The sequence below is a fragment of the Vigna unguiculata genome, chromosome 5 (assembly GCF_037176805.1).
Source record: "Vigna unguiculata cultivar grain cowpea cultivar isolate G323 ecotype 2 chromosome 5, ASM3717680v1, whole genome shotgun sequence".
NCBI lineage: Eukaryota > Viridiplantae > Streptophyta > Magnoliopsida > Fabales > Fabaceae > Vigna > Vigna unguiculata.
The window spans coordinates 36,939,980-37,012,068 of record NC_140796.1 but is presented as its reverse complement, the minus strand read 5'-3'; the positions used below and the strand labels follow the sequence as shown (position 1 = coordinate 37,012,068).

Sequence of the window (72,089 nt, the reverse complement as noted above, 5' to 3'; positions counted from 1 at the left end):
TATTACCTCATCCCAACCACTTTGATAACTGGCTTACACAATTGTTGCCATCCATTGCATGTCATAGTAGCCACATTCATTGCTTTCAATTTGTATATGATGAATCCACCCCAAGGCCTTATAGTTTGGGTAAATGCCTAAGTCTAGTTTTCTTTATTTGTTTGTTTTTAAATTCTTAAATAATTGTATAGAATAGTGATTTGGGGTGTAATTAGCATTCATGGGCTTGTATTCTAGGCCCAATCCTTTAAATATTGTTTCATTATTTTCTTGTATTTGTTTTAGCTTCGTGGGACTACTACACCAGTGCATCAAATGCAACTAGGGTGATACGATGAAGTTGGGCCTGAAACATATCAACCCAATTTTCATCCAGTGTGGTGCCAACATTCAAAGTGCTTCACAATTTGGGCCACCCATTTGTTGTGGTCCAACTCTTCTACTGTGAGCATCACTTTGTGGATCCAGCAGCACCTGACATTGCATGATTTCGCGTCATTCAAGAGCCACGTGTTTAGGCATCAAATTGAATCTACAACCAACCCAATTGCATCTTCCCGCATGGAGGCTATTCTACTCAGGATTAGTTACTCTTCTAACAACTTCTTCTTTCAAAGATAAACTGCTAGGGTTTCCTTTTCTCCTGCATGCTTCCACCTTTGCTTAATTAGGATATTCATGTTTTCCTACCTTTGTACACGACACCTTGGCCGTTAGCTTTTCTTTGTTCCGTTTATTCTTTATGGTTGCCTTTCTCCATCTATAAAAGGCAGGTCAACCTCTTGTAAACGTAGCTTTGATGAATAGAGTGGATTTTTCCCCATATATCAAACAACTCACCTTCTTAGTTGAGGTAATCGCATATTAGGCTTCTGATTCAATGAGAATTTAAAAGTTCCCCACTAGAACTAGAGAGAATGGTTCACTTGTAGATAAAGTCTTTCGTTGTTAACGAGTCAATCTTCTCTGAAGGATCGAGATCTGAACACTTCGAGTGGATTTCCTCCATTGGGACATGAAGTCGCTTTCATCAGTTTATTGCATTACACTCATAGTAAAATTATTTAGATAAATTATACAAAAAGTAAATAATGATACAATATAAATACTTGGTATCCACAGTGAATCTACAACTCAATATACTATGTCAATTAAAACAACTAGAATTAAAACAATTAATGTTAGAAAACATGATATTGTATGTTCAAGGTGAATGTAATAGAAGGCATTTCTTAAAATAGACTTATGTATCTTTTATGCTTGTCAAATAAGGGGGAGGAGGTCTATGTAAAGAGCAAAACCATAAAGCAGTCGCTCCAGTACTGATAGAACTAGTAGTTGCCAATGACGATTGCATTGAAAATTAGAGCAAATATATTTAAAATGCAAAAACTATATGTTATGGAATAAAAAATAATGATATACTTATCTACATACGGAGCAAGGTAAACTTATTTCTTTCGCTGCATTATGGAATTAGTGATGTCCTTTTTCGCTTCTGGGTTCCTATTACCTATTGGAGTCATGAAATAAGTGTCTATAAACTCATATGCGTCATCCTATGATGAAGGCGTGACCACCTCCTTAGAAGCTCCCTCAAGAAGGATAACTAGAAGCATGTCTAGAGGGGAGTCTTCTATTCCATCACCTTTATCTTTGTTTTGCATTACTTTAGTTTGAATTTCCTAAGTTGGTTTCTAGTTGACTTATTTTGGTTGACTTGTTGACTTTGATCCAAAGTTGACCTTTGACCAAGATTAGATTAACTTAAACCAACATGCTAATCCTTTTTTGTCTTGTTTTGTAGGTAATTAAGAGAAAGTAGAGCATGGCTAGGTGGCACTTGGTGATTGGAGCACTTGGATGAAGTGGAAAGGAGAGCAAAGCAAAAAGCATAAAGCAAAAGCAAAAGTAGACATGTATCTTGTCTCCTTTTGCCTTTGTGGTTTATGCCTTAGAAGGTCACTTGGTCTCTTTCCTCTTTTGGCCTAGAATCCTCATAGGAATGCCTCCACCAATCATCTCCCTTCACTTGGCCAAGACTCACTCTCACATTAGGTTTAGGGTTTGCTAGTTAATCCGTTTTCATGTTTTTGTATTTGCTAAAGGACCCCTATGAACTCCTATTTAAAGAGTGCTCCTTGTCTTGTAAAAGGGTTGATCATTTTGTTATAAACTTTGTGCATTCAACCACCAATTTTCGTGAGCTCTTCTTCCTAGAAGTGAACTCACCTTTGCCTTATCTTGCTTGCAAGTGGCGGCACCATCACTCATCTCTAGGGTTTAGTTGGCTTAGATCCCCCCCTATGAGTGGCGTGCTTCTTCCATTCTTCATCTTCTATGCTTTCCATTTTTATTGTTTCTTCTTTCATTTTGCTTTTTAAGTGTTGTTATTGCCGTGTGTGTTTAAGCTTGAATCCAACTTTCTTCTTCCTTTCATGAGCTTGAGAAATGAACCTTCACATCTAGATAGCATGTTATCTTAATGTCCAGTGGGAATTTTCAAAAAGCTTTCTTAAACAACTTCACCATATTCATAACTCTAAAAGAAAACAAGATAATCCTTCATCATCCTATCCCGCTTCCAAACACACAAAAAATGCAAGCACCTAACTTGATAATGAAAACACATATTTAATATGTAAGAAGGTAACAAATAAAAATGATTTTAAAAGTTAACTCACATCATCCATAATTGCAAAACAGATATACGATCTCCATCAAATCAGATTTATATATGAACAATGGAAGGTCGTTATCTCTACAAAAAACAATGGCATCCCAAGGAATCAAAGTTGCCTCTATACTCATGGTTGCAACAACCTCCATTAATGTTGCTATTGGATCCTCTAAATTTTTTTGATACATACAACTTTGTTTCATGTTGCTACATCTGTAACAATTTAGTGGATATACAAACTGGTTCATTGTGTGGTGTGATCGATTCAATGTATGCCATCCTCATGAGATATTTTTGCCAACCTCTTATGTCGATATAGGAACTACAACATCACCATAACATACAGTTTCCACTATAACCTTTACCAAATGAGAGGGGAGACACTCACCATGTAACATAATCGAATCTTCAAAGCACTTCTCGTGGACCACCAACTAGGGGGAGATACATAATCGACTCATGTGTACAACTCACATTGACAATTGAAGCCAATGTCACATTCCATTTCACCTACATCTAAACAACTCTTTTTATTGATGACTCTAACACTAGGAGAAAGGTCAAGTTGTACTATAGTGGGTAGTAAGCTCTCTAACCACTTGTCAAATGCTTCCATCATCACTTGTCACTCTAGTCTTATCTCCTGACACTCTTATATGATCTACTCCGGTTCTTCTCTCATCTCCTCCCGTAGCTACTTTGCCAAGTCAACTTTTATTTTTTGTAAGGCTTCCTCTGTAGGCACATTAAAAGATGAATTAGATTGGCGTTGCGATGACCCTCCAAAGTAACCTTGAATCCCCACACTGTATCCAACAATACGAACACCTCTAAGGTGTGTCCAGGTCATCCAAGAACAATATTAAGAATATCCTCTTAACCATGATGATTGAAACCACCCTAGGTTTGTTGCTCATCTAGAGAATCCTACAACAAGGAAACATATATAAGGAGAACATTTTATATGGAATTAAAAGTTTAAAATTAAAGTATTGAAACACATTTACTTACAATCCGCTTTGCAACCTGTAAGACCCGATGAATTTAAATAATTAATTAAATAATTATTTAATAAATGCGGGTAGTGAAAGCCTTTATAGCTTTAAATATTGATTGAGATGATGTGGAAAAGTACTAGCTCAAGTGGTTGAGAGTACTTGGTCATGTGAGAGAACTTGGGTTCAAGTCCTATGTATGCCATTTGTGTGTTATTTAACTATTTATTATTTTGACAATATGTTTGATCATGCTGAGTGATAATATAATCAGAGAATTATATTAGTCATCACGAAACATGAATTGGTTGAATGGTTGTGCATGGATTTAACATTGGCATGGTTGTGTGTTTGAACCTTGGTAGAACCAAATTAGGCTTTCTTTTTGTCAATTTTAGTTTTGGCATGAAGATGAAAGGGTAGAGAAAACCCTAACTGACAATGAGCAGCAAAGAGAGGCTGGAAAACAGCCACTAAAGGGACTTTGAGTGGTAATTAAAATCTAGTTAAATGCAATTTTCGTTTTCAAATTTATGGTAATTAATCAAGTGAATTTAGGGTGAGAGAGAGAAGGAAACATAGGGAGAAAACATAGTGTAGCTAAGAGAATCATCCAGAATTGCATTTTTAGAAAAAGAGAAGCTGCATTTTTGTGAGGATTGAGGGTTGTTGTTGGAAGAGGCAAAGGAAGACATTGTTGACTAAGAGGAAGTTTTAAATTTTCAAGTTTAAGCAAGGAATTCCAGGTTAGGGGAGTTCTTAATTGATGTTTAGCTTTTATTGTATGAGTATGTATTATATAGACTACTTGAAATGTATAATCTTGTCATTCTCAAGCTCCTTTGCGTTTCTGGATTTTTCCAGAAACTGCCTGGCAGTAGTTCATGTGCCGCCAGGCGACACATATGTTTGAACCCAATTTTTTGCTGAAGATGGCCTACCAGGCGACGTGTGCTGTGAGGTCCAGTTTCCCTGTTTTGTGTGGTTTGTCAAAGGTTGTGGTGCTTAAGTTGGATTTTTTTGTATTGTACGTGAATGATTAACATGACGAATTGTTATATGCAATTGCTTATTGGTGAAAATTGTATGAATTTTGCATGAAATTAGGGATTACGGTTCATGTGGGATTGGGAGATGGTGTGGGGTGTGCTTGATAAATATATGACTGGTGTTCTAAGGTATGTGAAGATGATGTTATTTTATTAAAGTGGAATGAATAGGTTGATTGTCTTTAAAAATATGTCAAAATGCATAACAGAATTGATGAGTGGGGTTTTTGGGGTTCAGATCAGTGCAGGAAAGATCTGGGCAGAACCCCATAAATGCATGCATCACCTGGTGACTCATGAACTGCCGCTAGGCGACACGATAGTACAGCGGGATGTTTTGATTTTGTTTGTGTTCACGTCATGGAGGTGTTTTATTGGGTAAATTAATACATATATGATTAAAAATTTAGCATGTAGATGAATGTGACATAAAAGAGACTAAAGGAGGTTAAAAGAAGTGAAATTGTAATTGTGATATAGAGTAGTGACTACTTTTAAATGGTTTTGTGTATGTGATAGACTGTAAGTCAGAATGTATGCTAATTTGGTAATAATTGTACGATTGACTTATGTGAGATGGTATGGATTGTGTGTTTCTCTAAACATTGGTTGTTGTGCTGGGAGTTTTGTTATTAAAGTAGACGTACAATATTGACAATTTTGGTGACATGAGATACGTGGATATTAATTTGTATGACTATCAGACTTAGATTATATTAAGTGGAGTAAGGCATGTTTCCATTAATACATTAAAGAGAACATGGTAGGTATAATGATAATAATTGATTAAGTGGCATGACTAAATGTGTGCATTGTGATCTAGTTATAGAACTATAATGGAAAACCATACTTGTGGCATAATCTTTGTGTGTTGTGTAATTGAGATCCCTTAGGACATGGTTTAAATGCAAAAACCAGTAACATTTGCGCTACTGGTACGACGCCTAGCGTCGCGGGCGAACCGCCAGGTGATAACTACCCATAACAGTGGTAGTGGCCACTAGACGTGAACAGCGCCTGGCGGCAGAGTGGTCTCGCCAGGCGGAAGCGGAGCGACATGAGCACTGTAAGGCGTTGGGCGCCTGGCTGCGCGAGAAGTGCGCCAAGCGGTCTGGAGCCAGATCCACCTAGCGACACGAGAGGCACGCCAAGCGGTTTTGGGTGCAGAGTTGTTTCGCGATGAGGATTTCTACACAACTTTAGGTCAAGTTCATGATACGATGCTTTGGCTAGGCGCCCAATTACGAGTGTAACTTGTATTGGGGTAACACGTGGCCACTCTAGGTTGTAGCCTAGTGGTTTAGTAAGTCCAGTGAAGTGTGGGAGATCGTGGCTCGTACGGCGAGGTTTCGGATGATTGCCCTCTTCAGTGCATCTGATAGAGTTTGTTAGTCTAGGGACAACTACAGACTTCGGTTCATTTTGGGAAACTGCAATTAGTGTCGCGGATTGTGGTCGTGGCAATTTATTTCCGCGTGTGGACCATTAGGTGGTGGCTTGTAGTCGGAGGGGCGAGTAAACACTTGTGCAGCAAAGGTCGATCAGTGTACTCACTAAAGTGTGTAGAATAAAGAGACGTTTAACATAATGGTTGAAAGTTGATGAACTAAGGAATGGGAAAAGCTAACTTGGGTTATAGTTTTGAGACACTTTAATTACTGTCATGTTTTATTTGTTTATTTAAATGAGCTCACCCTAACCGTGTGTGTTTGGCGATGATCATGTAACTTGTTACATGGGAGTAGAGGTTGATGTAGGTGAGCGTGTGGATGCGTAGAGACGGAATGGGGAACACTATGGGAATTTCACTGGTTTTTCTATTTGGAATTTTATGGATTATTTGTATTGGCTTCATAACTATTTTATGATTGTAATATTTGAACGCCACGGTTTTATTTGGTTTGTCGCGTTGAAATAAATGTTTTAAATTTTCTCGCGTTTTGAGAAAAAATTAGAGAATAAATGAGGTTGTTATTATTATATTTAGTTGATTTTATTTTAAATAAGTAATTTCTGGCTAGAACGTTACACAACCCACTATGATTCTTCAAAAGTCCATGTTCCCGACTTTTTTAGACGGTCCTGCTTCCATTTCTCATGTTGTAATGGTTGGGATAAAGGTTCAATTGAATCTGCACTACCACCATCATCACCAAAAGCAGAATGTACTTTATCTTTTCTCTAATGATCTTTTGCTCTACCTTTTGATAACCACCACAAGAAAGTAAGTGAAGAGTCTCATTATGTGCTTGAATGCCTTGTGCTTTTTTTCGAACACCCTATAAACATTTAATGAAATTTACTCAGTATTTAACATTATATGTAATAAAATAGTAATACAATAAATATAAGTGATGATACTAACATCCCATTTCTCACTTTCTTGAGTTTGTACAAATCGTTGTCAAGTTTCTTCATCAATGCAACTATGCTTGGTGCAAGGACTTTCACCTCTTCTAGCCCCATATACATAAATTGTAGTCAATTTTGATTTAAATTGACTCCATTTGGTGGCAACCTTTGACTTCAATATCCCCACCTTAGGAATATAAAAAACCATCTACATATATAAGGACAAAAATATATATTAGTATATCGCCTTATATTTCAAAGTAAGAACCAATTCGTGTCGCGTGGCGGGCCTTCACTACCGCTAGGCAATTTTTGACAAAACCCAAAATTTAGGGTTTAAACAGCTTGAGTCGCCTAGCGCGTGCTGCTAGGCGGTTTCTGGGCAGAAACCCAGAAACTTTGAAAAAATAATGAAAAAGGGAGAATGATATGCATTCAAGCTTTAGTACATCACGGAACACGTCATTGAATTTTAAAACATGTAAGAACATCTCCCTTTACCTTTCCACTTCTCTGGTTCACTACGTAAAAAAAAGAAGTATTTGGCGTTAGCCAAGAATTGAACCCTTAACAACCCAATTACTAAGCATGTGCACAACCAACAAGCCATTACATGTTTCATGACAATTCATGCACATTTATGATTATAGTATCACACTCCATGGTAATGCACCCATGCAAAACAATTAAATTAACACAATAATGAAATACACAAGACTCAAATCCAAGTTGTCTCAACACCACTCAACACACTCAATCACTTGAGCTACCATTATTTCTTGTTAAGACTTGACAATTTAATTCTCTTAAAGGTACTTCCAACCTACACTTATTGTTAATTAAATATTTATTAATTATTAATTTTTTCCCGGGTCTTATAATTAGTATATATAAATATGAACTCATTTGGGTCGGTGGTGCCGTCATAGGTAATAGTGAACGCCTTCCATTTATTTGTGCGAGGGGTTTCTGTGTTTCCATCAATGAACGGGTGCTTGCGATTTTTCCTAAAGGCATAGGAGCTATAGATGCCTCCCGTTGTATGGCCTGTTGGGTGATATTCACTCTCTTCTTCAATGGCACCAACTACCTTATTAGTCTCAATATTTCTCTTTAAGAGGGCATTTTCCTCTCTTAGTGCTTCCATTTCTTCTACATTCCTTTTCTTATACTCAGCGAATTCTCGTTGTGTAACATCTCATCAGGATATTATAGATTTTAATAATAATTAAAATTTAAATAAACAGTCTCATTTAATAATACCTCATTTCCCAAAACGCGGGAAATTTAAAACTTTTATTAACGTACAATAAAACCAATAATCCATAGTTTATAAAGCAGGAATAATATCAAAGCGTCTCACAAAAGTTTACATATTATTTCAAAACCAATAATAATAAAAACATAGTATTCCCGAGCGATCCCCATCTCCGTAGCTAAGCCTCACCTGCACCACCTGCATCTACATCAGGATATTACAGATTTTAATAATAATTAAAATTTAAATAAATAATCTCATTTAATAATACCCCATTTCCCAAAATGCGAGAAATTTAACTTTTATTAACATACAATAAAACTAATAATCCATAGTTTATAAAGTAGGAATAATATCAAAGCGTCTCACAAAAGTTTACATATTATTTCAAAACCAATAATAATAAAAAACATAGTATTCCCGAGCGATCCCCATCTCCGTAGCTAAGCCTCACCAGCACCACCTGCATCAACATCATCTGCTCACGTGTACCGCACACACGATCATCGCCAAACACAAGCAAATAGGGTGAGCTTAAGAAATAAAACATATAACTACATTTACATACATATATAAATCACTTATACATATTTCATGAAATTACTAAATGAATTCCCTAAATTGATTCCATATCACTTGGCCATAACCAGGTCAATCGTGTTCTACCTCTTTTAGTGATTACCCCAAGGTGACTTGCTGCCATACCTATCAGCCACAACCGATAGAGTACGTGCAAGAAACCATGCTACGGATCATGTACTGTAACGCCAGGTGGAGTTCCCATATACGAACATAGTTCATAATGTCCCAAGACTACCAAACTCGTCAGCTAATTACTGAGGAGGGTAATCCATCTGGACCCATCCGTACTGGCCACAACCAGCACACTCACACCGACAACACTCGCCAACCCAAGCTCAACTCAAGGGTTCCTCGTGTTCATCTGCCATCCCGAGCTCAACTCGAGGGATGCCATTCCAAGCTCAACTCAAGGAATGTTACGTGCTTAAACCCTATCTCGAGGTCAACTCAAGGGATACGTTCCGAGCTTAACTCAAGGAACCTAGCAATCCTACCTTTGAAGCACCACCAAAAGTCTTGTAGATCACACATTCATAAATCCAGAACTCATGGCCGCAACAATCAAATTGTCTGGAAGGGGACACGTACCATCAGGAGCTGCCAGCCTCTAGATCGCCTGGCGGTGACGCGTACCACCAGGCGCTTAGTGCCTCAAAATTAACCCACTCTACAGATCCTACCTGGCGGGTATACCCCCACCGCCAGGCGCAAGCATTCTAGAGCTCACTGACGTAACAACCATCACCTGTCGGGATCGTCTTCGTTGCTAGGCGCCCCATACACCAGACCCCACTATTTTTCCCAACTATCGCCTGGCAGATGCTGCAATGCTTCTCGGCACTGCACAGTAGCCTATGACAGTATGTATTTTCAATCCCTGTGATTCGCTGGTTGCCCAACTTAAGCCTATGATCTACATCATTTTCACCCCAACATAATTGGTTCACCTATATTGCAATTTACACTAAATAGGATTTTGTCCAACAGCTCTTGATCATTTATAGGCTAGGTTTTCCCCTCTATTATGGTTTAACAATTTGATCTCTCTACCTATAGGTTCACAACCTCACACCTCTGGTCTCATAGTTACTTCCAAGCCCTAACACTTTCATATCAATAAGTTCCATTGGATTACACAATTTCAAGCCCAACCTTTCTACTAAGTCCAGTGTATACAGTCTATAATCTTTGCACACTCCAAACTCTAAATCCCACAATACTCTAATTTATTCCATTCTCAAGTTATATAGTTATGCTCATTATCAATGTTATCATCAAACTAACATTTCCCACTCTCAAATAAATCGTGTCCGAACTTTTCCAAGAACCAATAATTTCCAGCAACTCTTCGCAAAGCTTACCAATTCTGGTTTCCCGAGATGGCGCCTGGCGACAAGACCTGTGCCGCCAGGCGGTGCATACGGTTCTAGCAATTTTCCAAAACTCTCGCACCTGTCCTACTCTTATCTTCCAGTATTTTCCCAATATAGATCGTTCACACTCTTCCAATTATTTAGCAACCCCTAACCAAAATGAATGGTCCATTTCAACACTAGAAGTACTCAATTAAATTTCCGCTATTGGATTTCCAAGACCTACAATTCGCACATCCTTAAATCCTAAACATCTCTCCACTGTTCCATTCAATTTCTTTCCCAATCGCATCAATATCCCTATTTTACAACAACAAACCCTCCCTTAATGATCACAGCTAACCTTCCCTCCGATCCAATTCAGCCCGGAACCCAGAAATACCAAGAACGAGTCAATTTGACCTACGTCGCGTGGCGGTTCAACCAATACCGCCAAACACTTCATTCAACAAACCCAGAAATGGGTAAGACGCCATGCGTCGCCTGGCGGCCGAGAGTGTGCTGCCAAGTGATTCCTCTTCTAGGAACCCAGAACACGTACAAACGCATGTGCCGCCTGGCGGCTATGAACAACCCGCCAAACGGTTTCTGGAAATTTTCCAGAAACATGAAAATTTAACCAGAAACGAACAGAAATCAATAATTCAACATATATCATGCAATTCGAATACAAGCATAAAAATTCTAACGTGTAAAACTCCCCTAACCTGGATTCCTTAACTTAACTTTGGCACTAGAAAATTCTCCCTTGACTCCAATGACCTTCCTTGAATCTCCTCAATGCAGTCCAATGATCCACTCAAACCATACAACTCTCAAATTTCGTTCTCTCCTCTGCTAGCATAATGACAGATCACCAAAACTCTCTCTCTTACCACTAATTGGCCTTTTAATTGGGTCTTAATTGTGGTTTAGTGGAATAAAACAAAAATGTTTTAAAACTAGTGTTTATTGCCATTCATGAGTGCATTATGGAGTATTTTTCAGCCACTTCTAGGTTGCCCATTCATCTAGGGTTCCTTCAACTCTTCACATTCCAACCAAAAATCCAAAATGGCAAAAATAAAGTTTAACTTGAGTTCTCCAAGACTTGAACCCACAACCATGAAATGTCAAAGCAATACCAAACCATCATGCCAATTCATATTTCATGCTAACTAATACAATTCAATCGTTATGTCATCAGTCAACAAGTTCAATCATAATGTTAAAACAATAACAATTAAATAAAACATAATTGGCATACATAGGACTTGAAACCAAGTCCCCTCACACAATTAAAGTACTCTCAACAACTTTGGGCTAGTACTTTTCCACGTCATACTAATAAGAATTTAATGCCATAAAGACTCTTACTACCTGCATTTATTAATTAATTATTTAATTAATTAATTAAATTTTGCGGGTCTTACACGTTGCATCTTCACTTGAGCATCCAGGATACGTGATACATCAAAGGAAGGTCCTGCATCTCCTACCTCGATGACTTCGACTCCCCTAGGTACCTCTGCTACTTTGCTTCTCGTGGACACCTTCTTTATTTTCTACTCACAGTTGTTCTTCTAACTTTGCAGAATACTTGTCAACCCCATGGTTTGCCGCCAATTGTTCTTATGGGACCAAGTTGTACTCTACTAAGTCCTCTTGATTCTTCTAGTATCCGATTTTCAACTTGAACACGTATTCACTTCGGTGATGCTCCGACCAATGTGCATGTATGTCTGCAGAAGACATTCCAATGCTTAAGTTAGAATTGGTGATGTCATAGGTTCTAGAGAATATAAAATTGTGTTATGAATGTGTATAATAATTGTTATTTATACCCTTTACTTGTGAATCCCACTAAAAATGGGCTTTGGGTCCAAAATACCTTTTTAATTGTTCTTGGATCCAGTGACAATTGATAAAATTACCATGAAGTCCCAACTGGTTGTTGCTCCTTGGTAATCGGCTTCCTAGATATCTACTGGTATGAGGGATGATATATGTATAGTCTCTTAAGGTAACCAACATTTGGTACCCGACTTAGGTGGGGTTACGTCGGGTACGGGTACTATAGGAACGATCATAAAGATCGATGAGGCTGGGTACTGTGTACTAACGATATTTTCATAGTACATAGTTCCCAATAAGCGGCCATGAGGATGGATGAGGCTGGATATTGTGTACTAAGGGTATTCCCATAGTGCTCAGTACCCAGTAAGCGACTATAAAGAGGGATAAGGTTGGATATTGTGTACTAAGGGTATTTTCATAGTATACAATATCTGGTAAGCGGTCATAGAGATGGATGAGATTGGATATTGTGCACTAAGGTTATTTTCATAGTCTACAGTATCCAGTAAGCGACCTAAAAGATGGATGAGGCTGGATACTATGTACTAAAGGTATTTTCATAGTATACAATATCCAGTAAGTGACCATAGACATGGATAAGGCTAGATATTGTGTACTAAGGGTATTTCCATCATGCACAATACCCATTAAACGACCATGAAGATTGATGAGGTTGGATACTGTGTACTAAGGATATTTTCGTAGTATACATTATATGGTAAGCGACCATAAAGATGGATAAGGCTGGATACTATGTACTAAGGGTATTTCAATAGGGCACAATACCCAATAAGCAGCCATAGAGAGGGTGAGGTTGGATATTGTATACTAAGGGTATTTTCATAGTGCACAATATCCAATAAGCGACCATAGAGATGGATGAGGTTGGATACTATGTACTAAGGGTATTTTCATAATATACAATATCCGGTTAGCGGCTATAAAGATGGATGAGGTTGAATACTGTGTACAAAGGGTATTTCCATAATGCACATTATCCGGTAAACGACCATAGAGATGGATGAGACTGGATACTGTGTACTAATGTTATTTCCATATTGCACATTACCAAATAAGCGGTCATAGAGAGGGATAAGGTTGGATACAGTAACCGGTGAACGACCATGAAGGTGAAAAAGGCCTGGTGTATGGGTGAGATAGTTCCTGTTTAATTATACAAAAGGCAACCCAAATAATAAAATTCAATGGTTACCATAGTTAATCCAAACATCAATAGTAATCAATTAGTAATAACTATTAATAAGTCAATAGACATTCATAAATTTCATAACAAAAAAAAAGTTTTTATCTCATTCTAAAAGTACTAGAAAGTCAGTTTTCTTCATCTTCAACAATTGAGTTCTCTTTTTTTTTTCTTTCAATCATATTGCATTATCTTTTCTATTATTTTCATATATATATATATATATATATATATATATATATATATATATTCACACATTATTTTCACTTTAAACAACATCAGAATAAATTACACTTACATCACTTTTATCTTTTATAAAAAAATACAAGAATCCTTAACTATATGAAAAATGTTTTTCACTTAACTCTTAAAAAAAAACTCATATTTAACACATTCTACAAAATTTAAAAGTATAATCTATTATAAAATAAATAACTTCATAACCAAATTTTAGAAAGAGATTAGAAAAAATATAGAAAATGATTTATAGAGTTGTGAAATGAAAAATAAAACTATTATAACCTATCTATAAACTTTTCCATTTTTCATACATTAATGAGTTTATGAAATGAACATCTATAACAATATATAAAGGGGATTCTCCTTTTTGTGTTCACATTTCAAAATACCAAGTTTACCCTTTAAATATAATAATTTATTAAATTTTTTAAAATTGACCATTACTTTTACAAGTTTTTTATAAAATCGGCTATCTATGCTTCTTTTATTCTTCTTTATTTATCAATGGTTATTTTTTCATCTGTTCTGATATACTTCACTTTATTTTTAATAAATATAATTTTAGTTTATATATTAACTTAATAACATTACAATATTATCATCTACTAATATTATAATTTTAGCTTATATATTAACTTAATAACATTTAAGTTTAAAAGATGCATACACACAGGCGCGATAGTGCCTGTGTTTACACTAGTATATTTATAATACTAATAACAATAATTAATATAACATAATAACTAATTTGTGGAAATATTTTATATTATTATTTTCAATTTCCTATCTTTATTCATTCTCTCGTTTCTCTTTTACTATTTTAATTTTTTGTTCATTATTAAGGTAAATGTTTCTCTTCCTCTCGATACAAATCCTTTCAAAAAGAAAATATCAATTATATATACATATTACCAATTATATATGCATATTATAAATATTAAATATGTAACTCAATAAAATATTTACAATAGCCTTTTTTTTATATATTTTCATTGGTAATCTGCAACTATATAGAAATGGATTCTTATTATTTTTCGTAGCAATATATCTTTTAATATATGCAAAAACCATTGAATTTATTTTCGTCTTTCTTATCCCTTTCAAGTAATAGTCAAAAATTATTCTCTCACGACTTATGTTCCATATGTATTTCTTAACTTCAAAATTCTGTATTCTCTTACAAGTTTTGTTCTCTCCCAACGTGACTTCAAATTTCTTTAATCTTAAAAATATCATAAATAATATCTCAAATTTAAACAAAAATAACACAAAAATAAATAAATTATATAATACACATGTACAAAAATATATTACATCTAGAATAATATACACATTAATATGTAAAATAATAGAAATTACCACAACAATTACATGTTTATTAAAAGAAAAAGAAAAATAACATTATAAAATTGTGGATGTATAGACTTATGTTTTCATTAATAATAATAATAATAATAATAATAATAATAATAATAATAATAATAAAATTTATATCATTATAGAGATGATTCATATCCTATCTTTAGTCGACGATGTTTTTTACAATTACTAAAGTACTTACATTTTTTAAAATTATAGTGTATTATAAATCATTCACTATTTACCACCTATAATAATAATAAAATTTATATCATTATAGAGATGATGCATATCCTATCTTTAGTCGATGATATTTTTTACAATTACTAAAATACTTACATTTTTTAAAATTATAGTGTATTATAAATCATTCACTATTTACCGCCTAACTATTATTATTATTATTATTATTATTATTATTATTATTATTATTATTATTATTATTTAAAAAGAGTTTAGAAATGAATATTTTTTCCTTATAATTATAATTTATAAGAATATATAACAAAATTTCCTTTCCTATTTATATTTTACTAACATAAACATAGGTGCTATTGCGTCTGTGTGTATATATTGTAATATTATATTAGTAGATAATAATATTGTAATATTATTAAATTTTTATATAAACTAAAATTATATATATATATATATATATTTATTAAAAATCAAGTGAAATATATCAGAACAGATAAAAGAATAATCATTAATAAATAAAAAAGAAGAGAAGAAACAGAAATAGCCGAATTTATAAAAAATTGTAAAAGTAATGGTTAATTTTTAAAAATTTAATAAATTATTATATTTAAAGGGTAAAATTGATATTTTAAAATATGGAAAAAAAGAGAAATTTCCTTTTATATATTATTATAGATTTAAAATTAAAAAAATAAAAATAAATCTATCAAAATATAACAAATAAATTCATACTCGACATATATTTATTCATATTTTTTTACGAGAAAAAGGATAGAGCGGGTAATAAAGACCAAAGACGAGAGCGCGTGAAAGCAGGTGAATGTTATTGGCATAGGAAGGAACCGAAGCAGATTATTCTTTGCTCCTTTACTACTCCTTCCTTCCCTCCCCTCTCTTCTCTTCTCTCTCTCTCTCCTGTTCTCTCTTCTGCAACCATTTAAGCTTCTTTTTCCGATTCCAATTTCGCTCTTCTATTCTCTTTTTCATCCCTTTCTTCCCTCTCACTGTCCCCAAAGCCTTCCATCAACTTCATCTTCTTCTTCATGCTGAAGAAAAGTACTGTTTCACTTCTGCAACTTTAGGTTTCCGACCAAGTGGTACTCTCTCCCTTCTATTTTATCTTTTCCATTATGTTTCTTGCTGTTTCCTTGTTTTCCAATGTGCCTGTCTTCCCTATTGGAGTTCTGCACACTTCCAATTAGGGTTCTTTCTCTCGCTAACTGTCAATTTGAATTGGTTTCGAACTACGAGTTCACTGCCCTGCGGCTTCTGATTGGTCGCGAGTTTCTGATTATCGTTTTTGGTGTGCTGAATTGTGAGCGTTGTTTTTGAATTGTGGGGTTTTCATGTTTCGGTTGGGTTGGGTGTGCGGATGCATTATGCTACGTGTTTTGAAGATGGATTGTGTGGAATTTCGAAATGGTTGAGAGTTTCAGTTGTTCTATCGTAAATTATGGAGTTTTTTTTTTGTTGGGATGATTTTTCTTATTTGTATGCTTTCTTTATTAACTGCTGCAGGGATTTCGGGACGTGTATCTGCAACTGAATCGAGGAGCATGGCATTTTTTGGGTCTCTGATTGTGTTGTAGATGGTGGGTTAGGCTGTAAGATTGTTGTTGTTAGTTGAGTCTGTCGTTGATTCAATCTGGATTGGAGTGCAGATGATTTCTTTGTGGCTGAGTGAGTGGTTTTTATAGAGGAAGATTTGTTACATTCGTTGTTGTCTTTGTTGTGTTGGTTTATTTTTTCGAGAGTTTGGAACAAAGTCCGCAGACAAAAAGGATTGACTTTTGTTCATGGGTAATAAACTTGGGAGGAGGAGACAAGTGGTAGATGAGAAGTATACTAGACCGCAAGGGTTGTATAATCATAAAGATGTGGATCATAAGAAGCTGAGGAAGCTAATACTTGAATCTAAGCTAGCACCTTGCTATCCTGGAGATGAAGAAAGTGCCTATGACCGTGAAGAGTGCCCTATCTGCTTTCTGGTCTGGTTTCTATATCATACCTTCATATTTTGTTCTACATTTCTCTCTGCTTATCCTGTTAATTTACATTTTTTAAATGGTCAAATGAGTCAATTCAACTATGCACGCCTACTTTGGACTGCAAAATATGATCCGGGGACCACCTTTTTCTTATTTGAAACTGAAACAAACTGATGGAGATATTTTCTGGACTGATTTTTATTCTTGTTTCCTTAAAGTCTATTTCAAGTTGTGAACTTCACGTATGACTTTCTAATCACCCGATTCCATTGTATTTTTTCCCCAATTTAGTATTATCCAAGTCTAAACCGATCAAGATGTTGCACCAAGAGCATTTGTACAGGTAATTGTTTGGTTTGTCTTATTGGGTATATATTTTGTCTATATAGCATTTGTATGCAACCTAATTTTTTTCCTTTTATCAGAGTGCTTTCTACAGATGAAAGTTCCAAATTCCACTCGACCTACACAGTATCCTGCATTACTAGTTGTTTGCTTTCAATATGAAGATGTAACTCATAACTGTTGTTCTGACAATTACCATCTTACTGCTTTAAACTTAAATAGTTGCTTGTCTTAACAACACAAGATGTCCCTTCTGCAAAACAGCAAATTATGCTGTGGAGTATCGCGGTGTGAAATCAAAAGAAGAGAAGGGATTGGAACAGATTGTAAGTTGTTAGCTTACATGGTTATTGTTTTTAGGAGTGCATCAGAAGTGTTTTCATCATGAATCAAGTTCATGAGCATTTTCAATTATTCAGGAAGAGCAGCGTGTTATTGAGGCAAAAATTAGAATCCGGCAGCAGGAACTTCAGGATGAAGAGGAAAAAATGCATAAAAGACTAGAAATGAGCTCCTCAAATGTAAATGTGGCAGTTGCAGATGTTGAATACAGTTCAAATGCAGGTAATCTTTCAATAAAGTTTTGGATTATCTGTATATATGTGTGCGTGTGAGTAATCCTAGTTGTAAAAGTTATTCTTATTTCAATCTTGTAGTGTCTGCATCTTCAGTTTCTGTTGTTGAACATGATGAAATTGTTTCTTCTCAAGACTCAAGTGCCACATCAATGGTTAGGCCAAATGCAACCACTAGGACCAATAGGTATGCTATCCTTCACTGCTCTCCCCCTCAATTTCCTAAATTTCTATTTTTCATGTCGCATAGCATTTGCATCATCCAATGTTTTTCTCACAGACTTAGGGTATTAAATCTTAAAAATTCAACAATAGGAAGAAAATGGGTTGCTGTGTTAAATCTTTATTCAACATTGCTTCAAACTGACTGCAAGCCCTTTGCATGTTATATTTTGCCATGAATTTTTTACCAGTTGGACTATACTATGTTAATCTTCTCAGTCTTGTTTGAATTGAGCCAGTAATATGTGATCCTGTGATAGTGGGTTGGTGCTTTAGATCAATAAGGTTGTGAGAAACATACCTATTGTTTGTATGGAGATTCTGGACTAACTATAATAATATCTTGACTAAATTTAGTTGTGTGAAGGGCATAAGTCCATATGTGAGTTGAATTTATATCATGAACTAATGGAACATTTGGTATTGCTAGGGTCTACAAATTAGTATTGCTTTTGTAACCAGTGTAGTTAGAATCATAAGAATCGTAGGATTTGAATCGCGATTTGATACAAAACTCTTTCCCTGCGAAACACATGGTTTGATGGATTGTTTTGTAGCTTGAATCATAACATGATTTGGTGAATCAGAATTGAATCTGTGATTCACGATTCAGTTTCTGTTACAGACGATTTGAGATGAAGGAACAATAAAAGAAAAAATCAGGAAGAAACAGATAGGACAAGAATCTCAGCGAAGAGGAAAGTTTAGTGGAAAAGATGAATTATAAAGGATATGAACATTAGATAATAGTACCAATGCAAAAGACAAACTGTGTCAAGAGAATAGGAGAAGATGAGCAGAGAAGAAAGAAGATTTATTGTGAGATAAAGGGAGTCGTGAATAGGTTTTTGGAGAGTTTTGTATTGACAGTCATATTTTATGTTATTTTTTATTTTGTTTTTTTTATAAAACATTAATATAATTTCAGAAAAAAATAGTTATTGTTTAAATTGATATAGAATTGTTACTATATTTTTTATTCCTTTTCTATAAAATTACTTGTTTAGTATATTTTTCTTTTACTTCTTTTATAAAACTTTGTCAATATTTTTTAAATTAGTATATATTTATTCTTATTATTTTTTATATAAAATTAGATGTTATTTAAGGATTATTTTCATTTGTTTTTTAAATTAATATAGAATTTGTTATATTCTTTATTTATTTTTAATAAAAATTAGTGATTGTTTAAGGATTTTGTTTATTTTATCTTTTAGGTTATCAAATTATGTATCTTAGGATTCATAATAAGATTGGTTCATGATTCAAAATATGAAAAAATGATTCACCATTCGAATCTGGATTTAATAATCATGACTGTTAGTATGATTATTGACCATGTAATACCTGTTGTAATAACAACCTTTTAAACAAAATTTAATAATTATGTTGTTTAGTTAATTCTGGTTTCTTGTTGAAATGAAACTAGAATTATATAAAGGTCTTCTGTATGATTTTTAGAGAGTAATGAGAAGTTCTCTCGTTTTGTGTATCCTCTACAATCTTCCTTTGAAGTTGAGTGTTGGAGTAGTGTTTTGGTGAGACCTAATAGTTTGTGTAAGCTTTCCTTATAGTAAAGGGAGCTTGGGTGAGAAGGATGTGTAATATAAGTTTAGATATTACATTTGGTATCAGTTGCTGGGAAAACAATAGTGACTATTAGGGGTGGGAAAAATTAACTGAACTGCACTATTAACAACTGGAGAGAACTAAAAAATAGTTTGTCTGAACTGAACTGAAAAGTAATTAAGATGAACTGAACTGAAAAGTAATTTAGATGAACTAAACTTAACTATTTTTTGTTATAACAAACTGAATAGATCTGAATTGCACTGAATCGAAATATGAAATGAACCTTTTTTCTGAATTGCACTATTTTTGAACTGAACTGCACAATTTTTTGAACTGAACTGCATTATTTTTTAATCGAATTGCACTAATTTTAGGCCGAACTGCACTATTTTTGAACCGAACATCACTATTTTTGAACTAAACTACACTATTTTTGAACTAGACTTCACTACTTTTGAATCGAATTGCAATATTTTTGAATTGAACGGTTGTGAATTTTTTTTAATTGTTTAACTATGGGGCGGGCCAGGAAAATATACCTATTTTTGACTTACAGGATGGGTCAAAATGGACCGACATACATACATACATACATACACATACATACCATTGTTCACGAGCTCATTTTGGAAGGAGTTTTTCAAAATGTTGGAGACTATGTTGAAGATGAGTGCAACATATCATCCTTAATTGGATGGACGGAAGAAAGTGTCTAATCAATGTCTTGGAACTTATTTGTGGTGTTTTATTACGGACCAACCCAAGGAGTGACATGGATCCCATGGGTAGAATTTTGGTTCAACACCACATTTCATGATTCAGTAGGTACAATGCCATTTGAAGTTGTTAAAAGAGAGCTCATGGATAAAGATGAAGCTGAGACAATTGAAGAAGCATATGTCGAGGGCACAAGACAAAATGGGGGTTTAGGCTGATAAACATCATACAGGGAGGAGTTTTGAGGTTGGTGATATGGTTTTCCTTAAGCTCAAATAACACTGGCAACACTTACGGTGAATAAAGGAGTTTTGAGATTGGTGATATGGTTTTCCTTAAGCTCAAACAACACTATCAACACCTTTTGATGAATAAAATCAGCCCCAAGCTAAGTGCAAGGTATTATGGTCCTTTTGAGATCTTAGAGAAGATTGGAGTAGTTGCCTATTGTTTGAAATTACCACCCTCTTCAAGGATACATCCCGTGGTCCATGTTTCCTTGCTTAAGGAGGTAGTAGGATATTATAAAATAGTTGACAAGCTACCCACATGGGTAGAAGATGAAAATGTGGAAGTCATGTAGCTTGAATCAATATTGGCTTCAATAAGTATTATGTAGAAGGGAACGAGTTAACCAATGGTTGGTTCATTGGAAAGGAAAAGCAGCAGAGGAGGCAACTTGGTAGGATGATATTTCTCTTAGAAGTCATTTTCCATCTCTGAGTATTGAGGACAAGATAGTTCTTCAAGAAGACGGTATTGATGGGCCTAAATGGGCCCAGTTTGAGTCTCTAGCCCATGAAGTGAAGCACAACTCAAGATGGGGAAGGGTATATGAGAGAAAGAAGAGCGAGGATAATGACATGTACTAATTAGAAGAGCGGTTAGTTAGAGAAGAGAGAGAGAAGGAATGTTTTTCTGTTATTGGTATGAGTTGTGGAGAGAAGGCAGTGGGTACTTTTGCTGTTTTGTTCAATAGAGAACCTTGTTCGTTACTCTAGAGGAGCTTTACTTTGGGTAGTAAGATTGGTTATCTTGCTGTATTTTCTTCTTTTGCCAATAAATCTCAGATCTATCTTATATTTCATTTCCCTATTCTCTTTTTTTGCTTGTTTTGTGGTGGATCTGTATCAGTTGGTCTGACCTTATTTATTAAATACTTGTTTGTTCATAGAAATAAGTGCATGAGTTCTTTTATATATTATGGAAACTACTTGTTTGACCTACCTTATTTTTTTCCAAAATGCTGAAAACTGCAGAGACGATGAATTTGATGTTGACCTTGAGGACATTATGGTCATGGAAGCAATTTGGCTTTCCATTCAGGTAACAACTTTTCATCATATGCTTACCTGTTAGCTATTAATTATTGAATGTTATTAGAATTGAGTATAACTGCTTTTCTATAGTATATGGTTCACTAGTTTTTAAATCATTTTTAAATGCATTTTAGTTTATTTTCAATTATGGAATTGTTCAGTTTTAGTTTATTTTTCTCATAATATTTGCAATAGTGATGAAGATAAGGAAATTCTTCCAATGGAGTGTACTAAATATAGTGAAACTAGGTTTGTAATCTCCTTTGTGCAGAAAATACACATAGGGGTTTGTTAGAAGTGGGTTTTAAGCCTAACTCAACCCCACAAAACCGGCTTATAAAGTGAAGTTTGCACCTCACTTATATACTATGAAATGACCTTATCTCTAGTCGATGTGGGACTTCCAACACACCCCTCACGTCGAGGTATATTCATCTTGTGCGTGGGATAAGAAATTAGTGGGTGGTCCATTAGCAGTCCGATATCGGGTGGAACAGAATGTCCAAGAAAGTTCGCTAGGATAGGCTCTAACTTGACTCCGATACCATGTTAGAAGTGGGTTTTAAGCCTAACTCAACCCCACAAAACTGGCTTGTAAGGTGAGGTTTGCACCTCACTTATATACTATGAAATGGCCTTATCTCTAGTCAATGTGAGACTTCCAACAGGGTTGTATTTATAATAAAGAAAATATGGACTAAGCCCAAAATACATATGAAGAATAATAACAATAGAACAAAAGATAAGATATTAATAATATCTTAACACTCCCCCTCAAGCTGGTGCATTCAAATCGTATGTACCAAGCTTGTTACTAATATAACCGATTCTCGGTCCTTGTAAAAACTTAATGAAAATATCTACTAACTGATCACTTGAGTTAACAAAATCAGTCTTGATGTCTCCAAACAATCTTTTCTCGAATGAAATGACAATCAATATCAATGTGTTTAATCCTCTCATGAAAGACAGGATCAAAATTGATATGAAAAACAACTTGTCACATATAAGTGTCATTTGACTAATGTCTCAAAATTGTAACTCTCTAAGCAACTGCTTAAGCCAAACAAGCTCACAAGTGGCTAAAGTCATGACTCTATATTCTACTTCTGCACTAGATCTTGCCATAACACTTTGTTTCTTGCTTTTCTGAGAGATCAAGTTACCTCTAATGGAGATCCAATATTTGGATGTAGATCTTCTATCAAAATGAGATCCTACATAATCAGCATCTGAATAACAAACAATTCTTATATAGTTATTAGAACCATATAACAACCCTTTTCTAGGAGATCCTTTAATGTACTTCAGTATACGAATGACTGCATTCCCATGATCTTTGCACGGAGAATTAAGAAATTGGCTTACCCCACTGGCTGCAAAGGAAATGTCAAGACGAGTAGCTTTAAGATAATTCAATTTTTCAACTAATCTTCTATACTGTTCGGGATCTAACATAGGCTTCCCCTGATTTAGTAAAAGTTAGTATTAGGATCTATGGGTGTGTTAACAGATTTTGAATTTATAAACCCAGTTTCTTCCAAAATATCCAATGCATACTTCCTTTGAGAAATAACAATACCATCTTTGTCGGACTGTGCCACCTCAATACCCAAGAAATATCTGAGTTTTCTAAGATCTTTGGTCTGAAAATGATCACAAAGATGTTTCATTGGAGAGATGCCATGGTTATCACTGCTGGTAAGAATGATGTCATCAACATACACTATCAAGTAGACTAATCTAGCTCTTGAGTGACGATAAAAAGCTGAATGATCTGCCTCACCGAGTCATACCAAATTGTTGAACAACATTGCTAAATTTTCCGAACCAGGCCCTTGGAGACTGGTTTAGGCCATATAAAGATTTGTGAAAACGACATACCAACCCAGAAGAATCCCCTTGAACAACAAACCCAGGAGGTTGCTCCATATAAATCTTCCTACAAATCGCCATTGAGGAATGTGTTTTTAATGTCCAGTTGATAAAGATGCCACTTTTGAAGAGCTGCCATGGCAATAAATAAACGAATAGAAGCCATCTTCGCCATTGGAGAAAAAGTATCACCATAATCCAACCCAAAGATTTGGGTATAACTTTTGGCCACTGGATGTGCTTTGAGATGATCAATAGTACTATCATGGGCTATGGCATCACGAACAGATTTTGGAATGGTCACAGAAGAAATAGATGAAAGACATGCATAAAAAGGTGAAGACAATCTATGGTAACTTAAAGCAATGTAATGAGGAGAGGGATTACATGTAGAACGAATACCTTTTCTGAGGGCGATTGGAAGGTCACTCGGTGGAAGGGAAGACTTAGTTGTCGGATTTGAAGGAGACACAATAGTTGGCACTAAAGGTGAGTCACTCTTTGGTTGTTGAGGATGATGGTGGTGACTATAAACTTGAAGAGGTGGTGGAGCACGAGACTCACATCCGGTGTAAATCACTTGTCTCGAACTCTGGTCTTGTAAACAAACAAAAGATTTAGTAAAGGAAATAACACAATCAAGAGATTGATTTAGACGACTAATGGATAATAAGTTAAAAAAAAGACCCAGGGACATGAAGAACATTATCAATGGATAAAAAAAATAAAAAGATTGACAGTCCCAACACCATGAGCTAAAACACGAGACCCATTAGCCATTGTAACAGAGGGTAAATTATCCGGAGAGGACAGAGAGGAAAACAGAGATTTGTTACTAGTAATGCGATCGGTGGCACGTGATTCGAACACCCAAGGACCAATAGACGAAGATTGAGTCAGACCAGTAAAGGATGTACTTGTGTGGGCAATAGAAGTCGTGGAATTAGAAAGCTTACGATCCTCAGTCCATTTGAGAAATACATTGAAGAGAGCATATTTGTCGGTGGCGGAAACAAATGAATGAGGATCCACAAGAGATGATTGTGACAGGTGGATTAGCGGAAGATTGACAAGGCACACGCAAAAGGGTGGAACAAGTAGAGGTAAAATTGGGTATAACAGTGGAACCCGAAATCTGATCACGGTCATGTAAATATTTTTCAGCAAATCCATGTAACATCACAACCATGAAGAACCGTGATCGTTACTCGATTTCTTCAGCAAGAGTAGACGTAGGAGGTAATATGCCACGGACACCATATAGACTAGAGATGGCAAATAATCCTATCCCCATGGGTATTGCCCGAATCCGTCTCCGTTTTGACGGGGAATCCCCACATTGATTGGGTATGAGTATGGTATAGGGAATCCCCGAATTTTCCAATTGGGTATGGGGATGGTTATGGGGATGTACATATCTTCGTCATAATATCCGTCCTCGCCATATCTCCGCCATCATTTAAATTATTAAAATATTCACAATTAATTAAGTAACTATATATATATATGTGTGTATATATATATATATTCAATTTTTTATTTATTCTAATTATTTGGTTTGTGATGAAATTCATTTGCATCTTCAATATATTTTTCATTTTATCATTACATTTATGTAATTATCTTGAAATGATGTATTCAATTAAAAGATTTGTATGTCTCATATTTGAATATTTCTATTATTTTTTAATATTTGTATTTATTGTATATTTTCCTTTCACATGAGTATGTTTAATACTCTCAATTTAAGTGTTTAATAGCATAAACCTTCCATTTATTAGGTAATATAAAAAAAATTATTTACTTATTTTTGTTAATTTTTGCTTCATTTGAAGAACTCTTTTGTTTCGCTAAAACAATTATTTCGCAACCATTGAGTATATATTTTGAAATTTGAAAAGTGTTCTTAGATGTCTAAGGTATTTTTCATCTTATCATACCCTTAATTATACATTCATTTTCCTTTGTGCGATTTCTTTCAATAGTTTCTCAAATTGTTTCTAAGACATACATTTGCTAATTTTTTAATATTTTTATTTGTTGTTTATTTTCATTATGTAGAATACTATTTCAGTATATTTTATCTAATTATTTTTTATTTTCCAATTCATTATATCAATCATACTGTAATTTTCACTATAATTGTATAAATAACTTTTATTTACTACAATATCAAAATTTAATGTAATTGCTGTGAATATTTTTTCATCACCATCCAACATATATTGGAGTTCAAAAGATACAATATCCATGTTAATTTTTTTATTATGTTTATTATTTGTTATTTGCATCATTTTGATTAAGTGATGTATTATCATTTTTATTAGTGTATAAAAAAAGAGATTCATTAGAATTTAAAAAATTGAAGCAAACAAACATTTAAAATATATTTTAATTTGAATATTTGTTTTCCTTTAAATTTTTTTAAAAATATTTTTAAATTTTATCAACTAGGTTTTATTAATGTTTGCAGTTTGCAAATTTAATAAATGTTTTAGTTCTCATGAAATTTTTTTTGGTATTCTAATATAAAATGTAAACAATTATAATTTATTTTAAAGTATTTGATATTGAAGAAACAATTATCCTCCTAATATTGAATATTTGATAATATTATGTTTCCTTTACCGTAATTTTTTATTATTTTATAAAAATTTATTAAAGTTTATATTGAAGTAGTAAGGAAACGGGTACGGGTATTGGTACGAGATTATACCTGTTACCCGGTGGGGATGAGGATGAGGTAAAACTTTGATACCCGTTAGGTTTGGGTTTGGGTATGGGGATGATGATGAATTTTTTTTACGGGGATGGGTATGGGATAGCAAAACCCGTCCCCGCCCTGCCTCGTTGCCATCCCTAATATAGACGTTGAGTGTCATTGGTGTACAATAATTTGGCTTGTTCCTGGACTTCATAAAATGTGCCGTAGGCATGCAACAGTGGTTTCAAAGAAGCGTGAATCGTATTCTTGAGAACCATGCATAAGTGAGCATCAATTCTCTTCCAACAAGGAAACTCAGTGAGATCAACATCAATCACGTTGAGGGTAACATGATCAAGATACCCCTGACTCTAAGCCAAAGTTTAACGTTGAACGCCCATGTCGAATAATTCTTGCCATCTAACTTATCAATGGGCAAGTGCACATTGACATTTGGAGGAAAAACGGACAAATCAGACATGGAGGCAACGAAAGTGGACAAAGCAGCAACGGAAGACGCCATGAAAGAGAAAGAGAAACCCTAAAAGTTGAAAGTGTGCCAATGGAAACACGAAGCCCAAATCTGGAAAGTTGAGGATGAGGTGAGTGCACTGGTGGTGATCGGCGTCGGAAACAACGGTGCACGCGTCGCCACGTGTGGCGGAAGCGGATGACAGCTGAGACGGTTGGATGGTGCGTGGGAGCGCGTGGGACCTCCGATGATCGTGAAACTTACAGCGTTGGGGTCGCATGGTCGAGACGATCACAACCGTGTGGTCGCTTGTCAAAATTGGATCTTCGGCGATAGACGGCGGTGAACGGTGGGCGGCGGTGAACGGCGGACGACGGCGCTGGCAGTGGATCAATGACAGTGGATCAATGACAGAGGTGAAAAAAAATTCTTAGGCTCTTATACCATATTAAATATAGTGAAACTAGGTTTGGGATTAATCTTCCTTGTGTAAAAAATACACATAGGAACTGTATTTATAATAAAGAAAATATGGGCTAAGCCTAAAATACATATGAAGAATAATAACAATAGAAACAAAAAATAAGATATTAATGATATTTTAACATAGTGTAATATTTTGGTTTCCCCATTCTTTATTTTTTCCATCCGTAAAATTATTTTGTAATGAAAGAAATATTTGGGTATTCAGAGTTTAGCCTGTGTACCAGAGTAGATGGTAGTTTCTATATACCAGCAGAGGAATATGCTGTATCTTTTAATTTCTGTATTTCTTGTGCTGGTTTTAGGTAGCATTATTCATTCTTAATATATAAATACTTGTGGAATTAATAACGTTTGAGTAAATATATGTGAATGACCATATGAGAATCATTTTTGCTGGGTTGTGTTGCTATCATTTATTCACGCTTCAAAACATTTTGGTTTTTATCTATTAGTTTGAATGCAAGTTAGCATCCTTTCAGCTCACTATAGAACTCCATAGTTCAAACAAAGGTTTTCTTCTGTTACATTACATGATTGTGGGTAACTGAGATTTATTGGGAATGCAACAATACTCTGGAATTCAGATCTTTGCTTGTTTTTCAAGTAGTGTTTATATAGACATGGATTCACTGATACTTGGTAGCATATCCACCATTTAAAGTACACATTGAACTTAAACTTTATGCACATTATGAGATTCAATGGTGGGTATACTGCCACAGTGCCATACAAGGTTCAGTGAACGTAATTCTATATTAAGACTGCTCAATGGTTTGTGTTGCCAGTTTGTTTGATGATTGTGATCGACTCTATATGTATTAAAACTGCAGGAGAATGGCAGGCAGAGAAACTTATCTTTTGCTGATGCTACTTCTGGACACTACGTAGCGGATGGTCGTTATGCTTTGGCCACAACGGCCCCTGTAACCGGATCATCCTCGTCTCCATCCGGAGGACTTGCCTGTGCCATTGCAGCTCTTGCTGAGCGCCAGCAAATGGCCGGAGAATCATCTATGAGCTTCACCAATGAAAATGTATCATCCTTCAACACACCACAAAGTTCTAGAAGGTTTTATAACAGACTTGGTCGGGATATGGCTAGTTATCCACCTGTTGAAGACCTCAGTGAGGAGCCACCAGATGGTACTGCGGCGATGACTAGGAGTCATAGTGAATGGGACACAGGGACACAGATGACTGAACAAGCAACTAGCTATACAAACTCTATTGCAGCAGATGATCGTGGTGAACTATCTTCTTTGCCACGGTCTGATGACATTGATGGAAGCCTTCAAAGTGCCACGGAACCTATTATTCCTGAGAGTTTTGAGGAACAGATGATGCTTGCTATGGCTGTCTCTTTGGCTGAAGCTCGAGCTATGTCCAGTGGGCAGAGTGCTTCTTGGGAGTAGTCTTTAATTGGTTGAGGTACTGGTTTAATCTCTTTTTAAATGGGTGACGCTTGCCTTGGCTAATTGGCAAGCCGAGTCCAATGTTGAGAATTTGAGAAAAGTTCACTCGTTGTGTGCAATTTGTTCAAGGATCAGGTAGTGATCTCTCTTCCAACACAAATTTATATATATATAAATGTCAAAGGAAAACTAATGATTCTAGTTGGTGAAAGGTTGCTGTTCAATGCCATTTTTTTACTTGTCTTCAATGTTTTCTCCTTGTCCCCCTCATTGGTTTCTGTAAATAGTTTTAGTCTTTGATAGATGTACTTTCATTCTTACAGTAATATATGACACATTTTAAACATGTACTGAAGATGTAAGGAAATTAAATTTCTTTCATGAAATCTTTATGTGGTTTTATTCATTGAGATCTTAAACAGAATTATGCCTGTAGGCTCGACATTTAAATATCTGCAGAACTTTGTATAAATGGTCATATGAATGAACTTATTTTGAGTAACAAACTATTCTTGAGGTTAGTGCATCACGTAAATTGGTAGGTATGTGTGGGTGGATTTGGTAGCATTTTGGACGTAGGATGGTATTGGATTTAAAACGAGGTTTCCCAAAGAAGCTTTTTCCTTCTTTTTTTTCCTTTACGCATGCATAGGTAAAAGTCAAAGGCGGATATAATTCTTGTTACACTCTTTACGGTAAAGCTATGTAGCTTCTCTAGGAAGCTGTTCTTGTTACACTATTTGTGTGAATTTTATTAAATTTGAGAGATTATATTTGCCTAGCTGGTACCTGTCACATGTAATTAACTGCTTATCTCATTTATCTGTTTCTCTTCTTTTCCTCCTATCATGTGTTTATTTTCTCTTTTTCTGAGGTCTGTATTTTACTCTCTTTCAGTCTATTTATCTTTTCTTATATTGTTATTGTACTTGTGTAATTAGCATTGTCACAGAGTAGATACAATTCCAGAGCCATAATATTGTCATGTTTATTGGCCATGATAATTGTTTGTTGTGCAAGAACATTTGCCTTGTGCCCTTTATGATGGGAAGGGAAATGGATTGAATCTAACGTCGTGAATAGATGATGATACATAACACGGTGTCTAGTTACTATAAATTAAGTAATAGTTAAGGTTTCATTGATCACTGGATTGGAACCAATACCAAATTCTACTAAGCTTCTATAAGAATGCTAAATGAATATATCCGTGTCAGTATTGTTCGAATATGTTGTGACTTCGATGATAAATTTCTGCATTGTCCTATTATTTGTACTCATCTGTTTTTGTTTTAAATTATCATGACATTTTTAATTTATTAGGTAATTAAAAAAATTATTAATTTATTTTTGTCTTTAATTTTATAACTTATTTATAATGTACATATTTCTTAATTTTTTTGTAACTATTTGTTTTTATTTAATCGTTATTATTTATACAATTTTGATATTTTTGATATTTGATATTTGATATTAAAGAAAAGAAAATGTGTATCATTATAATATTAAATCGTTAATATTATGTTTTTGATTTTTATTTTATATAATAAAAATTATTTAATTAATATTTGAAATAAAAATGAGATAGCCAAACCGATACTTGCATCCGCTCTATCCCATTGCCGTCTTTACTGTCTATGCTCTGGAGAATTGAAGCGACTAATCATCCTAAACTTCTAATCTCTTATATAGATTTTTTTTTCAGATGTTATGTTTTCAGAGTTCAATATTGCCATGGGAGTAAGGTAATGTAAATGTGAAGCAAATGATGTAGAAAATACAATTTTTGGAAATCATCGACGGTGAATTAACCAACATTTATATAGTTGTAATGTCTCATTTAATAAATAAAGAGCCATCCAGCTGAAATATATTTGTGTCAACCATTACAGTCATCCATAATATACTTGAAGAGAAACAAAGGCACACCACGATGCCACGAATAGAACAAGAATAAAAGTTTGACAGTTATCCAAAACGCTTGCTCATAGAGCAAGGCCATAGTGCCTTAAAAGAGTACTCGAAGTAAGGGGATCCAACCTAAGATTAGCTACACTGCGGAGTTTCCATTACCCTGGTGACCACTATGAGTTTCCACATCTATTCACATCAATAAATTGATGATCATTGCAAAAAGGAAAAATCACACACAAGACAAACACAAGCAAACATAAAGGGTAAGTTAGAGTACAAAATTAGTTTAACATGTTATGGCACGCATATACTTAAAACATTTCATGAACATGCAATAAGATAGGCAAACAATCATGTGATAGCAAATAAGCAAGACTCTAACACTCAAATATTTGGATACATAATCGGTCGGATTTACTGGATGTTTACACTTGTGGTGACCTCTACTGCTCTGTAGAGCCATTGCCAATGAGTTTCACCCTACCACGCACAAGGTTAATGTCGCAACCAGTATCGTGACAGGACAACGAACCAAAAAAGAAAACGAATTTAAAAGAGATTTGGAGTCACCACCATAGTTATTCTGAAAAACTATGAAAAACCATGAAAATAAAACAAGTCTGCGAAAAACCAGATTTTGGATCCGGGAGTCGGTTACGTTTAGGGAAGGTGTTAGCACCCTACAGCGCCTGCCTGAGGGCGATACCTTTAATTAAAATTGTAAAGTCGATGTGGTTTTCAAAATGTTAATTTTCCCCAAAAATAATAAGACAAAAATGCTTAAAAGGAACAAAAATATTTTTTAATTTTTTGGGTTCGACAAGGATTGACCTTGGTCTTTCGTATTTTCATTTAAAATGAGAAATCAAGTTCTTTAGAGAAACGATTTGGAAAATTATTTGGAAAATGATTTGATTTTTTTTATGGAGTGAACCTCAAAAGGACTGACCTTGCTCCTACGTATCTCACAGTGGAGAATGAAGGATCACATAGTTCTTAAAAAGCTTATTTGTTTAAAAATGTTGATATTTTTATATTTTGAAAATTATATATATATTTTTGATATTTTTAAATTACTTGAAAATATGTGTCACACGACACGAGCGGTTGGACAGACACTAAAAGAGAAAGAAAATTATTCTTAATAATTTTTTGAAAATGAGTGTCACACGGTGCAGACGATTGGATAGACACGATAAAGAGAAAGGAAATTATTTTTGGTATTTTTTATTTTTCCTTTTTTTTCTATTTTTTTGAGTTTTTATGATTTTTAAATATTTTTAGAAAAAAGAAAAAAAAAAAAAAGAAAAACATGTGTACAAAAGAGGAGCCAAAAATAAAATGAAGATAAAAAATGGAAAATGAATAATAATAAAAATGCATGGAGGGTGTAGGAATAAAACATAACGGGGTGCAATGAGTAAAGTTTGAAAATAAGTGAAAATAAAATGAAGGTGTGAACTGAGAAAAACAGGTGCAATTAGTAAAGGCATGAAGGGTGCAAACGTAAATAATGGGTGTAATGGGTAAAATTTGAAAATAGAGTAAAAAATACAAAAAAGAGTAAACTAGGGTGCAACCAACAAAAACAATCAAACCCAAAACAAGACCAATAGAAACGTGGGGTGCGAGAATAACAATTGTTCAGGTGCGCGAGGAAGTAAACAAACTCAACAAAAATAACACACAATGACATAGGGGTATGGGTAAGTAAAATGGGGGAGCCTATGAAGAATAGTGAAATAGGCCCAAGTAAGTTATAAACAAGTCCAAAATTGCAGGCCACTTTCCTTTATTCTCTCAAACAAACAAAATCGTAATTAAAGCTAAAACCCTCCTTCATGGCAGCCCCTTCTTTTCGACACCAACACAACTCCAACCCCTGAAACATGCGTTCACCTCTTAGCCACCACCAACGACCTCTGCTGGAGGCTTCACCGGCGACACTATCGCCCTTCACTCCACCTCGCGCCTGCACTAGTGTCTCCTCCTTCGCTTCTCCAGCGCGTTCAAGACAGGGTTGGGCCGATCCGCTTCATGGCCGCGAGGTCCCGCTTGCCAGAGATCGCCGTCAGCGGTTACAACCGTCGGCGGCGCCCATTCATCTCCAATCCTCGATCCTTTTCTTCTACGAGAGAGAAAGGTGCCATAGACTCTACGACTCGTCACCATTGTGTCGGTCTCCGCGATTGGGTCTGCGATCGTCACGCGACCACACTCTATTATCATTTTCTTTCTTCTCTTGGTTTTCTATTTCTGATTCGTATTTGGGTGTGAATGATTGGGGAAGATGAAACATGAGTATTTCACACTGGAATTGGGGTTTCGGTTCTCTATTTTTTTATTTTGGTATTTTATGCAGGTGGATGTGAAAATGATAATGGAGGAATCTGGTGTTTATGTGTATTTGTGCAGGTGGAACGTGTGGGCGAAGGTGATGATACCCGTTGGTGACCGTATGGGATGGGCTAGTTTTGGATGAGTGGAGTGGAGGAAACCGAGAACGGAAATGGTAGTTACGTGTTGGCTGCATATAATTGAACAAGGAAGAAGATGTGGGTGTAGCGTGGTTATGTTAAAGAGAGGTGAAGTGGTTCTCTATTTTTAATTATTTTGTGCACAGGTTGGATAAATGGAAGATGAAGAAGATTATGATGGTCATGATGATTGTACGAGAACGGTGATGAGTGCACGATGATGCTCGCGATTTTGATGGAGCATATTTCGTTTCCCAAACTCAAACAACAACAAAGAGCACAATATATTTGACTCAAGCAACAACAGACAACACATCAAACCCAACACACGAACACATTATGCTCACACAAACGTTCATTTATTCAAGATTGGGGTGCTTACCTCTTGCAACTGCTTATCCCATTATCACTCCTTTCCTCTCGTTCTAGTTCTTCCTTCAGTTGGGTCCGAGGGTGCTGATAGCTTAGAAAATTCCCTGTCTCTTCTTTTTCCTTGATGGCTATGAAACCCCCTTTTTCTTTTCACATGACTCTGTTGTTATTTCCGAGCCCGTTTCCCCTTTCGTTCATACTTTGCACGAACAGTCTAAGATGACCAAAAGCACAAGGCAGGATGCTTCCCAACCGCCCTATTAGTGCTATGACTGCCACAATGATACACAAAGATACCCAACATTTCTGTTTGTGTACTAAGACGTAGAGATGGAGTAAAATATGAAAATTTGAACATTTTTCTTGCATGGGGAGGGAAGGGTCAGCAAGCAGAGAATTTACGTTGATTTCCACTTCCCAACTTATCACTTCATTTTTATTTTATTTTTTTAATACCTAATATTATCTTCTTTTTTTTTTTTAAAGAAAAGCAAAACGAAAATAAGAAAAGAGAAATAAAATAAGATACGATGAAAATTTAAATAAAATAAAAATAAAACAAGATGAAAATAAAAATAAGAATAAAAGATATGTATATATAATAAAAATAAAATAAGATAAAATTAAAGTTAAAATAAGATAGAAAGTAAGAATAATAAAAAAATATATTTATACTCTATGTTTACTTTTTTTTATTTTTCCCTTCTCGTAATTATTTTCAAAGTAAATTTTTTTTATTTTTTACCCAGACGAAATTGGGTGTTGACAGTTAGTCTTCAAACATCTAAGGTCATTATCTTGTCAAAGACTAGGGCCTCCTACTACTCTCACAACTTGAGTCAGTCCGCTCTGTGTGAGTAACTGACTCTTTAGAGTTTCAGGATGTAATCCTTACGTGAATCCTTACCTAATTTTATACATTGAGGCACCACCACGAAACCTTACTAAGAGGTTCGTGGAATTACGTCCATCACATAAGGCACCACCATTAGGTCTCACCAAGAGGTTCATGGAATTACGTCCATCACATACGACACCACCATGAGATCTCACAAAGAGGTTCATGGAATTACGTCCAACTCATATTATAGCCATTTCTCACCAACCAACCATAGATTTATCATGCGTACCAATCTCATACCAATATACAACCAACCACCCAATCATGTTTCATACGCATATTCATACTAAGCTAATCAATTCCAGCCCATAAATCATTTAATACATGTATATTCACACATTTCATGCTTTAAATAGGGTAATCCAATCAATTATGTGACCATAAATCAAAAATAGAGAAGAAACAGCACGTGAGCACGTCCCTGCACAATTCTCACTCAGCCTGGAAGCACTTGCTCAAGCAAGAGAGGTTCTCTCGCTCAGGCGATCTCCTTTCGCCTAGGCAAGAGCTTGAGCAGTGGAATAATGAGGTTTTCGTGTGTTCTCGCTTAGACGAGACCTCCTCGCCTGAGCGAGGTGACTTTCGCTCAAAACGGGAGTTCGTCGCTTGAGCGACAATGCAAGCTAAAACCTGGGAGGGTTTTTGGTACTCTCACTTGGGCGAGAATATCAAGTTTCTCCACTATTCGCGCAGACAAGCCAAGAAAACAGTACAAGGCCACATCCAGTTCAATCTCATGCAAGCACAAACGTCAATCAAGCATTTTAATCATGAAACGGAAGCCAAACAATAACATATTGCAAAGATGTGAGAAACCCTAGCTTCCCTTACCTGGATATATGCTAGCAGACAACGATAAGCACCCAACAAAGAGCACCACAACTCCAGGAACAGATTAAGAAGCTGAAAAATGCATACCAGAACGAAGATAGTGTTATAAGGCCCTATACAGAACTGACACACTCGAGATGAAAAAGAGGAAAAATGATGTTCGACTTACTTGGAGAAGGCTTTTGACTGGCCCGTAGGGGAACTGACTCAAACCTTAGCAGACCTCACGTGTGCAGTACTAAGAGGGAGGAGGAAGTTGGTATGTTTCTGAAAAATGAGACACCAAAAGTGAATTAGGATTTGAAAAAGGTTTTTAGGCATCCTATGGGATGGCCTTAGGCATAACAGATAAGTTTAGTCTCTTAAACATTAAGAGTGGAAAAAGTGGGCCTTACATTCTCCCCAACAGCAAAAATTTTCGACCTCGAAAATTAAGACTTACCAGAAAACTGATGTGGATGTGACTTCCTCATATTCTTCTCTAGCTCCCAAGTAGAGTCATCTGTCCTTTAGTCCTAGATGACCTTGACAAGACTGACTGGTTTTCCTCGGCGTTATTCCACCCAACGATCCTCAAGAGCAATGGGTGGTACTTCCATTGTAAGATCCTCCCTGATTTGTACATCCTCGGCTTCCAACACATGAGATGGGTTGAATACATACTTCCTTAACTACAAGGCATGAAATATTGGATGGAGATTGGCCAACTAGGAAGGCAAAGCAATCTCATAAGCCACAAGCCCAATCCTTCACGAGATTTGATAAGGGCCAAGAAACTTAGGAGAGAGCTTCCTCGATCGGATAGCCCTTCCCACGCTAGTGGTTCGGGTCACCCTCAAGAATATGTGATCTCCACCATGAATTCCAAGGGTCTCCTCCTTCGGTTTGCATAAGCCTTTTGCCTACTCTGAGAGGCCTGTAACCTATCCCTCACCATCTTCACTTTCTTTGTAGTTTGTTCCAAAAATTCATGTCCAACTAGCACTAGTTCTCTATCTTAGTACCAACACAGAGGGATCCTGCACTTCCTGCCATAAAGGGCCTCATATGACGCCATGCCGATGCTCGCATGGAAACTATTGTTGTAGGTGAATTCTATCAAAGGAAAAAATTCATCCCAAGCACCCAAATGATCCAACACGCATGTCCTCAATAGATCCTCAAGTGACTGGATCGTTCTCTCGGACTAGCCATCAGTCTGGGGATGGTAGGCTGAACTCATAGTTAACTTGCTACCTAAAATACTCTATAACGTTTGCCAGAAACGGGAAGTGAACTGCAGATCTCTATCTGAAACTATGCTCAACGGTACCCCATGTAATCTCACTATTTCCTTAATGTACAGTTGAGCTAACTTGGCCATAGAGATTCTCAGGTTCATTACCAAGAAATGGGCACTCTTGGTCTATCAATCCACCACAACCCAGATCGTATCGTGACCTCTAAAGGTTCCTGGCAAATGGGTCACAAAGTCCATAGCTATGCTATCCCATTTCCGCACCAGTATGTTCAAAGGCTATAGAATTCGACCAGGCCTCTGATGTTCTACCTCTGCCTTTTAACATGTCAAACATGCGGATACAAACTGAGCTACATCCTTTTTCATGCCCTGCCACCAGAAAGTCTCCTTAAGATCTTGGTACATCTTAGTCATGCCAGGATGCAAACTAAGACGAATCTTGTGTCCTTCCTCAAGGATCAACCTTTTAACCTCATCATCTTCAGGTATACACACCCTGCCTTTGAATCTCAATACACCGTCACTGCCCAAGGCAAAATCCTTTGCTTCACCTAACCCAAGCAACTCTCTCACCCCTTTCAAACTAGCATCCACCAACTGCTTTTCCTTAACCAAGTTCAGAAAGTCACTAGATATAGTTAGGGTACTACATCTAATGGACTCAGATCCCAACTCAACTTGTAGCTTCATATCTTTGAACCTCTATAGCAACTCCAACTCCTTGATCATCAGGTGTGTTGTATGCACTGTCTTCCTACTCAAGGCATTTGCCACCACGTTTGCCTTTCCTGGATGGTAGAAAAATTCGAAATCATAGTCCTTCAAGAACTTTATCCATCTCCCTTGCCTCGTGTTCAGCTCCTTCTGATCAAACATGTATTTGAGGCTCTTGTGATCACTGAACACGCAAAACTGGGCACCATAGAGATAGTGTCTGCAGATCTTCAAGGCAAACACCACTACTACTAACTCTAGGTCATGAATAGGGTAGTTCTTCTCATGTACCTTAAGCTACCTCGAAGCATACACCACTGCCTTATTCTCCTGCATCAATACACAACCGAGTCCCTGATGAGAGGCGTAACAATAAACCTCAAAGGGTTTATCAATGTCAGGGATCACTAACACTAGGGCACTCGTCAACCTTTGCTTAAGCTCTCGAAAGCTTTCTTTACACCTATTAGTCAAAGCAAAAGGTTGGTCCTTCCGGGTAAGTTGTGTCAAAGGCGCCACTATTTTGAAGAATCCTTCTATGAATCTCCTATAGTAGCCAGCTAAACCCACGAAGCTCCTGATCTTTGTTGCTGACTTAGGACTTTCCCACTTTATCACTGCTTCCACTTTTGCTGGATTTACAACAATACCCTGTGTAGATATCACATGCCCCAAGAATTATACTTTCTCCATCTAGAATTTACACTTGGACAACTTCGCATACAACTGCTTCTCCCTCATAATACCAAGCACTAACCTTAGGTGCTCGGCGTGCTCCTCTTGAGTCTTGGAATAGATAAGTATGTCGTCAATGAAAACCACGACAAACTTATCTAGAACTGCCTTGAAGATTTTGTTCATGTAGTCCATAAATACAGCTAGAGCATTGGTCACACCAAAAGGCATAACCACATACTCGTAGTGCCCATATATGGATCTAAAGGCTGTCTTCTGGACATCTTCCGCCTTCGCCAAGATCTGGTGATATCCCGACCGTAAATCAGTCTTTGAAAACACCGATGCACCATGTAACTGATCCATCATATCATTTATTCTTGGAAAGGGGTACTTATTCTTGACAATCATCTTGTTCAACTACCTATAGTCCACACACAGGCATTAGCTCCCATCCTGCTTCTTCACCAAACACACTAGTGCTCCCTATGGCGAAGTATTGGGTCATATAAACTATTTTCCTAATAACTCCTCTATCTGTTTCTTGAGTTCCACCAACTCCGCCGGAGCCATACGGTAAGGAGCCATCGATACTGGATCGGTTCTTGGTACCAGATCAATAGAGAACTCGACTTCTCTACTTGGAGGCAACTGATGAGTGCGTATTTTTGCCCTTATTTAATGTCTAATTCTTGGTATTTTAATTGAATTTGCGTGTTTAAAGATTGATTTAATTGGGATTTCCTATAATTGGGTTTATTGAGCATCATATACAAAAACATGTTAAAAATAGATTTTTAGTTGCATAAATGTTCTTTGGATATTTTGAGGCATGTTAATGCAGCTGCAGCTAAGTTGAGTTCATGGAGGTGTGGAAATAAATTGATTAAAGCTTCATGACACCTTAAAGATACATCCAAGAAGAAGAAATTATCAAAAACACAAAATTCCAAGCCAAGCATTGCATGAAGACGGCAAGAAAAGCTTGAAAAAGTGAAGAAGTTTTTCCTCTCTTCTTGGTTTAGCCAAACTTCTAAGAACGAGGAGGAAACTGGTCCGTTTCTGAAAAATGAGACACGAAAAGTGAATTAGGGCTGGAATAGGGTTTTGGACACCCTATGGACTAACCTTAGACCCAAGAGACAAATTTAGGCTCTTAAACATTAAGAGCGGAAAAAGTGGACCTTACACTAGTGTTTTGAGTTTCGGAGTACATATTTCTCAATATAAGCTCTTAGATTCCTTGATTTGAAACTAATGAAACCATCAGAGCGATCGCCTGGGATTTAGCCGTGTTTTTGCATCTCGACAAATATGAAGTTTTTTATTTCTTAAAAGTGTTTTTTAAATCACGTAATTTGAAAGTTTTTTTAACTTTGAGATTGTGAAGTTTTATTTTTAAAATGTATAATCTAAAAGTTTTATTAAATTGTGTAATTCAATAATATTTTTTATTTGAATTTTTTTTTTTCGAAATTCATATTCCGAATGTCAAAATTATGACTTCACACGACTGTGCAATCTTAAAGTTTTATTGACTTCTAGTTTGTGCAATTCAAATGTCACTTTTTGAATGAAAAATATTTATAGATTATATAGTTAAAAAAGTCCCTTTTTTCATAACAAAAGCTCCTAGATTATGTAATCTGAAACTGTTTTTTGGACTATATAATCCAGAATTATCTTTCGAATTGTACAATATCGAAGTCGTAGTGCCTTTCAGCTTAAAGTTTTTATGAAAAAAAAACTTGAATTATACAATTCATAACACTTTCTTCCTTGAATCCATCTATGACATAACACATAGACAAGAAAGGTGACAATTACAAGGACCGGCAACAGCAAAGGGTAATGGAAACAAGAGACACAATTTGGTCTTTTAATAACTCCATGAGATGCACACAAAAAAATATAGGAGTCTAGAAAGAAATGGCCATACCTTTGTTTGATATGATAGTATAATTGTCCAATGCACTAGCCACAAATGTCAACAATCAGTATTTTCAATCATGGGCACAAGCTTTTTCTTTGTGCACCCACATAATTTCTATTTGTACCCTTATAATTTCTATTTGTGCCCTCATAATTTTCAAAATAACATTTTACCTTTTGTAAAATTGACTTTGGGATAACCTACTCTCGATATCTCCCATTACAAGATTTCTAGAATTTCCAAAAGAGAAAATTGTTATAGAATTCACAATAACTTTGTCTTTGATTATGTTAGGTTACAAAGTACTAGAAAACTAGTATGATCGACCTTTTAAGTCCTCAATTTTAATTGCTAACACAATTTTTCTTTTATTATTTTTCCCAAATCATCACAATTCTAATTTTATACGTGTATTGGTATATATTTTTAAGATATCATTAGATATTATTAGATACAATATTATGTGTATTTGAACTCATAGCATATTTTTTTATGATTTTTCACAATAAATACATTGTTGTATATTCTACACAATAGAATTAATTTTTATGCCTATTTTTTAATTATTTTAACATGATATTTAAAGCTAGGGTTTACTGGTAAATCCATTATTTTCTTTTTATCACCCAAAAAACGTCGCCACCGACTGCCGCCAGAGCCACTGTTCGGATTGACAACACCACCAGTCGTATCATCTTGACTAGATGATGACTATGTCATTGATATCACATTGATCAGATCTCCCAATACGATCTAACGCGTCACATGTGGCGGTGCGTGTAGCCCCTTCTCCAAGCAACCACATACAATGAAATTGTTGTCCCCTCTTCATTCTCAATCTATGCTTGTTGACCGAATTGGAGATCTTTGTTTTTTAATGTTTTCTCTCTCCTCTTATATGGCCTATTCTACTGTCACTCTTTTAATTCGTTAGTCTATACGAATTATGTTATTATGCATCTACATATTGATAAATTGGATGACACTAATAATTAGAGTTAGGAATTAGACATTAAACTTTGGCTTAAGAGTTAGGGATATGTTGATCATCTTACCTAGAGTGTGAATACTATTGATGCTAGTGAAGTTTCTTGTTGGTTGTAAATTTATGCTCAATTGTCATTCTTAAGTCTATTATTTGCTCCTCTTTTAAACATATGCTTTGTGCCTACAAAACATGTTTAGAAGTTTAGGAATAGGAAGAATTATTATACACCAATGACACTCAACGTAGTTATGGTGTTTGCTCACAATGTTCTCAATGTGGTTGCTCCCAAACATCATTGCCCAATGGTTGGGTGTCTAGGTAAAATTCATTCTCTTCTTCATGCCTTTAATGAGGTTTTACCTCCTACCTCCACTCCATCTTAAGAACTAGAGCAAAGGTCAAAGTTCTTTATGTTATTGGCTTTATATGGACTTTCTAATTGTTATTCCCATATTTGTGGTCATATTTTGAGATTCCCCATTGTACCCAAGTTTAGTTTTACTTATTTCACCCTTTTGTATGTTCCAAGTAAACTAAATGTTGATATACTTGGTTCAATTGATGATTGCAATCACCCTCGTAAGCCAACTATGAGGACCCAATTTTGTCCGGCTTAATAAAAATCTCTTATGAAATAAAGAAATAAAGAAATGAAAAATAAAAAATATAAATAATTAATAAAGAATTTTTTGTTCATTAGGCTCAATTGTTTTTGACATTTCCAACCTTCTATTTGTGTTTTTCTTTTACACCTTGATTTTTATTCTTTTAGCCCATTTTTTTTACACACCCACACTACCCTTTGGTTTTCTGCCTCCTCTTTACTACTTTTACCCTATCTCTTTGCTTTTTTTACCACATTTGTTCGAGATGGAGAAAATAATGATATGATTATGATAATTTGAAGCATCATCTCTTTTAATTATTAGAATCAATATTACTAATGGTGATTGATATTGTGCTTTGATTTGATTCCCCATGATGTGATCTTATTAGGACCAATTCTTGCTTTTTACAATTCTTTGTAATTAAGGCGAACTTTATTGTGAGATCATTACCTTATAGTTATAGTATTGTGTATATAAACACATCAAGTAGGAGGGGCAAGAAGGGTGAGGGAGGAGGATTCTAGATACTTCACTCTTTTTCCGATCATAATTCATAATACTATTTCGTCAACTTTTTTTTCACTTTAACACGACTAGGAGGGGAAGGTTGTTACTGACGTGGATTCTTAAGCAAGTTTCGCTGAATGTAAGTTCCTCACTATATTGTGTTGAATTATTGGCCTATTTGTTACTTCTCGTATTGCGTTTTAAGTGCACATGTTGTTTTAACACTTCCTATTATGTAGAGGCACAATAATATGCCCAATCTTCATCATTTTCACCAATCTCTCTTGTCATTAATACACCCACCACACATTAATTATTCATTACACCATGTGTTTTGTTAACTTTGCACACCCTCATTGTTTTTATTCCATCTTTGCCTTTCTTTTAATTTAACTCCAGCTCTTCGCAGACCCACCTAAAAAAAATGAAAATGATGATTAAAAATAATGTCATTTTAATACTATAAAATATAAAAGATAAAAAAATATAATAAACAATTTAAGAAGAATGGAAAAATTATTTTTCTTGTAGTGTCTATTCGAACCCTCGCATCACGTGATACCTATTAAAAAACTTTTTGTTCTCCTAAATATATATAAAAAAGAAGTATAAGGGATTAAGAAATAAAAATAATTTTATTTGTGTATCTTTAGTGTCGATCCGATCGCTCACGTTGTGTGACACTCATTTCAAATATTTTAAAATACCAAAAAAAGGGGTTTTCAAAATTAAAAATTAAGAATTAAGTCAATAAAAATATAAAGAAAGGGATTTTCAGAATTAAAGTTAAGTTAGTAAGAAAAAAAGGGTTTTAAGAATTTAAAATTAAGTCATTAAAAATATAAAAAAAGGTATTCATAAGAACTATGTGATCCCTGATTCTCCATTATGAATGGAGATACAAGATCAATCATTATCAGGTTCAATTTAAAAAAAAAATCAATTTGTTTTCAAATAGTTTTCTAAATAGTCTTTTTATAAAGAATTATGTGACCCTGATTCTTCATTGTAAATGGAGATACGTAGGAACAAGGATCAACCCTTATCGGGCCCTAAACAAAAGTATTTTTGCTTCTTTTGAGTATTTTCTTTTTATTACTTTTGGGGAAAATAAAAATTAAAAACAAAACACATCCATTTGTATATTTAATTAAAGGTATTATCTTTGGATGAGTGTTGTAGGGTGATAACACTTTCCCTAAGTGTAACCGACTCCCGGGCGCAAAATCTGTTTTAATAGATCTTGTTTTTATTTTTATGGTTTTCCATAGTTTTCCCAAAATAACTATGGTGGTGCCTCCAAGCTTTTGCTTTATCGATTTATATTTTATTTTTGGTTCGTTGTTCTGTCGCATTTTTGGTTGCGACGTCGGGCAAATGGCATCACAATTGTGAATATTGTCACAAGCTAGGTTACGAGATTGACAATGTTATGTCTTACATGGTCATCCTCCTCGATCTACTATAATTGTCGAAAGTAATCCTCCTTCATAACCATCTAATGTGGATCCTACTTCATATCGTAAGACACCTTCCTATTTGCAATGAATTTTCCAAATGGTATGAGGATAATCAGAACTCTAGTTCCATTACTTTTGTTGCAAATATAGATACATCTTTTATTGACCTAACTCACTCTACCCCCCTTAGGTGCCACAAATCAGATTACTAGTAACAAATCTTTGTTTTCATCTCAATTTTCTACGAGTTATTTACCTTCAATTACTACGGCTGATGGATCTAGGTCTATCCCATGGTGTTGGTATTATTGATCTTTTTCATTCTTTATCAATTAATAATATCTTTTATGTCCTTGTGTCTCCATTTAACTTATTACCCATTAGTTGTCTCACCCATTTCATTGATTGTGTTATTTCTTTTACCAAAGATAATATTTGTTTACATGACTGGAGTTTGGGATAGACGATTGGCACTAGATGTGAGTGTTATGGTCTTTATCACCTATGACCTTCTACAAATGTTGGCAAGGTTATAGATTCTCCATATCTCCTTCATGCTTAACTTGGTCATCATATTCCTGCTAAAATGCAAGAACTTGTTTCCAATTTGTTCAATTTATCTAGTTTGTTGTGTAGGTGTCGCAACCTCAATCACGACGGGACGACGCACTAAAAATAAATTATTTGGAAATAGAGATTAGAAGTCGCCACCATAGTTTATTCTAGAAAACTATGGAAAATCATAAAAATAACATAAAGTCCGCGAAAACTAAATTTAGGGTTCGGGAGTCGGTTACGCGTAGGGAAGGTATTAGCACCCTACGGCGCCCGCCTAAAGGCGGTACCTTTAATTAAATTTGCCAAAAAGATGTGTTTATTTTAAATATTTATTTTTCCCAAAAGTAAGAACATAATTTGAACAAATATATTTTTGAGTGAAAAGGACCCGACAAGGATTAACCTTGATCCTACGTATTCTCATTAACAATGAGAAATCAGGGCTACGTAGTTCTTTATAAAATTGTTTGATTAAATGATTTAATTTTTGAAAGTTGTCTTTTGACATATTTGAAAAGAAATGTCGTGCGACACGAGCGGTCGATTAGACATCAAACACCTCTTTATAACTTATTTATTGATAAGAAAGAGAGTGTCATGTGATGCAAACGGTCAATTAGACACCAAAAACATTTTTAATATTTTTGCATTTTTAACGAAAGTGTCGTACGACGCGAGCGACCGATTAGACACCAAAATAATTTTTATATTTTTATATTTTTAAAAGAAGTGTCATGTGACGCGAACGGTCAATTAGACACTAAAATAATTTTTATTTTTACATTTTAAAAGAAAGTGTCGTAAGACGAGAGCAGCCGATTAGACACCACAACAAAGAATAAAGAAAATAATTTTAAATTTTTATTTATTCTTATTTTTGAAAATTATTTTAATTTTTATTGCAATTTAAAATATTTTTATTATTTTTTTGAAAATGACGTGATTGAAATGTGAAATTTACTTAAAAAACGCGGAAACGTGATACATAAAGAAAAACACGGGGTGCATAAAGTAAACGCGAGGTGCATTAAAGAAAAACGCGGGGTGCATAAAGTAAACACGGGGTGCATTAAAGTAAAACGCGGGGTGCATAAAGTAAAGCGCGAGGTGCATAAAGTAAAGTAAACACATTATATCTAAGAAGAAAAATAAAGGAAATGGGTGTGTGCTTAGTGAAAACGCATGTACGTAAAGTAAACTAAAACTTAATGAAAGGGGTGTGGGGTTATTACATTGGGGAGTGCATGAAGCAAATAAATAAACAAAATCCAATATTAAAAGCAATGGTGCATAAACTGAAATCTGGAGGTGCGTGAAGAAACAACTTAAATATGCTAACCTTAATTAAAACAGAGGTGGTGCGTGAATGAATTATAGTGGTGCATGAAGTAAAAACCTAAATCTGCTAACTTTAATAAAAGAAGAGGGGGTGCGTGAATGAACTATAGTGGTGCATGAAGTAAAAACTTAAACCTGCTAACTTTAATAAAAGAAGAGGGGGTGCGTGATTGAACTATGGTGATGCAAGAAGTAAAAACTTAAACAAACCCTAAAGCCATATATAAAAAACGCAACTCTTACTTCGTCTCCTACCTCCCGCGGCCACCCAAACACCATGACCGTCCCTGTTCGAGACCCACAAGCGGACCACCACCAGCGGCGAATAGCCAACAACGACGGCGAACGGCCAACCACGGCGACAACCCCTAATGCCATCAAAACGACCGCTACCAACTCCAACACCTTCTCACATCGCATCACCCCATAATCCAACACTGGTTCAACCGTGGCTCGCTATCTCTCTTGTCGTGACCACCACAGCAACGCCGGTGACCACCGCAAAGCAACACTTACTAAAGCTGACACCAACATTACACTTCTCAGAATGACAAATGTTCATCGCTGAATTTTATTTTCCAGTGACAAATCCACTCCTTTCTACTTCTTTCTATTTCATTATTTAATTGATTTGCATTGTAAAAAAATAGAGAAGTATTTTTGTGATATGAAAACTGTTTCAATTATTTTTACCGGCATATAATCAATCAATCAAAAGCCTCAACTCAGAACATCATACAACATTCAAAAGGTTTGAAGATAGAAAATGCGTACCTCTTTTGCAATTCTGCTTTTGATTCCAAAAATTGTTGGTTTACCAATTGGTTCTCTTTTGGTGCAATTCCGAATTCAATGATTTCAATAAAAAAGTTGCATAGCCATGGTGCCAAAAAAAAATGCAGAGAATATTTTTATGGTGAAATTTTTTACGTGTTTGTGTGGTAACCCCTTGGTTCTCGTGTTAACTTCATTAGCAAATGGAGTGGACAACAGTTGGAAGAAGTTGGGATAGAAGAAAAAGTTGTTCCCTCCAATCCATAATTTTTATTTTTAATTTTTAATTTCTGAATTTATTAATTAATAAAAAACGAAAATATTTTTTAATTTTATATATATATATATATATATATATATATATATATATATATATATATATATATATATATATATATATATATATATAAACAAAAAGATTATTTTACTTAACGTTTAAAAACATAAATTAAAAACTTGTATTATTTAACTTTTATTTATTATTATTTTTTACCTTCTTTTTTTATGTAACACTTATTTTTGAATATATATATATATATATTATTTTTATTTTATTATTATTATTGTTATTTTATTTTATTTTTTATATTTTTATATTTTTTATTTTTAAAACAACATTGTTTGCCCGGACGAAATTTGGTGTTGACAGTAGGTTGTGTCAATTAGACATAATCATAGTTATCTTCCTTATAAAGTTTCACAATGTGCTTCATTCCCTTTTGTCTTAGTTTACTATGACATTTGGGGACCCAATCATGTTAAATATAATTTAAGAGATTTTTTGTAGTTTGTTACTTTTATCGATGACTATTCAAGATGTATTAGGTCATTTTTAATGAAAAATCATTCTGAGCTGTTTTCTACATTTCAATCCTTTTATAATAAAATTAAAAATCAATTTGAGGTTTTCACTCGAACTTTGCACAATGATAATGGTTGTGAATACCTTTCACATTCTCTTAAACATTTTATGGTTTCTCGTGACATTCTTTATCAAACCTCATGTGTTAATACACCTTTACAAAATAAGGTGGTTGAGCACAAGAGTAGACATCTTGTTTAAACATCTCGCATAAGAGTGAGGTTTCTAACTTTTTTAGGTGATGCTGTTCTTAGTGCATGTTATCACATTAGTTGCATGCCATCATCAGTCAACAAAATCTCTCATTCTATTTTATTTTCTTATGAACCTATTCATCATTTACCTCTTAAGGATTTTGAGTCTACATGTTTTGTTCATAGTTTTAGTGTTAGTCTTGATAAATTATCTCTTAGGTCACACAAATGTGTCTTTTTAAGGCTAACTAGATCATAAAAAAGATAAAAAAATGCTTCTTTCCTTCTCTTAGTGATTATTTCATTTTCGTAGATGTCACCTTTGATGAGTATTGTCTTTACTTTAACTCTCTATCTTCTCCTTGTGTGTCTCCATTTACTACAACCAATATGCTTGTTATTTATGATACCCTTGTTATGTCTAGTGCACCTCCAAATTCTCCACCTCCACCAATCCTGTAGGTGTATAGTTGATGACAATGTTCCCATCATCCACCAAATGACTCATTTTTAACATCCATGTTTTTCCTAATATTTTAAAAGGTTAAATATGTTTTTGGTCCCTTAACTATTAGTGAAAATTGGAATTAGTTCCTCTTCGAAACTTTGGTTCAATTTAGTTCTTCGACTTTAGAAATGCATGAATTTAGTCCTTTTAACCTTATTTTGTAAAGTTTATTTGACATTTAAAACACGTTTCATAATTGCATTTGAGTTCTTTACACCATTCAACACATTTATGCTTTGATGTTAGCTACAACTTTCTTATGAAAAATTAAATAAACTTACAAAATTTTGTTAAAAGGACTAAAATTACAAAATTTTGTTAAAAGGACTAAACACACTTATTTCTAAAGATACGAGACTAAATTGGTCCAAAGTTTCAAAGAGAGACTAATTCAAATTTTCACTGAAAATTAAGGAACTAAAAACATATTTAGCTCTATTTTAAGACCACATTGTTTAAGAAAACGAGGTGTTAATCCAAGACTAATGGTCCTATAGTCTATTGCATATTATATCATCTATAGGAAAATAAGATATTTTAACCAAATGAATGAATGTTAAATATCCTTTTTCGAGAAAATTTATTAACACTTGTCAACACTCAATTTCATCTAGGTAAATGAAATTTAAATAATGCAAAACAGTGAAATAACAACAGGATACCACATCATTTATAAAAAAAGATGTAATAAATTACGCGGTGGCAATTTTTTACTTATTGTGAACTATATAATATCGATTGTTGATTTAACAGATGTAATACATCATTTTTTAAAATAAAAAAAATGAAAAACTCTTTAAATGTCTCTTTTTTTTTTAAAGTAAACTTAATATTACATCGGTTATATATACAAACCGATGTAATATCTCTAATATTCTCAAAGAGCACTTCTGCTTCCCCTCATTCCATCTTCTTTCGTTTCCATGTTCCTTTCACTTATTCGTTTTCCTCCATTCAAGCATCTTCGTGCACCTCCATTAGCGTCGTTGCTCCTCCATTCAAAGCCATTGTTGCTCCTCAATCATCCACACTGTCGCTCCGTCGCACTACCGTTCAGTCACACCGTCTGTAACATCCCGACTGGATATTACAGATTTAGAATAGCAAAATAAGAAATTATTACGACAGCTTCAATTATTAAAATCTCATTTCCCAAAATCACGGGAAAATTTAAAACTTTTATTATATCAAATATAATCCAAAAACAATAATTATAAACACTATTATAATATCCAAAAGTTGAGTAATGAAACGATTACAATTTATTTCAAAATTCATAAAATATAAAAACTCCCAAGCTATCCCCGCTCCGTTGCTAAGCCTCACCAGATCCACCTGCAACAACATCATCTGCTCACGTGTACTGCGCACACGATCATCGCCAAACACAAGCAGATAGGGTGGGCTTAACAGAATAAATATATATACACACACATTTATAAAACACTTGATTGAAATGCATGCATCACATTTGAATTGGAAATTGAAGTTTTTGGGAAACAGTCATTTAACTGCTCTTGTAACCTTTATCACCATACATGCTTATATACTTTTCTTCTATTATTTTTCTTACAATCTCTACCTCGAGAAGCTAATTATGTCACCATGCATGTTATTAAGCTTGTGACCAATATCCTTGAGTTTTTTTTTTTCAAAGTAATGATCATGATTGGATGTATATCATTTTCAATTATTAGTTTGTATCAAATTGTGCTTTGTTGAGTATATCAATTTCGTCTTTCTTTCTATTCTTGTATACCATTTGTTTCAATCACAGTTAAATGGGAATCTACATGTTGTTCAATCTCAAATCTCTCTCAAAACAAATAATGGATGTAAGTTTATTCATTATAATTTTAACTCTTTATTGTTGTAGGTTTTGATTTAGAAGCTAGAATAACCTGTATTCTATTTAAAAAAATCGATATAATATGCCAAAAAAACGGATGTAATATCGACATATCATATTACATCAGTTTGGACAACATCGATTATAAAACCGATGTAATATGCCAAAAAAAAACCGATGTAATATCACTTTATTGTTCTAGTGTCTGTTTCCAAAAAAACTCCAAAAATAGGATGTAAATAAAAAAAAAGTGAGACAAGATTTTAGAAAATGCAAAAAATAAATATAAAAACAAAAATTAAGAATAAAATAAAATAAAAATGAAAAAAAACAAAAACAAAATAAAAAGAAAGAAAAATAAATTAAAAGAATTAATAAAAAATAAAAATAAAAAACGCAAAAATAAAAAATAAAAAATTAAAATGGTCAATGGAAAAAATAAGAAAAATAAAAGCGAAAAAAAAAACATAAATAAGCCTAAAAATGTAAACCAAATTAAAAAAAAAAATGAACAAAATAATAGAGAAAATGGAATAAAGAGAAGGTCTAGATAATTCACTAACTATATGAAGAAGTTTCTTTGTGGCCCATGATGCTGGAGTCACGTCTGAAACTCTAAACCTGTACTCCCTATAAAAACATAATTTTTAAGAGGTAGGCGACACATCGTCTTGACCTAAATAAAAAACTCAGAGAACAAGGAAAAAAAAAGAAAAAAAAGGAGAAAGACAATTGGAGTGTATGAAATGAAAGAGTGAGACATATAAAGAAGATTGAACAAAAGTTTGCTGTGGAAGGTAAGATTATTTACCCATTTATTATTTTTGACGTTCTTCATTACTATACTCACACAGTGGTTTTCAGAAATTATGAGAATAGTTTGTTTCTTATTAATTTGTGTTGCTGTTTGGGAATAGGGGTATCTGTTTTTTATTCTTTATAAGCGAAAATGCCCTTTGTTTTGTTGTTGTCTTCCTTTTTATTTATATTATTCTTTTACGCAAATTTCGTTCCATGTTAAGAGATGAATGGTAAAGTTGGCATGAATATTAAGGTATGCTACTGTCATTTTTTTATTTATTTATACATTCTCAATTTGTCATTATATTTTTATTTTAATATGGTATGATTTTTTTACATCCAACTTTGGATTTTTCTTTTAAGTCCACTACATTTCCTATTCATTATTTTCATTATTTTTTATTTCATTTTAATAATTTTATGATCATATGTAAATATATTTTATTTATGTATTGTTTCTTAATTGTTAGCACCGGTTGTTTAATGTAAAAAAAAAATTCTATATTTCTTTAGGTGTTTGTTTGATCGTCCGCGTGACACCTAATTTTAAATAATTCAAAAATATTAAAATAATATAAAATTTTCAAAAATTAAAAATCATTCTCATAGTTCTTTTAAGAGCACGTGACATCCAATTTTTCTTTGTGAATGAAAATACACAGGAACAAGGTTTGTCTTTGTCGAGTTCACAAGACAAAAAAAAAGTCATTTTCTAAATATCGTTTTAAAGGACTATTTAACTATAATTTTTCATTATGAGTGAAGATACGTAAGAGCAAGGTCAATCATTGTCAAGCCCAAGAGGTCAAAAATATACTTTTGTTTCTTTGTACAATTTTTATTATTATTATTTGGTAGAAAACTAAATATTTGGAGAAACCACATTTCTTTTGAACATTTAATTAAGGGTACCGATTTTAGGCGGATGATGTAGGGTGCTAACACGTTCCCTACACATAACCAACTTCCAAACCCAAAATCCGGTTTACACAAACCATGTCTTATTTTACCATTTTTCATACTTTTTTAAAATAAGCTATGGTGACGACTCCAAACTCTATGTTTTTAAATGTAATGTTTTGGTTTGCCATCCCATCACAAATTCTATTGCGATAACACTGAAAGAAAGAAAAGAAAAACAAATGAAAAGCCTATTAAAATAAGATCATTTAACCCTTGTTCTAGCGCACACTCAACTCCTTCATTAAACCTGAACACCATCTTCTCCCATGTTACGCACAAGATCATCATAGGTGGAAACCACAACTACAAACACAAGAGTAAGCTAATATAATAAAGATTGTGATCAAATATCATTTATATCACATACATCACAAAACACAATCATTCAACAAATTATGGCCCTCTAGCTCTTGCTTGACTTGCCTACGAGCAATGGATTACCACACTCCCGACCTTGACTCCATTCACCTTCATACCATGGATAATGACACTCCCAACCCTAGCTCCACAAGCCTCAGAAAACATCATCTTAACATGAAGACATCATTTTTAATGGGATGTGTTCACGCTCCCGTGGTACTCATTGCATCAAGCACTCAAGGGGAGATGCTCATGCTCTAAGAACCTTCAATCTAATCATCAATATAAAAACCATGAAACCACATAATGATACTCATAACACAATCAACATGAAATATTAACTTCACCCACTTAGTTCTAGTACGTAACACTCCAAAATCTTATCACCGCATTCTTACTTGTTCTTTTAAGTCTACTTAGCCACGATTTTTCAATTAAAGCATAACTCTTCACCCACTCTTTTGTTTATTTATAAGCTTCACTCTTACCCTTACAACTCTATGTACTCTTAAGAGATTTTACGTAATTTTTTAATAACCACAAAATATCATATATATATATATATATATATATATATATATATATATATATATATATATATATATATATATATATATATAGCTTTTTCTTGAGTTTCTTAGGAAAAAAATATTATTAGACCTCTCAAATAAAATTTCAAACCTTAAAGATAATCATCGTAATATCTTTGGAAATAAAATAAAAAAATTACTTTAAAGATAATTCCTATGCACTCTATAATCTCTTAAAAATTATTTCGTACCAACAATTCTTTTATCTCTTAAGAAAGATAACAATATCCAATTATACATCAATATTCACCTATTCTCCCACATAATATTTCTTTAACTGCTTTAACTGTGAAATCTTTCCTACAATAATAATTTTCATAATAAATATATTTCCAATATTCTCCTTCGTAATTCTCCGAAAGATAATCTTTTAAATAAAATAAATCTTTTAAAATAATTAATAAATCAATATATATATATATATATATATATATATATATATATATATATACCCTATTTATTATAATTATCCACCTTTACCAACCCTTCAAGTGTATAGTCTATGAGAATGTTCCCATCATCAACTAAATGACTCACTTTTAATTGCCCTCCGTAAATGTATACGCTTTACCTGTAATCCGTCTCCTCATTACAACGCTTTTAGTTATCATAGAATATCTCCACCTTTTTATACCTGGCTTTCGTTTATATCTTTTGTGTTAATTCCAAAATCTATAGGTGATGTCTTATCACATCTTGGTTTGCGTTAGGCCATACTTGATGGAATAAGGGTTCATCATAATAGAATAACTTAGGAGCTCGTCCCATTTTTGTTTGGGAAATCTGTTGTTGGTTATAAGTGGGTTTCTACTATCAAAGTTAGTTCTAATGGTACTATTGATTGTCTAAAAGCTTATCTTATGGTCAAAGGTTACACATAAATTTTTGGTTTTGTTAGCTTATTTATAGCCATGGCTAGTCTTCAATAATGGCTTTTTTACCAACTGGATGTTAAAAGTGCTTTTCTTAATGGGGATTTGTAGGAAGAGATTTAGATGGAACAAGCTCTAGGATTTGTTATGCAAGGGGAGTCTTTTGTATTGGCATGTCGTCTCCATAAATCTTTAGATGGCCTGTAACAGTCTCTTAGGGCTTGGTTTGAAAATTTTAGTAGTGTTGTTCAACAATTTCGTATGACTTGCAATGAGGCAGATCATTAAATCTTTAACAATCACTCAAGTGTTAGTGTATCTATTAATAGTATACGTTATCTTACGAGTAATAACTACCATGGCATCTTCTAGAGGAAACAAAACCTTTATCACCTCTTTCAGACTAAAATCTTGACAAATTCAGATGTTTCTTGAGGATCAAGGTAGTGCAATCCAGTAGTACTTGATAACGTTGTCATTAAGCGACCAAATTACCACTATTTAACTACAACAATCACCTAAGTCGTGAACAAACTGGATAGGGTTAAGATAACCCTAAGTCGTCTTTTAATGAATACGAAATTGATTTCAAATATTTTATTCTTATAAAAATGAAATTAAAACTAGTAATTATAAAAATATGGGATTTTGATATGCAAAGAATGAATGTCACACAAATAAAAGATTGTAAACACAGTAATAGTAAATAGGTCAATTCCACTACTTTTTCAAAATAGGATTCTTCATCGGTTATCTAGAGATTATTATTAAATTAATTATTGTTGTTGATTTACAAATTAATCAATGTAAAGTCTCAATTCATTTGTTGGCATTCTCACTTTTAATCAAAGTACAGTCTCAATTAAAAGTGAGAATTTTCAGATTATCCATGGTAAATTCAATCAAAGTACAGTCTCAATTAAATTTTACTATGCCTAATTATGTCTATTCCTTTGTTTCCTTACCAAATAGAAAACTTAATTAATCAAAGTAAAGTCTTGACTAATTTTAGTTAAAGTGATTACCTTTAATCAAAGTACAGTCTCAATTATTGGCAAAAATTTATTTTAATCACATGAAAGTTTCTAAATAAAATCAAAGTAAAGTCTCAATTGAATTTAAAAACCAATTAACTCATATGATTAGCATACATGTAGATTAAAAAACATTATTTTTTATTCAATTAAGAAGCAAAGGACATAGATAAACAAAAACCACAACAATAATCAAAACACAAATACATAAATTCATCTAACCTCAGAATCCAATTAAGAAATTAGAGTTGAATCAACTTTAAAAGCTTAGCCCTCCATGGATTGGATGGAAGACATGATAAATGATAAAGATGAATGAGAGAAAAATAAAAGGGATGGAAGAACGAGAGATGTGGTGGATGGTAGTAGCTGTCAAAACTAGAGAGTTGCTAAGTGTCCTTCCTCTGCTCCATTGGATCTCTTTATATAGGCTTCGTTTGGATTTGGACTTTATCTGTCAAGTTGTTGAAATCTTTTATCTTTATTTAATTAATTAACAACTTAATTTCTGTCCAATTTCAATTCTGCCCTCTTGTTTAACCATTTTTGCAATATTGACCAACATTTGACCAAAGTTGACTGCTCCATTGACCATTTGACCTGTTTGACCAGTTGACTGCCCTATGAGAAGCTGACATGTGGCATAGAGACTCTCTCTCCAGAATTAGGTTTTCCCAAGTGTTTCTTCCATGGTTGACAGTTGCTGCTACTGGTGCTGGCTCGTTATGGTCACGCTGTTGCGATTTAAGTGCAATTAGGTTCGTATCTGCGTGGGGCTCCGATGCAGGTGAATTTCATCATGTTGAATGCATCCTCAAGGATGGTGGAGTTCAAGCTCGCTCATGGCACTTGGTGGTGGCTTGATTTCTACGTTTTCTGCTATAGATTTGTGGTGGCTTCCCATTACGTGGCTGACGATGATGGACTGCGCGACAATGGCGACGAGTTCATGGTGGTGATGGACTGCTGCATCGTGTTGTTGCGGCTGACCAGGTTTAGAGAGCTTTGATGGTGACGAGAGCTTCCATGGTTGTTGCTGGTTCACGGTTTCTACAGTTTTTGGGGAGCTGTTATGTCGTTGTTTCTGTTGGCGTGAATGAATGTTGCAGGTACATGCAGGCTCAAATAGGTGCGGTTGCCGGTGACGCGAGGTTGCTGTGTTTACATTGCACTCATGGTGGATTTGTTCAAGGCTTGATAGTGTTGTTTTTCATGGTCGCACCGCTGCTGATTCTCGCGAGTGCGACGGTGGTTTGTGCCGTAGGTTTGAACTGGTGCAGGTTCACCAATGGTGGTGGGATTGTTTGCGTTCACTGTAGTGATGGTGGATGCGTGAAGGTGGCTGCCATGGTTATTGAACTGCACAAGGAGAAACACGTTGCAGGTTTACGAACAGTGGTGGAGGCGCTGCGTTGCATCATAGATCTTGGTTTCTCTCACGGTGAAGGAGAATAATGGAGGTTAGTGGTAGCTTCGTGAGTGCAGATGAATGGTTTGTGAGGATCTTTTCACCTCCGTCGACATGGTTGCAAGTGTGTGGATGAATAAGTGCGGTGGCTGCGGTGGCAGAAGCTCTACAGGTGCGACAACATCATGAAAATGGAGGCTAGGGTTTCATGTGTGAGATGGAGGAAGATGATGACATGGCAGTTTATGGTTGGCCAGTTTAGTCAGTGGAGGATCATGACACGTGTCATCATGTGGTTGGTCAGATTAATTAATGGAGGATTGCCACATGACATGATCTGGTTGAGTTGAGTTTAAATGGTAGGAAGGGTGAAACTTAGTAGAAACTAGGGGTGCATAACAGGTTTCTAGGTGGTCCACTTGAAGGAGGAGTGTGTAAATAAAAACTAGGGGTGCATTTAGCTCCTAACTATTTCTTTCCAGAATTTGCTGATTTTGGACTTATTTGTAACTTTGAATATTTCAAATCCACACTTTTAATGACCCAAATTAAATTCCAGCTGCATCAACAAACGTTATAATATCCAAGAATATTTTATGCAACTAAAATCAATTTTTACGCTATTTTTAACTTACGTACTCAATAAATCCAACAATCATAAATCCTGATTAAATCAATCTTTTAAGCACTAAAATTCAATTAAATCCCTAGATTAAATATTAAATGAGGGCAAAATTTTAAACTCATCACACACCCACACTTATCCTTTTGCACTCCTAGGCAAAATTAATCAATTTCACAACTTTGTTCCGAGGTCTTTTATTCCATATCTTCAATGAATCAAAGGAATGAATACAACTTGAAACCAATCAATCTTCTAGAAATCATGTTGTCATGCACATACAAACGGAAAGATTCTATTTTCCACACGTGAGTTAATCTTTTGAGTTTTCAAGATAATCAAACATGAAAGAGAGCACTCAAGTTAAATTTATATTTCCTCACCAAAATTCGCTAAGTGTTTTGGCTTGTGTTTTCACTCAAAATACCAATGCAAGTAAACACTCCTAATACTTAACAAGACTCTAATATTCATAACTTTCAAAAAACATGCATTCAAAGATCATGAGGATTTTTCATAGGTTATAATGGGGCCAAGGCAAAGGTAGGAAAAATTTTTAGGATTTTTTTGTGTTTTTGAAATAGTAATGTAGAAATAATAATGGAGCGTAGTTTAAAAAATGATCCCCTTTTTTTTCTCTTTTATCCTTTGTTGCTCTTTTTTAGAGAGCAATAATTTTTCATTTCAACACTTTGTCATCAACAATTTTTTTTTTCCTTTTGACATTTTTTATAATTTTGTAGGTGAAATACTCACCCGCACACTTTATTTCTTAACCAATCTTAACATAATCCACTAGCTCATTTCTTCCTAAGGTAAGGAAAAAACATGGTCTTTTTTCTTTTTAAGGTTTAGCAATATGCTCGAAACAAGAAAAAGAGGTTTAAAGCTCAAAGGGTCTACCAATGGATCAATGTCATGGTTAGCTTATTTGGCCAAGTAGCTAAAAACAAGAAATGCCTCAATCATATCAAATCATGCATATTCACCTAAGATGCAAAAATAAAGAATCAAGCCAAACATTTGAGTATAAACAAAACATGAGCAAGTGATGAAGGCGTGACCACCTCCTTAGAAGCTCCCTCAGGAAGAATCACTAGAAGCATGTCTAGAGAGGAGTCTTCTATTCCATCACCTTTATCTTTGTTTTGCATTACTTTAGCTTGAATTCCCTAAGTTGGTTTCTAGTTGACTTATTTTGGTTAACTTGTTGACTTTGATCCAAAGTTGACCTTTCACCAAGATTAGATTAACTTAAACCAACATGCTAATCCTTGTTTGTCTTGTTTTGTAGGTAATTAAGAGAAAGTAGAGCATGGCTAGGTGGCACTTGGTGATTGGAGCACTTGGATGAAGTGGAAGAGAGAGGAAAGCAAAAAGCAAAAAGCAAAAGCAAAAATAGACATGTACCTTGTCTCCTTTTACCTTTGTGGTTTATGCTTTAGAAGGTCACTTGGTCTCCTTCCTCTTTTGGCCTAGAATCCTCATGGAAATGCCTCCACCAATCATCTCCCTTCACTTGGCCAAGACTCACTGTCACATTACATTTAGGGTTTGCTAGTTAATTCTTTTTCATGTTTTTGTATTTGCTAAAGGACCCTTATGAACTCCTATTTAAAGGGTGCTCCTTGTCTTGTAAAAGGGTTGATCATTTTGTTTCTAAACTATTGTGTTTCAACCATTAAATTTTCGTGAGTTCTCCTTCCTAGAAGTGAAGTCACCTTTGCCTTATCTTGCTTGCAAGTGGCGGCACCATCACTCATCTCTAGGGCTTGGTTGGCTTAGATCTCCCCTATGAGTGGCGTGCTTCTTCCATGCTTCATCTTCTATGCTTGCTATCTTAATGTCTAGTGAAAATTTTCAAAAAACTTTCTTAAACAACTTCACCATATTCATAACTCTAAAATAAAACAAGATAATCCTTCATCATTTGGTATCTAGAGCTTTGGTTGTCCTTGAATATGGTGTTTTCATGTTCTAACCTTGTCTTGTGTAGCTATCTTTGAATGGTCCACACACTACAAAAAAAAAGATATATAGCATGGGTCATTTTATGGAGGTTAAAAAGACCTCCACAAATAAAGATCATATAGACAAATTATGATAGATTTTATAAAAGCTTATTATAGAAAGGTTTTTTAATTTTTTTTGGAGGTTTATGACCTCCGCAAATTGAAACACATTTGTACCTATTGGGGGGAAGGGATACTTCTAAGTAGGCACGCCTCAGCATGCGAAATGTACCAATATGAGGTCCGGATATACTCCGGCACAAGAGATTCTATAACACACGAATAATGAAGGAGCCGAATAAATATTTGATTATTGTAATTGGATGTATGACCTTGGGGATTTAAACGAGTTAGTATTATTCAAGATGAAATGTTCTTGAGTTACTTTGTTGGCCATGAGCTCATTTATCCTGACTAGTCACTACAAAATTAATCAATATCTTTATAAAGTATGATGAAATTCAATTTTATGGATTTGGAAGATTGTCCATCCTATTTTATCTTATTATGATATCATGTATATTTTTATATGATATTTGTCTCACTTCCCTGTTTTATGATTGTGTATGAAAAACAAAATTTTATAACCTCATCATAAATGGTTGCTCCCAACATGCATGATCCTTTCTTCGTTGACATCGTGGTTGTCTTCCCGAGAAATGCATGGCAAACAAATGCAGTAAATAATTATGTGACATTTCAGGGGAATAGGAACTCTACTATCACTTTCCTTTCGACTCCAAATGCACCTATTACCATTGAAGGACAAATTGGAATTACCTTTTTCTTACCCCCAATGGTCCAAGTGAACCCTATCGATAACCTTTTTGCTCCCCATGTTTGAAGACCAATATATGAAGGGGGGGCTGTAAATAAATAACATTCCTTCCTCTTCTAGTGTAGAAAATATTATGTGTGCTAAATGATGTAAATATAGGATGCATATCGTACTATAAAATATATAAGCATATATGTGAATATTTGAAGTTTATAAGATATTATTGTAAAATTTGATATTAAATTTTTTTAAGTAAATCATATAATAATAATAATAAAAAAAAGGAGTTCGTAAGTTGCCACATTAGATGGTATCAGAGCAACGTTTCATACGAGAATTGTGAAATGTACTCATCATATTTTTTTTTACTAACTTATAATTCCATATGGCAAACAATAGGAGGAACAATGAATGAACTGAAGCAATGCAAGCTATCAAAGACATGATTGTTGCTCTTGTAAGGAATCAAAGACATGAAGGAACCCTTGAATCACAAGGTTTAGCTGAATTTAGGAGAACAAACCCCCACAATTTTCTAGAGGATATGATCCAAAAAAAAGCTGAATTATGGATTAAGGAAATGGAGAAAATATTTCGAGTTATGAACTGTGTTGACAACCAAAAGGTGAATTATGTTGTATTTATGTTGATATGAGAAGCTGAATATTGGTGGGATGGTTATAGGAAATTACTTGAAGGAGGGGAATAATTATTACCTGGGAAGTATTTAGAACAAGGTTTTTAGAAAAATATTTCCCAAATGATGTGAGGAGAGAAAAAGAAATAAAGTTCATGCAGTTGAAATAAGGAAGTATGACAGTAGGGGAATATACTTCCAAGTTTGAGGAATTAGGAAAATACTCTACTTTCTTTTATCACCTAGAGGAAAGGATGAAGTGTATAAAATTTGAAAATGGACCTAAGGATGAATTGAGAAAAGCAGTAGGAATACTAGAAATTGTTGATTTTCCTATGCTTATCTACAAGTGTAGATTTTTGGAAGACTTTGAGAACAATCAAAAAAACAAACCAAAATATTTTAGACCCCAGACAAATAAAAATAGATGCAATGAGGGAAAACCTTACAATCGACTACAATGGAGGTCCCAATCCAACCAATCCTCATCAAGAAATTCTAGTATACCTGCCTATAATCATATCAGATGCTTTAAATGCGGATAAGGTCATCATGCTAAAGATTGTCATCTTAAGGGACCAGTCTGTTTCAAGTGTGGAAAACCTGGTCACCTATTCTCTGAATGTGGACAACAGAAGACACATTTCAATTCATTTGCAACCAAGACAAAACCTACTACAACAGGAAGAGTATACACCATGACTAGAGCTAACGCCGCTGAAAACCATGATCTGATTTAGGGTATGTGTTTTATTGAACGTAAAACTTTAAATGTACTGTACGACTCAGGTGCAACTCATTCATTCATTTCCAATTATTGTGTTCAACACCTTAATTTGTCGATCTCTTTTCTGAAAACCAGTTTGGTTGTTTCAACTCCCACAAATGACACAGTAATTACCAAAAGAGTTTGTTTAAATTGTCCACTATTCATTGAGAATAGAAAATTCCTTGTAAATTTAGTATGTCTACCTTTGTCTCAACTAGATGTAATCTTAGGTATGGACTGGTTATCTTCCAATCAAGTCCTTTTGAATTGTGTTGAGAAATCAGTAATGTTTCCAAACTCTAAGAATCTTTTGAAATCACCTACCAACTCAAAAAGTGAGCCTTTAATGAATAAAGTTCAATGGTACTTGTTATTATCCTCTATGGAAATAAAAGAGAAAGTTGATTTGAAAAATATTGCAGTTGTTCAAAATTTTCCTGAAGTTTTTCCCAATGATATTCTTGGTTTACCACCCAACAGAGAAATTGAATTTTCCATAGATCTGATGCTTGGAGTTGGACCAATCTCTATGGCACCATATAGGATGTCACCCTCTGAGTTAGCAGAACTTTAAGAAACAATTGGAAGAGTTACTTGAAAAACAGTTCATTCGTCCTAGTGTGTCACCTTGAGGAGCCCCGATTTTGTTAGTTAAAAAGAAAGATGGAAGTTTTAGGTTGTGCGTAGATTACCGTCAATTAACGAAATTCACCATAAAGAATAAATACCCTCTTCCTAGGATAGATGACTTGATGGACCAATTGAGAGGAGCCTCTGTATTTTCTAAAGTAGATTTGAGGTTTGGATATCATCAGATTAGAGTAAAAATAGAAGACATACAAAAAACTGCTTTTAGAACTAGATATGGTCATTATGAATACCAAGTGATGCCTTTTGGTGTAACAATGCTCTTGTAATATTTCTGGATTATATGAATAGAATTTTTTGTCCCTTTTTAGATTGTTTTGTAGTTGTCTTTATAGATGATATTCTTATTTATTCTAAGACTCTTGAAGCCTCGGCATTTGGGGGAGGAGACACCTCTACCAAGTGAACTGCGGTAAGTGTTGGAGAAATTAGGAATGATAAGTTATTAAGAGTAATTAAACACAATTAGTGAAACTTAAACCTACCAGGCAGCGAAAACCCTAGGCCCATAGGGTTTGGCCCATTAAAGTAGTATAAAAGGCATTGTTCACGAGGTAAAGAGGCCATGCTATTTTTTACTATTGTAGTCATTTATTGCTCTGACACTGACTTGAGCGTCAGAGTGACTTTGCAGGCCCCCCGCCAGTAGACTCCTTCATCAGGAGAGGACACTCAGGCACCTGGGAGAAGACATTCAGGCACCTGGGAGAGGACACTCAGGCGCTTGGGAGAAGACACTCAGGTTCCAGTAGGTGGACGCGTGCATCTAGTTAGTCGTTGGTCCCAGTTAACTTGTGTTCTTGGGTACGTTTGTATTCAGTACGAACATTTGGCGCCCACCGTGGGGCCGAAGAAAATTTATGCACATGGTGTCTACTAGAAACATGACAAGCAACAGACAAGAAGGACAAGTAGCGGAAAGCAGTCAGATGGCAATCATGCGAGCCATACAACAAGAACTCGCAGAGCTCCGAGCTGAAAATGCCAGTATCAAACGAAAGCTAGAAAGCAACAACGAAGGCGAAGGAGAACAACCACGCCCCAGCAAAACTCAAGCTACATTCCAGCCAGTGCGCAACGCACCGAAACTGTCAAAGAAAGTGCGCAGAACCCCCAAACTATGGGAACAGCTAATACCTCCGCAGTGCAAAAAAATGCGCGCAAGCACCCTTTTATCGATGGGATAATGGAGACACCATTGCCTATTGGATGGAAAACCTTGGTCATCGATAGGTATGATGGCACAACAGACCCTGATGAGCATAGACATGTGTACCTCACACAGGTTGGCCTGTACACCACAGACGACACGATTCTTTGCAAAGTCTTCCCCACTTCACTTAAGGGAGCAGCCCTCAGCTGGTTCACTCGCCTAGCTCCCTTTTCCATCGATTATTTCGATGCTTTAACGACTCAATTTGAAACGCAATTTGCCACGTCACGACCACATAACCTCACATCTCTTGCCCTCATAAACATGCGCTAGGAAAGGGGAGAGCCCCTCAGAGCGTTCATGGAACGCTTTGGGAAAACAACCCTTAACATTGATAACTTGAGCCCAGAGGTAGCCCTCCACCAGATGATTAACGGATTGCGAAGCGGACCATTCACTGATAGCCTGTGCAAGAGGCCAACAACTAGTATGGCAGAGTTAAGGCAAAGAGCAGCCAAATATATGCGCATGGAAGAGCTAAAAGATTTTAAAAACAAAGTCGCTACCGAGGATAGCGCGACCGACAAAAGGGTTGATAAGGAGGGGGCGCGTAAAGCCCCAGCAAGGCCACCTGCCCATCCAAGAGCCCAGCGATTTGCTAAGTACACACCTTTGAATGCCTTAAGGTCAAGGGTACTTGAAGAAGCCCTGCACACTGACCTCTTAAGTACTCCTAGAAGGGCTAATACACCTCCAAACGCTGACACCACGCGACGGTGCAGATATCACGGGAATTTCGGACATTCAACTGAGGAATGCACGGCCCTGCGAGACAAGATTGAAGAGCTCATCCAAGCTGGACACCTCCAGCGCTTTGTAGTACGCGGAAATGAAAACAGAGCAGGCGAAACGAGAAGATATGAATCATGTCGTAAGGAGACCACCAACCGAAGAGAACCCAACCTGCGGGATAACCATAGAACGTCAGATCGACATGAATCAGGAGAAGAAAGAGGAGACCGTCAGTAAAGACACAGACCTCCCTTGCGAGGAACTATTAATACAATCTTCGGAGGATTCGTTGGCGGAGGCAGCACCACTACAGCTCGCAAAAAACATTTAAGAGTCGTGCAATCTGTCAATGCGGTATCAGCTCCCATCAGGAGAAACATGCCCCTCATCACTTTTACAAGCGACGATTTTCAAAGCCATAGATCCCAAGCAAGACGATCCCATGGTGATCACTGTCGAAATTGAAAATTTCGCGGTGAAGAAAGTATTAGTTGACCAGGGAAGCTCAATAGACATACTCTACTGGGAAACGTTTAAGAAGTTGCAAATACCGGAACAACAAATGTTGCCGTTCGTAGATGAAATTGTAGGATTTTCAGGAGAAAGGGTGCAAACGCGAGGATACGTGGATTTATACACCACCTTTGGTGAAGGACAGCTTACCAAAACTATATCCATTCGGTATCTGGTGTTAGATGCCAATACCTCTTACAACGTGTTATTGGGGAGGCCATCCTTGAACGCATTAGGAGCCATCGTTTCCATCCCACATTTAGCCATGAAATTTCCATCTCTGTCCGGCGATATAGTCACAATCCACGTCGATCAACGAACAGCGCGTGAGTGCTACATTGCTAGCCTGCCAAATCCGCGAAAGTTGCATTCGTCGAACAACGTTGAGAAGGTCACGTCAGAAGATAGTTCATCCATTCAAGAGTTAGACCCCAAAATGGAGGGCGAGGAGTGCGTAAAGCCAATAGGAGGAACTGAGGTCTTACCTATTGGGGATGGAAAATATTTGCAGATAGGGTCTACCCTACAGAAGGCAGAAAAAGAAGTGTTAGCAGCAGTGCTAACGCACAATAAGATATCTTTTGCCTGGACCACTTCGGACTTACCAGGCATACGTCCTGACATCGTGTGCCACAGGTTATCAACGTTTAAGGAAGCAAAGCCTGTGGCGCAAAGAAAACGAAAGTTGGGGGAAGAAAAAAGAAAAGCAGCGAGGGAAGAGTCAACCAAACTATTGCAAGCTGGATTCATCCAGGAGGCGCAATACATCACATGGCTGGCAAACGTAGTTATTGTCAAAAAACCCAACGGCAAGTGGCGTATGTGCACCGACTATACAGATCTGAATAAAGCTTGTCCAAAGGATGCCTATCCACTCCTAAACATTGATTGACTGGTAGATGGAGCAGCTGGCCATCAAATTCTCAGTTTCTTAGATGCTTTCTCCGGATATCACCAGATCCCAATGGATCCCAGGGATAAGTTAAAGACAGCTTTCATTACTGAAGAGGCAAACTTTTATTATGAAGTTATGCCATTTGGCCTGAAAAATGCAGGGGCCACATACCAAAGGTTCATGGACAGGGTGTTCAAAGGAATGATAGGTAGAAATTTGGAAGTATATGTTGATGATCTGGTGGTGAAGTCCAATTTTGTAGAACAACACATCAAGGATTTGGTAGAAGTATTCGCCACGTTAAACAACAACAATATGAGGCTTAATCCGGAGAAATGTGTATTTGGGGTGGATGGCGGAAAATTTCTCGGGTTTATCCTAACACATAGAGGGATTGAGGCAAACCTGAAAAAGTGTGACGCAATATCCACCATGAATAGCCCAAAAAACCTCAGGGAAGTTCAGCGGCTAATGGGAAGATTAACTGTTCTCAGTAGATTCATGCCTAAGCTTGCAGAAAAGGCCAAGCCAATCCTGAAGTTATTGAAGAAAACGACCCGATTCCAGTGGGATGAGACATGCGAGGAGAGTTTTAACAGCATCAAGCAATCCCTAACATCACCCCCCATCCTCCAACGCCCCGACACCTCACTCCCTTTAATAATCTACTTAGCTGCAACCGAAGACGCTGTGAGTGTTGCGATAGTTCAAGAAAGACAACGGGAGCAGTACCCAATATACTTCGTAAGTCGAACACTCCAAGACGCAGAGACCAGATACCAAACAGTGGGGAAGATGGCGCTATCCTTACTCATTACAGCACGACGTCTGAGGCCATACTTTCAGAATCACCGCATTATTGTTCGAACGGATCACCTTGTCCACAAAATTTTGAGGAAGCCAGACCTTGCCGGTAGAATGGCCGCTTGGGCAGTAGAGCTCTCAGAATATGAAATTCAGTATGAGCCCAGAGGACCCATCAAGGCCCAATGCCTAGCAGACTTCGCTGTTGAGTTACAACATGAAGCAGATTCAGCAACCATCTGGTGGACGCTACACATCGATGGATCCTCTAACATCCGAGGAGGAGGAGCTGGAATAGTACTAGAAGGACCCAACGAGATAGTTTTGGAATAATCACTTCGTTTCAAATTCAGAGTCTCAAATAATCAGGCGGAGTATGAAGCAATGGTGGCAGGATTGACACTTGCTAGAGAAATGGGGGTAACCAGAATCATATGCCGTACAGACTCAAGATTAACAGTTGGACATCTGACTAGAGAGTTCCAAGTTAAAGACCCACTTCTACTCCAGTACTATCACATAGTAACAAACATACTACAAGGTTTCGAGGAATATAAGATTGAGCATGTGCCCAGAGCAAGTAACATAAGAGCTGATATTTTGTCAAAATTGGCTAGCACAAAAAGTAAAGGGAAGTAAGTACAAATCCATCCTGCAAAGGGAATTAACTGCCCCATCTACCAGCACACCTGAATGTCACACTGTAGAAGTATCATCAGATTGGAGAACCCCCATTGTGCATTTTTTAAAAATTGGAAGCAAACCTGACCACCCAGAAAAGGATTGGGAGAGGAAGGTAGCGCGATATACCCTAGTCGGAGACAAATTATTCAAGAGGGGATTCACCACCCCTTTACTGAAATGTATTGACATAGAGCAAGCGGAATATGTTATGAAAGAACTACACCAGAGCATTTGCGGATACCATTCCAGTGCCAGAACAATGTCAACAAGAATATTAAGGGCCAGATACTACTGGCCCACCATGATGGCAGACGTCACCAGCTTTGTTAAACGCTGCATACCATGCTAGAAGCACGGGAACATATCCCATGTCAAGCAAGAAGAACTGCACATCATCTCCTCCCCATGGCCCTTTGCTAAATGGGCCCATTCACCCCTGGAAAGGGGCAAGTCAAGTTTCTGTTGGTCGCTGTAGATTATTTTACAAAATGGATTGAGGCCGACCCATTGGCAACCATCACAGCACAGCAAGTGCAAAAGTTTGTCTGGAGAAATGTCATTTGTCGCTTTGGAATTCCGCACACCATAATTACTGACAATGGGAAGCAATTCACCGATGCTGGACTCAAAGACTTCTACCTGGGATTGCACATCAAGCATGTAACTAGCTCAGTGGAACACCCGCAAGGCAACGGTCAAGCAGAAGCAGCCAACAAAGTTATCTTAAGAGTTAAAGAAAAGGCTGGACCAAGCAAAGGGACTGTGGCCGGAGCAATTGCAAGAAGTACTTTGGGCATACCGCTGCACGCCACAATCTGCCACCAAGGAAACGCCTTACAGCCTCACATATGGAACAGATGCCATGATACCGGTGGAAATAGGCGAGCCGTCTCTTCGTCAGCAGAATTATGAGAAGCCACCAATGCCCAATGTCTAGCAAATAATCTAGACCTCCTACCAGAAAATAGAGAACATGTTAAAATTCAAGAAGCAGCTGCTAAGATAAGAATGTTGCGAAGATATAACTCTAAGGTAAAACCTAGAAAATTCCACCCAGGCGACTTAGTGTGGCGGATGAACAGTAATGCAAGGAAGGTAGAGGGAAAATTCTCAGCAAATTGGGAAGGCCCGTTTAGAGTCACCGCAGACGAGGGTAAAGGAGCATATAGGCTGTAGCATCTATGTGGGACACCAGTTCCCAGGACGTGGAATGTAACACACTTAAAATTTTACTACAGCTAACGATGTAATCAAGGGTACTATTTCCTATTCCGGTCTTTTTCCCTAAGTAGGGTTTGGGCCGGAAAGGTTTTAACGAGGCTCAATATCAATGAAAAAGATTAAGTTATATCTATGTCCAATTAGTTAATAGTTCCAGCAAAAACTAAGTCCCTGTTGATAATACTAATCAAATAAGGTCGACGCAAGATCTTTATGGAGAGAACGCTCCACCCTCAAAAATTCCCTGTTGACAACCTTAGTCAACCAAGGTCGACATGTCTTCCAAAAGACATCATCTACTTGCTGTAAGTCCCTGTTGGAAACCATAAGCCAACTAAGGTCGACTATATAGCATGTAATATACAAGCCGAATTAATCTTAATAAAACGAAAGCAAATGCACGATCTCAGGCATAGAAACATTATACACAAGCGAAACAATAAAAGATTGCCTAAGGGCACATCAAAATATTACAACCTTTGTAATGTCGGGGTATATAGCAATAAAAAGGGAAGGTAGAGTTTCTCAAAAAATATTACAACTATTGGGGCATCACAAATGACGTATATAACTAATGCAAACCCAAAACAAAATACGCATGCCAAAAGCCAGCCATCAGTCCCTATCACCCGCACCATCTACATTTCCATCCCTCGACCTTTTAGTGTCCTCGACAGTAGGAGTAGGCGGGGTATCTTCAGCCTGATCCGAGATAACAGGAATATCCTCAATTCGCACCAACGCTTTCTGATATACATCCTTCCCCACATCAAACTGATCATCATCCGCGGGAATGTCAAAAAGGAGGGCTGCTTGACGCAAGGCCTTCCTGAAGCCAAGCTCATGCTCTTCCACGACACCTTCCCGCAACTCCCAAACTTCCTTGTCTAACTCGGCATGGGCAGTCTTCATCTCGTCAAGGGAGTGTTTCAAGGCCAATGCTTCTTCAGAACTTTTCTTCAACTTCTCCTCAGCTTCAAGGCAGCGATTACGCCAAGACTTCCTGTCACCAATAGCCTGTTGGAGCTGCTTCTGGACATCACTCACCTCCCCCGCCAATTTGTCTTTCTCCGTATTAGCCACTCGAAGTTGCTTTTTCAGCAAAGCAACTTCGGCTTCAAGATCTTCTGTCTGGCCCACTTTAATCAGCTCGTGGCCCATGTGTCTCCCTATAACTAAAGCTCGCGACTGAAACTCTGCGAAGGCTTTCATGAGGATTGGCAGTGGCGACTCTGTAATCAAATTAGCCTCCTCCTGGGATATAGTAATACTCATCCCATCATATATTTGCATTTCAGCCCCCATCAAACGTTGGTAAGAGGCATCCCCGGACACGCGGCTGCGCTTTGGGGAGGGAGAGCCCGACGAACCTGCATCCTTTTGAGCAGTCTTTCTCTTCCTTTTCTCTGCTGCAGGAGGAGGCCGAGGACTACCAACACCTATAGCACCTTTGGGTTGGGTGGCAGAGCTTGTCCCTGGAGCGTTGTCTCCACCTTTCTTCCGCTCATTCAGTTTTTCGCGAAGTAAGTGAAAACGACTTTTCTGACCTGCACCAACACCTTCATGCGACGCCATCAAAGCTGGTGCAAACAAAAACAAAGTAAGACAAGTTAACACATAGTGTGTGTATGAAAAATTCGCACATACCCAACATGTCCCTGCGAGGACGAGGAGAACTCAGTATAGCCACAATACGCTTAGTAGGAAGCCGCCGAGGAAGTGAATCAAGCAAATTAAGAACCTCGCAGTCCTCGGCTGACATCATAGTCCGGGGCCACTCATCATAATGCAGGGGATTACGCGTCCAATAAAAGGGAAATTTGGGAGTGTCACCATCAAAGAAGTAAGAGCGACCAACAGGGTTAACTACAACCCTAAAGAAAGTGTTCTTGTAATTTTTGAAGGAGGACGAATATGGGGCGAGTAAACCAATCCTAGGTTGTCCAAACAACGATAACCACCTCACAGGTTCCTTAGGTCTAGTGCTATAGTGATGCAAGAACACGGCTGGAGATGGTTTCAAACCTAAAATCTGACACAAAAATCTAAAAGCTTGTAAAGCAGCCCACGCATTAGGATGTAACTGCGACGGAGCCACATTTAAAATCCTCAACACCCCAATAGTGAACTCGTCGAACGGTAATCGAACATGCAAATTTGTAAACAACACCGCATACATATAAAAAAACTCATCTGAGTAACCTTCTCGCCCATGGCAAGCATTATCTACACGACCAACTCGGTCTAAGGACACGGCTTCGTCAAGACTATCCTCATCTAAAATCGCATATGCCTCGGCAAATCTGCGAATAGAGGAAGACCATTTGTACTTCGAAAAATACTCACGCACAATGCTATCAACCCACTCATACCCAGACCGTAGAGGAATGTCCGATAAGCTCTCCTCGTCAGAGGAGGTGCTATTACTAGAGGGTTGGGCCGAGGACGTCCCTACCCTATCTGAGTGAATCCTAGAGGCTGACTTATCAGACAATGAGGACGAGGACATACTTGCCAAGCTTCACAAACAAACGAGACGTCTCAAGCCGTAAAAGAGATCCACGGTGGGCGCCAAATGTTCCTACTGAATACAAACGTACCCAAGAACACAAGTTAACTGGGACCAATGACTAACTAGATGCACGCGTCCACCTACTGGAACCTGAGTGTCTTCTCCCAAGCGCCTGAGTGTCCTCTCCCAGGTGCCTGAATGTCTTCTCCCAGGTGCCTGAGTGTCCTCTCCTGATGAAGGAGTCTACTGGCGGGGGGCCTGCAAAGTCACTGCGACGCTCAAGTCAGTGTCAGAGCAATAAATGACTACAATAGTAAAAAATAGCATGGCCTCTTTACCTCGTGAACAATGCCTTTTATACTACTTTAATGGGCCAAACCCTATGGGCGTAGGGTTTCCGCTGCCTGTTAGGTTTAAGTTTCACTAATTGCGTTTAATTACTCTTAATAACTTATCATTAATTACCCTATTTATAGCAGAGCAATGAGCACAGTGCAACATGCGTGACATCCGTTCGATCAAAATGATCCAACGACCAGCAGGCAACGCCTGTCACAATTCCCAAGGCAACATCACATCATGACAAGGCCCAGGCCCATTAAAGTAATGCTGCCTTTTCCATTCCCCAAAATGCATTGGCACGAGAAACCACTAGCATACGCATGCAAAAAATTTCTCTGCTACCACTTAAGCAAGTATGTCCAACGCCACATAAATTCTTATAGCCGAAGTCGCCTCTGCTCAAAGCATAATAATGTGAAGAGTTCTCAACATATTAGTCTCAACTCTTGGGGGACTAGTGTACATATTGGGGGGAAGGGATACTTCTAAGTAGGCACGCCCCAGCATGCGAAATGTACCAATATGAGGTCCGAATATACTCTGGCACAGGAGATTCTATAACACACGAATAATGAAGGAGTCGTAATAACCTCTACCAAGTGAACTGCGGTAAGTGTTGGAGAAATTAGGAATGATAAGTTATTAAGAGTAATTAAACGCAATTAGTGAAACTTAAACCTACCAGGCAGCGGAAACCCTAGGCCCATAGGGTTTGGCCCATTAAAGTAGTATAAAAGGCACTGTTCACGAGGTAAAGAGGCCATGGTATTTTTTACTATTGTAGTCATTTATTGCTCTGACACTAACTTGAGCGTCGGAGTGACTTTGCAGGCCCCCCACCAGTAGACTCCTTCATCAGGAGAGGACACTCAAGCACCTGGGAGAAGACATTCAGGCACCTGGGAGAAGACATTCAGGCACCTGGGAGAGGACACTCAGGCGCTTGGGAGAAGACACTCAGGTTCTAGTAGGTGGACGCGCGCATCTAGTTAGTCATTGGTCCGAGTTAACTTGTGTTCTTGGGTACGTTTGTATTCAGTAGGAACAACATTTTTCTCAAATGAAGTCACGTCTTCCCTCCCAAGTTAGAAAAGTAAAGTAATGAATCTTTCCCTTTCACTCGAAAATCTAAGTTCAAAGTGCCAATCGATTCTGCTCCACGATTAAGCCATGTCGTATCCTCCGTTGCAGCGATCTTTGTCACGCCAGCTCCGTCGCGCTGTCTCCGTCGCACCAGCTCCGTCGTGCCAGCTCCGTCCCGCGGTCTTCGTTGCGCCAGCTCCATCAAAAACCTAAGTTCAGAGTGCGAATCGATTCTGTTCCGCGATTAAGCCATGCCGTAGCCTCCGTTGCAGCGATCTTCGTTGCGCCAACTCCGTCGCTCCACAACAGAGTTTGCTGCTCATGGAAGTGATTGGATACTTGTTCACCAGGCCCATTAATTTCTAAGAAAGGTGTTCATCCTGTTCTTTCGTTTCTCTATTTCACAATCATCACCTTTTTCTGCTCTGTTGGTAGACAAAAGATTAGTTGTTACAGTGATTATTAACTGTTTGTAGTGGCTGATTGATCATCCAACTTTTTTGTCAAATGAAGTTTACATCGATGGTGATTCGTACTCTGGCATTCCTATTCCAATCATTGTTCAAGAAATTTCACAAGGTAATAAAGTTTAGTGGTTGCCAAATTCTGTTGTTTTCAGCAAATGAAAAAGGGGTTCAACCATGGATAAATCTCCAGGTTAGCATCTTAAAGTATCTCTTTGACGTTGGGTATACATTTTTCCACAATTATTAGTACAATGTTTCTGTGAGGAGAATCAGAAGTTTAGGAGTGAATTTCTCATATACATTAATTTGTTTTGTACAATGATTGATTGCATTAAAAAGCTTTGAAAATTCGGATGTAAGATCTCCTGCAAATACTAAAAGTGCTCATTGCTTGATCATATATTCCAAGTAGTTAGTTAATATTAAACACAAATTTGACCAATTTAAAGTGAGATTTGAGTAGTTGATTATAATACCTTGTGTAGCATGTCTCAATTGTCAAAGATGTGTTTTGATACAAAAATAAAATGTTCATCACTGTTTATTCTTCTGGAAAACTAGTAAAAAAAGGCTTTATTTAAAGTGGCGTGACTCCGTAAAAAAATGTTTGCCA

General features: G+C 36.1%; 1 protein-coding gene, 1 long non-coding RNA gene and 1 pseudogene across 5 annotated transcripts; all 3 read left to right on the top strand.

The window, feature by feature from the left end:
* The first annotated feature begins 15,936 nt into the window (after nt 1-15,936).
* Nucleotides 15,937-29,199, top strand: LOC114185012 (E3 ubiquitin-protein ligase DA2L-like). Of its 3 annotated transcripts, none has more exons than XM_028072486.2 (9): nt 15,937-16,223; nt 16,645-17,114; nt 17,406-17,457; nt 17,540-17,585; nt 17,704-17,785; nt 17,879-18,023; nt 18,116-18,221; nt 21,805-21,871; nt 28,232-29,199. In XM_028072486.2, exons 2-9 carry the CDS (start codon nt 16,923-16,925, stop codon nt 28,811-28,813), a joined length of 1,272 nt encoding a protein of 423 aa, XP_027928287.1. In that variant the 5' UTR covers nt 15,937-16,223; nt 16,645-16,922; the 3' UTR covers nt 28,814-29,199. The 3 variants fall into 3 exon arrangements, with proteins under 3 accessions (XP_027928287.1, XP_027928288.1, XP_027928289.1); XM_028072487.2 differs by having other exon boundaries at nt 15,944-16,220; XM_028072488.2 differs by lacking the exon at nt 15,937-16,223 and adding an exon at nt 16,287-16,548.
* Nucleotides 29,200-32,005: 2,806 nt separating this feature from the next.
* LOC114185684 (uncharacterized) lies at nt 32,006-33,729 on the top strand. 2 transcript variants are annotated; one of them, XR_014995129.1, is made up of 2 exons: nt 32,006-32,870; nt 33,143-33,729. It is a non-coding gene; the product is annotated as an uncharacterized LOC114185684 (long non-coding RNA). The 2 variants fall into 2 exon arrangements; XR_003604884.2 differs by having other exon boundaries at nt 32,006-32,920.
* Nucleotides 33,730-62,130: 28,401 nt separating this feature from the next.
* LOC146886383 (uncharacterized) lies at nt 62,131-65,500 on the top strand (annotated as a pseudogene).
* The last annotated feature ends 6,589 nt before the right edge of the window (nt 65,501-72,089 follow it).

What these genes read in the sequence shown, in the direction of transcription:
- LOC114185012 (XM_028072486.2), top strand. Translation starts at nt 16,923, where the DNA reads ATGGGTAATAAACTTGGGAGGAGGAGACAAGTGGTAGATGAGAAGTAT. An exon ending in CACCAAGAGCATTTGTACAG is followed by an intron (nt 17,458 to 17,539) that starts GTAATTGTTTGG and finishes TCCTTTTATCAG; the next exon opens with AGTGCTTTCTACAGATGAAA. An exon ending in GCAACCACTAGGACCAATAG is followed by an intron (nt 18,222 to 21,804) that starts GTATGCTATCCT and finishes TGAAAACTGCAG; the next exon opens with AGACGATGAATTTGATGTTG.